Here is a 70,928-nt window from a genome sequence, read left to right as displayed (position 1 = left end):
TTTCCCTACTTTCACCGTGTGAGTTTTGTGTTTATTGTTTGTCCCGCATTAGTTAGGATTGCTAGAGGTCTATATACACTCAAGTATTACTTTGTATTCGATGAAAAACAAGTTCTATGAGAATTTTGCAGTAATTTTTTTTATGAATAATAATTTATTAGAAAAAGAGGAAAGCTCACGTACACGAAAGTATATAAGAGAAGCAACCACCCTACAGGGGTCAAAAATCTAAAAAAGTTAACAAAATAAGAAGACACCCAAAAAGGAGGATTTTAGTTGAAGACTAAAATCACACCAAACTCGCGGTCCTCAAAAAGACGTCGATTTCTTTCTCTCAAAATGCTCTGATAGGAACTATATTTGGCAAGTAACGGCTACTGTCAATTAGGGTTCCAGATTATCAATTAGGGTTTTGGATTATCAATTAGGGTTTCACCAAGGCAGACGGCTGTCCAATAAGGGAAGTAGCAGCTGGCGCCAATCCTGCCCAGCCTCCAACGGCTATTTCCCCCTTAAACCTATTTTCAGTATGGCAAGACAATAATTTTATTTCCTTTCCTTGTAATGTTATTTCCTTTCCTTGTTTACCCAAATAAGTTAAGCCTATAAGTGTAACCTGAATCCACGAGATGATTATCAAGAAAATTATCAATAACAAGTCCTTTTGAGTTCCCCAATTTTTGGGTTCTTATCATTTTGGTATCAGAGCAATTCTGATCCAGTGTATGGTCCATACACGCAAGCAGAAACAGCAGAGAATGGATCCAGATCTTCTCACTCGTTTCATGGAGCGATCGGAGCAGCACATGAAGGAAATGACGGAAGCCATGGCCGCACTCCATCAGAAGTATGATAGTCTGTCCACCAGCGTGCAACGAATGGAAGCCGAATCCAGCAACGGCCGAACTAACGGGGGTGTCCACGGTGGTGCTCCACCGCCTCCTCCACACAACCATGCACCGGAAGACGATTCCGGTATCGGGCATAACCACAACCAGCGACGTGGTGACAACTCCATCCACACTCGGGCCGTACGCCTCGACTTCCCTCGATTCGATGGCGGTGATCCGTCGGGATGGCTCTACAGGGCAGAGCAGTTCTTTGAATACCACCAAACCCAGGCTACCCAACAGATTCAGATTGCTTCCTTTCATTTGGAAGGAGACGCCCTTCAATGGTACCGATGGGTGATGACGGCCAATCCCTTGGCGACGTGGCCAGAATTCTCCCGGGCCCTTTTAACCCGATTCGGACCAACGGAGTATGACGACTCCGCGGAAGCTCTGGCGAAATTGCAGCAGGTAGGCAGTATCCGGGAATACCAAAACGAGTTTGAGAAGCTAGCCACTCAGGTCTCGGGTTTGAGCGAGCAGTTCCTAATCAGCTGCTTTATCGGTGGGCTAAAGGAAGAAATCCGTCTGAACGTCAAAATGTTTAGACCCACGTCTCTCTCCTCGACCATCGGCCTCGCCCGATTACAAGAGGAAAGGCAGACCCGCAAGCCACAACCCAAAAATTCCATCAAACCCATCACCAGTTCTGTGGTTCCAGCAACACCGAAAATTCCCCCGGTCAAGCGACTGACCCCTGCTGAAGCCGCCGAAAGACGACGCAAGAACCTGTGCTACAATTGTGATGAACGTTGGGAAGCTGGCCACAGGTGCAAACAGAAAACTTTATTTCTCATCGAAGGCGAGGAGACGACGGCAGAGGATGCAGACGACGTGTTTGAGGATGCCGAACCAGCCGAGGTATTGGAGATATCAGTTGCAGCCCTGGCGGGTGAAACAACCCCACAAACCATGCGGGTCACGCTGTACATCAAGCGACAACCACTCACGGCACTAGTCGACTCCGGAAGCACACACAATTTCCTGCACCCACGGGTGATGCGACGCCTCCTCTGCCAAATTGATGTTGATGCGGTGCTGGAGGTCCGGATTGCAGATGGAGGCAGATTGAGAAGCACTGGGTGTTGTCCAAGGGTACTGGTGCGATTACAACAGTTGTCTTTTTCGGCTGATTTCTACATCTTGCCACTCGGGGGTTGCGACATGGTGTTGGGCGCTCAATGGCTTCGCACCTTGGGGCCCATCCTCTGGGACTTTTCGGAACTAAGCATGGTGTTCACAGTGGCAAACCAGCGGTACAAAATCATGGGCAACAGGAGCCAGCCCGTCCATGAGGTAGGAATTCGTTGTATGGAGCAAGTATGGAAAAAGGAGAGCCCGGTAAGCAGCCTGCTGATCCAACCACGATGGGTCCAGGACACCGAACTTGTGTCGATCACCGCCTCAAACCAGCCAGTCTTACCCCAGTTGCACCAGCTCCTAGATCGATTCAGCCACCTGTTTGCTGAGCCCACGGCGCTGCCTCCACAGCGTTCACATGATCATCAAATCCCATTGTTACCGGACAGTGCTCCTACCAATGTACGTCCCTACCGGTATGCCCAAATTCAGAAAGATGAGATTGAACGGACAGTCAAGGCACTACTCGAAACCGGGCTAATCCGACCAAGCCACAGCCCCTACTCTTCTCCGGTCTTACTTGTGCGCAAGAAGGACGGAACTTGGCGAATGTGTGTCGATTACCGGGCACTCAACCAGATCACCGTCAAAGATAAGTTCCCCATTCCGGTGATCGACGAGCTCCTAGATGAATTGCATGGTGCATGTTATTTTTCTAAACTCGACCTACGGTCCGGTTACCATCAAATTCAAGTGCACGAAACGGATATTCCAAAAACAGCCTTTCGAACACATGATGGTCATTACGAGTTCTTGGTCATGCCCTTCGGTCTCACCAATGCACCCTCCACCTTCCAACATCTGATGAACGAGGTATTTCGCCCCTTCTTGCGTAAATTCATTTTGGTTTTTCTGGATGATATACTGGCCCATCTTCATCATCTCGAGACCACGCTATTACAACTTCAGAAACATCAACTCTTCGTCAAACGATCCAAATGCTCGTTTGGGGTAGAACAGGTGGAGTACCTCGGCCATATTATCTCCAAAGAGGGAGTTGCTGCCGATCCCGCAAAAATCAGTAGTATGCTTGACTGGCCCATCCCAAAAACTATCACGGGATTGCGAGGATTTCTCGGCCTCACGGGCTACTACCGAAAGTTCGTCCGAGATTATGGAAAAATCTGCAGGCCTCTCAACGCCTTACTAAAAAAGGGCAATTTTGTGTGGAACTCGGGAGCCGAAGAAGCGTTCAACGCCCTCAAGGAGGCGATGACCACCACTCCCGTCCTTGCCCTACCGGATTTCTCCAAGCCGTTCGTGATCGAAAGTGACGCCTGTGGTAACGGCATTGGGGCGGTGCTGATGCAGTCCAACCGGCCCATTGCTTTCACAAGCAAGGCATTGGCACCTCGCCATCTTGGGCTCTCCACCTACGAGAAGGAAATGACGGCCATCATCCATGCGGTCACTAAATGGCGTACTTATCTTGTTGGCCGCCATTTCATTATCAAGACCGATCACCAAAGTCTCAAACACTTTTTGGATGCCCGTGCCTCTACTCCAGCGCAACAAAAATGGCTCACAAAGCTCCTTGGGTATGACTACACCATCTTGTACAAAAGGGGGATCGAAAATCGGGTAGCGGATGCCTTATCCCGACAGCAGGAGGAAACGGCCTCTCTATCGGCCATCTCATACGCACACTTGGACTGGCTGGACCGTATGAAGACAGAATTGAAGCAAGATCCTTGGATACAAGCCAAGATCGGTAAGTTGCAGCACGACCACTTTCTGGCCAAACACTATTCAGTGCAGGATGGACTGTTGCAGTATGATCACCGTCTCGTCATCAGCCCGGAGTCTCCTTGGCGGACTGTTATCCTCGATGAGCTCCATGCTAGCCCTGCCGCGGGCCATTCCGGCTACTTAAAAACAGTGCAGCGGGTAAACAAACTTTTCTACTGGCCCCATATGCGACCAGACATCCGCACATACATTGCGGAGTGTGAAGTATGCCAACGACACAAGTACGAGACCTTGTCCCCAGCCGGGCTGCTGCAGCCGCTACCAGTGCCGGATCACATATGGTCGGAACTATCCATGGATTTCATTGATGCTCTTCCCAACTCCCGCGGTTATACTGTGATCATGGTGGTCGTTGATCGACTCTCTAAGGCAGCCCACTTTGTGGCCCTTAAGCACCCTTATACGGCGACATCCGTGGCACGAGCGTTCATGGATAACATCATCAAACTCCATGGGCTTCCAAAATCAATCGTATCCGACCGCGACCGAATATTCACTAGCAAATTCTGGCAGGAACTCTTCCACTTGCAGGGTACTAAGCTGAAACTCAGTTCCGGTTACCACCCCCAAACCGATGGGCAAACGGAGGTAGTAAATCGTTGCCTTGAAACCTACTTACGATGCTTTGTTAGTACACAGCCCAAGCAGTGGGTCCAGTGGCTGTCATGGGCAGAATATTGGTACAATACCTCCTATCACACGACGACGAAGATGACACCATTCGAGGCTGTTTTCGGGCGACCTCCTCCGAACATGGTGAGCTATGATGCCGGCACCACCACGGTGGCCCAAGTGGACGATGCCTTAACATCCCGGGACAGCATCCTTCGAGCTCTCAAGCAGCACCTCACCGAAGCTCAAAACCGCATGAAAGAGCAAGCGGATCAACACCGAACAGAACGAGAATTTGCCGAAGGTGACATGGTGTTCCTTCGCCTCCAGCCATATCGCCAAAACTCAATCGCCACCCGCTGATCCATGAAGCTGGCCCCTCGGTTTTATGGCCCTTTCCGCATCCTCAACCGCGTCGGCAAGGTGGCTTATCGCCTGGAACTTCCCGCAGACTCGGCTGTCCACCCTGTGTTCCATGTTTCATGTCTCAAGAAAGTCATAGGTCGCACTAACGTTCCAGCTCAAGCCTTGCCCACCTTCGATGACCAGGGGACATTGCAGGTATCACCCTATCGCATCCTCGACCGACGCCAAGTCCGCAAGCGTGGTCGTACTATCACTCAGATTCTAGTCCAATGGACCAATTTACCCCCGGAAGATGCCACGTGGGAGGAGGCTCATTCCATCCAAGAGCGGTTTCCTAATTTTCAACCTTGAGGACAAGGTTGATTTTAAGAGGGCGGGAATGATAGGAACTATATTTGGCAAGTAACGGCTACTGTCAATTAGGGTTCCAGATTATCAATTAGGGTTTTGGATTATCAATTAGGGTTTCACCAAGGCAGACGGCTGTCCAATAAGGGAAGTAGCAGCTGGCGCCAATCCTGCCCAGCCTCCAACGGCTATTTCCCCCTTAAACCTATTTTCAGTATGGCAAGACAATAAGTTTATTTCCTTTCCTTGTAATGTTATTTCCTTTCCTTGTTTACCCAAATAAGTTAAGCCTATAAGTGTAACCTGAATCCACGAGATGATTATCAAGAAAATTATCAATAACAAGTCCTTTTGAGTTCCCCAATTTTTGGGTTCTTATCATGCTCCACAGAAGTAAAGTAAGGAAAACTTTTCATATGGCATCTTTTAATTGTCCACGTCCTATCGTCTCCAACATTGAAGCAGCTCTACAATATTGCTAAGCATGACTCACAAGACTTCAAATAAAATTAGAACCAAATGCCATATCTCGCTAGTAAATTCGCAATGGATGAGGACGTGGTTTACGATCTCCTCGCTCTTCTGGCAAAGACAACACCAATTGACAAGGGTAAGCCCTCGCCTCCTAAGGTTATCAATCGTAAGAATTTTACCCAAAGTCGTCATCCAAGTGCAGAGAGCAATACAAGGTAGAGCCTTCACCTTCCAAATGCGCTTCTAAGGAAAAGGGGAAAACTCGGTAGACTGCAAAGAATAGTAAAAGGCTTTCACTTCAAACCTATGATTATGAGCTAGGGAACACAACATTTTATCTATCTCACTTGGACAGGTTTTCGAAGACTATAAAAGATTGTGGAATGCAACTAGGGACTCAAGCTTCCAATCCTGTACCGCCCTAAGAAAGCTCGGGTTCCAATGGGTAATGGAGTAGTCCATGTAATCCGACCCTAAAACCTCTTTATCCCGGGCTATAGAATAGAGTTATAGGAATAAGGACTTAAGGGACGCTTCTCGGCACCACACATCCTACTAGAACCGAAGGCAACATCCATCCCCTACTCTGTAAGAGACCAAGTTCGAGATAGACCCCCAACCATTCTGATATCCCTCCAAAGACCCACCCTATATGGCGCTCGAGTTTCCTCAAAACACCAGCCCCCTCTCTGTATCTCATACTTCTCCACAACCACCTATCTCCATAAGGAATTCTCTTCTTGTGCAAATCTACAAAGCCATTTACCCAACAAAGCTTTATTAAATAACATGAGGTTTTTCACACTCAACCCTCCTCTAGGAAGTGGGGAGCAAATCGTCTTCCATTTCACAATATGGAGCTTACGCTCTCCATCAAAACCATCCCAAAGAAAGTCCCTATGGATACACTTCTTCTAGCTATACCAGCTGGCAAGTGGAAAAGAAACAAGTACTACATAGGTAAGCTGAAAAGTGTGCTCTTGATAAGGGTTAGTTGTCCTCCCGAACAAATAGATTTTCTTCCAACTAGTTATTCTTTTTTCCAATTTCTCAAATTACCCCATCCCAAATAGCTTTACACTTGAAAGGAGCACCCAAGGGGAGACCCAGATATTTCAGTGGCAGGGAAGAAATACTACAGCTCAGAATGTCAGCCAATTCTTCCTAATTCGGTACACAGCCCAACCGCAACTAATTCTAACTTCCAAAGGTTTATCTTCAACCCCGAAATAGCCTCAAAACACAGGAGATGTGATCCAGATTAAGAATCTAGCCCCGATCTGCATCACACATAATAAAAGTGTCATATGCAAAAAGAAGGTGAGAGATCTCCAAAGAGGGTATGTTATGGAGATCGACATGGAATCCAGATATCCCCCACATGTAGCTCTAGACAGCATCCTACTAAGAGCCTCCATGACAATCACAAATAGGACCAAGACATCCTAGAAGATAGGAAAGGAACTCCCATTTGACATGATCATAGGCTTTTTCCAAATCCAGTTTGCACAACACACCAGGAATTCCATATTTCAATCTGCTTTCCAGACATTTATCGGCTATAAGAACTGAATCTAGAATTTATCTCCCCCTATAAAAGCATTCTTGATTATTAGAAATGATCGAACCCAACATCTGCCTCATTCTAATAGCCAGAACCTTAGCCACAATCTTATAAACACTCCCCACCAGGCTAATTGGTCTACAATCCCTTACTTCCAACCAGCCAATCTTTTTAGGGATAAGGGCGATGAAAGTAGCATTTAGGCTCTTCTCGAACAAACCATGATCATACCTAATTTAAGTTGTTCGTAATCCAGGGATAGGATATCCCTGACCCGCTCCAATTCGACCCATCTTACCGGTTCTCTCAGTTCAAGCCAGCCAGTTTAGACAGGGTTCGATTCCTTTTTGGCCGGTTCAAGAGTCTTTCTGCCGGTTCTGGTTCGGTTTTGGCATATTTCAGCCGATTCATGTCAGATTTATGGTTGTTCCCCCAGTTCTGTTCATTTATGCAATTCTTTGGTTGTTTTGATTCTTTTTGGAGCTGTTACAAATCTAAAAACCACTAACGTAACCTAAATACCTCCCTCACTACCTTGAAGTCATCATGATTCTGGTCATATAAATATAATCACATGTCTGCCAGCTAGCAACAACATTCTTTAGAATATCCCAGATATGCGACTACTTGCCTCTCCCGCCCTTCTCTATTCCTAAAGAAATGTCACCAATAATAACATTCTTCTGGAGAAGCATTTAGTTATTGCAACAGTACCAGCTGGAGATTTAATCCTGGTATCCAGGATGGAGACATTTTTCTATGATGGTATAAATTTGCCATTTAAACTAACTAAAGAGGCGCACACGTAATTCTAGCAATACATCATCTGCCCAACTAAACTTAAATTCTGAATTTGTCGTTTAGGCATTCATTTCTGGTATTTAGCAATACAGGAGTAAGAGGCAATGAAAAAGATAAGATGCAGTAATTGATTCTAAAAGAAAAGAAAAAGGGCCAACCTGTGAAGCAGCAGTTCCAAGCAGAGACGGTTTAAGGCCACTATAAAGTCCACCCCAACCTTCGGTTCTTATGACCTGATATCACCCAAACAAGCAAAAAAGGGAGAGAAGGGTGAATTTTCTGCCCTTTTCTCTCTGGAAGAAAATAAATGAAGAGGATTGAAAAGAAAATATAAAAGAAACCTGGAGAATTTGAAGAAGAGCGCCAGTGGCAGGAGCAGCTGCATGGCTTTTGGAAGTGAGCGAACTCCCATCGGAATTACGTGACCCTTTCTTGGCCACTCTCTCAGTTTGTTGACGCGTATTCACCTGCAAACAGTATATCCACCAGACGAATTGGAAAGGAAAAGGCTGTACTGCATAATATGAGAGAGCTGTGGGAGTGGATTATGAACCGTTTGCAGGGGATAAGTAATGATCTGAGCAATGATACCACCTCCCGCTCCCGCCAGCCCATTCGCAACTGCGTTCGACATGATTTGTATTCTTTCTTCTAACCCGGGAGTTTTCTTGTACTTAACATTAACATTCCAATATTCATGTTTTATTTATCTTTTTTTTCTTTTTTGAAGGGAATATTGGTGTTTTATAGGGCTACGAATATATATATATATATATATATATATATATATATATATATATATATATAGTAATGCTACACATCATCCCCTTGTCCTCCTTTTGTCACCCCAAAATTGATGTGGCTCTTAAAATCACCATTGGATCAAAATCCAAGAGTGATATATCAAAAATTCAATGGTGATTTTAAGAGCCACATCAATTTTGGGGTGATAAAAGGAGGACAAGGGGATGATGTGTAGCATTACTCATATATATATATATATATTACAAATAATAAATGTTTTGTGTGCGATTTTTTTTTTTTATTGTTTTTGAAATTGTGAATGTCTAGGCAAAAAAAAAATTTAATTTAAATTATATTTGAATGGTGTAGATAATGGAAAGCAAAATTATAAATATATGTTTGGAAATGTGAATTAAATTGAATATGATTAGAAAAACTAAAACTGAATAAAAAAACCAAAACCTAAAAATTATAAAAAATAAATAAAAAATAAAAAAGAATGTGTGATCCGAATAGGTGTATAAGGGTGGCTCCCTAGCCACCCCAAATGGGACCATGGGTGGCACGGCCACCCCTTTCTTTTTTTTATTTATTTTTTTTTTTTTTAAAAAAAAGTTTATAATTTTTAGGTTTTATATTTTGAATATATTTTTATTAAGAGTGAAACGTCTAATCATTTTATTAGTGTTAACATGGCACACTCATGGAATCCGTAAAGTGTTTTGACTGAATTTGATTACATAAACTAAATTGTTATTTTGACTTACTCCAATGACTTATTAATTATTTTTATATCGTATAAAACGATTTATAATTCAAATTAACTATATAGATTGATTTTACATTTATCTATATTTTTTATACAATAATAAGCGATTTGAAATTTAGACCAACCACATAGACTAATTTTGTTTTTATCTCTAGTTTCTTTTTGTCTTTCATTTTTTAAAAATAAAAAATAGTCTTTTTCTACTAATTGATAAATATAAAGGGTAATTTTGGTTTTTCAATTGTCAAAGCAAAGGTATTTCAAAACATTTTGGTCAAGTTTGATTTTCTATCAAACTTAACAGTCGACACTCACGGATTTGGCTAAATAATAACAGATTGACAGTTTGAATGGCTAAATCATAATACTTGTTAGTTCGTGATGTTTCATAAAAAAATTGATATTAATTAAGGGGGCTAAATAACATTTAACCACATTCTTTTTTAATAACTTTTAAGGGTATTTTGGAAAGAAAAATGCAATAGTGTATAATTTGACATGCGATGATAGTATGGAGGGTTCCAATTTCACTTTTAAATGTTTATATGTGTAAATAAAAATGCAGTAGCAATTCAATGGACTAAAGTATATTTTCCTATGTTTTGTTTGTTTAAATGCCAATCAAACTCGAGTGGTTACCTACCAGGCTATTGAGTCTCGAGCCGATTTTGAACATGTATATAGCTTGTCGAGCCAAGTTCGAACAACTCTAAAAAACTGGGCTCGAGTTCGAGCAAGATAGTGATTCGATCGAGTCAAGTTCAAACAACAGAAAATCGGTTTGGCTAGGCTTGAATACAACCTTAGAGTAAGTATGTTGACTAGATAGTTTGGACACGTGTCACCTTTTAGTTGAACACGACATGACATGGTTTAAGGGAAGGGAAATTAATGGAGTTATTTAATAATGGCCGAAACTTTAAGAAGTGATTTGATAACTTTTAAACTTTAGAAAATCAATTTGATAAAGGCTAAAATCTCAATACTATTATAGGATTTTTTTTCAAAAAATACATAAAAAATACAAAATTAGTCAATGTGATTACACCAATATGCAATAACCTCCGTAGGGTATAAAAATTTGTTGAGAACTCATTGTAATAATAATCAATGAAAGCAAATAGGTCTTTACACCAAACTTTCATCCAAATTTTTAATGAAAACCACAAAATGTCATGCTACCAATCATATCATGACACGTGTTACATACAATAAAAATATATATAAAAAACAAAATTGGAGGAGCCGAGAAGGTAGTCTAGCCACCCCATGCCCATTGGATTATTATTATTATATATTTTTTTTATTGTAAATGAGACATGTCCTAATATGATTGATGCTGAGCTATAAGATGAATAATTATAATAGTACATTGTGTGTCACTTTTATGTCCATTAAAAAATAAGATAGCTTTTAAAATCACAATTTTCTCAAAATTCAATCAATCACAAGCGAGTAATGTTAGAAGTTTATTTTATTTTGTGTCCCAAAAAAGTGATATGAATTTTAAAATCACATTTGGACTTATAATTGATTATTATTAAATTTTGATCAAATTGTGATTTTAAAAGTCACCTTATTTTGGAGGGATACACGAGAGACTTATAGAATTAATCATCACAAGCAAATGATAATTTTAAAAATCACCTTATTTTTTGAGTGATACAAGATGGACTTCTAACCTTACTCTTATAAAACACTTGATCTATCAACAAATTTGACGGTTTCTAAAAAAAAAAATTAGAATTGGACAAAAGTTTGACTTATTTGCTTTTTGATTTTTGATTTTTGTTTCTCCTAACCACAGTCAACTATGAACAAATTTTTTGATCCCAAAAAATTTATTGCAAATTGTTATATCTCTGGAGAGTGGAGACTAATTTTACGTTTTTCCAAAAAATAATAAAATATATATAAACTCTCGGGAATGAAACATAAGAGACTTGGAGAAAATAAATCATTACCACTCAACCGATAAAAAGACAAAACGTGGCAATTGTAGTCGATGCCAAAGAGTCCGAGGTCAAGATAGAATTACGCGCAACGCAGTCCACGATGGCCTGCGCGTACCCGTCTTTTTTCGGAGCAGAAGAAGCTTTCACGGTCCTTTTTTTTTTTTTTTTTAGTTTATTTACGAGGAAATATTGTATTATTAATAATTGTGGTTAGCATAAAGTATAAATTAATTTTTTTAGTATTAAAAGTAATTCAGAGATTTCAATGATTGACTTAATTTATACATCATTTATTAGAATTAAATTCTGATGAAAATTTTAACAGACTTTGCTAAGTGCCACGTCAGCGCCAATAAAATAATGACACGTTTCGATTTTAATAAAATAATATTTAAAAATATAAATAAAAATATCTAAAATTTATATATATAATTGAAAATTAAATTATATATGTTTTCAATGGGAGTGGCACATGCCTTTAGGCCACCCTTGGAACCTGGGGTGGTTGGCAACCATGTCCTTTTTATTTTAATTTTTTAAGTTTTATTTATTTATATTTTTAATAGATTTATATTTTTTATTATGTCGACACGTGTCGTCATCTTATTGATGCTGACATATAGTCTAACGAAATTTGTTAAAATTTTTAACGAAATTTGACTTAAGTGAGCGATTTGTAAATTAAGCCAACCACATGGATATTTGAATTAAATTTGATATTAGAGGGTGCGATTTGTAATTTAAGTTAATGACATGCACCAATGATACAATTTTTCCTATTTATAATTATAACCATATTCAAAGAAAACATTATTTAGATGTTTTTGTTTGATGATAAGGTTATCAAATATCATTTCACTTTATAAAAAAAATAGATGAGTTTAGTGTTATTTTTTTCACATTTCTTGTCAATTTCTTTTGCGATGGGACTTACCTGCAAGTCCCACAAATTCATGTAAGTTTCATAAATTTAATACTAAATTTTTATATTTTTTATACGAATATGAAAAATATAAAAAAATAATTAAAACCAAACACTTTTCTAAAAAAAATTATATTTCCACGAATACAAATAATTATATATTGATTTTACGTAGCTTAGGAGCTTTTATTTTATTTTATTTATTAATTTTTTTTAATGAATATAGTGGTGTAGAAACATTACGGGCGTGAAAAAGACAAGAAGAAGAAGAAGAAGAAGAAGAAGAAGTGGACTAAGATTTAATTTATCCGCCCTGTTCTATTTCTATCGCTCTCCATATAATTTCAATTTCCATCTCTGGCTACGCTTTCTTCTGTTCTGCGAATCTCATTGCCTTCCGCACCGTAAGTCGACCTGGGAATTTGACTTGATTTCTTAACTACATACAACTGATCGGATCGGAAGAGGAAAATCTGAGATGGCAAAGGAGACGGAATACTATGACGTGCTTGGAGTCAGCCCTACGGCTACCGAGGCCGAAATCAAGAAAGCTTATTACATAAAGGTGAATTAAATCTTCTTTAACGTTTGGCATTTCGTTTTATTATGTACACTTGATTTCCAGGTTGATTACATGTCTTTGAGGGATTCTAATCTCAAATTTTGTGTTGATCTTTTCCGTTTAATACTATAAGGTCGATGCTTAAAGAGGGATCCCTCGGATTATAATGCCTTATTCGTTTGGTGTTCGAGGGGAAAACGCCCCCCAATTGTAACATTTAACTACCGATGGATCTATTACACTTCCTTCGCACCCAAGAGTTGACTTCCCCGCTACCGCCTTCCCTTTTTTTTTTTTTTTTTTTTTGGTTGTTGCTATTCCTTTCTTATTTTTCTTTTCCGGCTTTTCGTTTGCTTACTCCCACAAAAGAAGCAGGTAACCTATCCGATAAGCTGCTAACGCTTATAAATTAAGTCCAATGACTCTTTACCTTGAGGAACATTAAAATTTAATCTAATAGCCTATGAATTTTGTAGTTCGCCCTCGCTGCCTTTCAATTTTATCTATCTTATTTATTGGCCTGAAGGCTGAAGTTGTGCCCTGCTACTTCAAAACGTTCGTCCTTATGATTCCTTTGTTTTGTTTTATCATATTTACATCTATTTTATTCAATGGTAAAGGAACTTCCATCTATTTTATCAAAACTGTGAATGTATAGAGTTACCAAAAAAATGTTGTTGTTTATAGCTTATTTTGTCCGGAAGATCCTGTCATCATAAGCTTTCATATTCACTTTTTCACGTCTAGACTAATCGACTACTCGCACTTTGAAGACCGCTAGCTAGAAATGGATGCATTCTGTACTTCTTTGTGGATCATTTCTTTCTTTCTTGCTTGCAGGCACGGCAGGTTCATCCAGATAAAAACCCTAATGATCCTCTTGCAGCACATAATTTTCAGGCAAGAATTTCTTTCTTGGTTATTGAATATTTTATTCTACCGGAAATGCTTAAAGCAAGTTGTGTTACTCACAGCCCTGGAAAGCTTTGGTCCCAACAGACTAATGTCGCATATATTCTAAAATTCTACAATCTGTTCCCAGCTAAACATGCATATTTTGATTCATTTGGCTCTCATGTTAAATTTCTTCATTTACTTACAGGAAATTTAACATATATATATATATATATTTTTTTTTTTTGATAAGTAATTGCAATAATATAAAAAAGCGCAAAGGGGCGCAACCCTTATACACGGGAAGTATACAAGAGAACCCCTAACAGGAACGAACAGAGAATAAATTTAAAAATTCAACATAAGTAAAAGAGCTCAAACAATGATGGGGTGCCATCCAAAAATATAAAGTATTGAGCAACCGCTTCCGTAGCTCCACCATGGATGTCTCTACATCTTCAAACAGCCTAGCATTCCGCTCCCTCCAAATACACCACAGCAAGCATAAAGGAGCTAACCGCCAAGCCTCTATAGCATGACCACCCCCAAGCGCCGCCCCCCAACTATTCAGCAACTCCAACACCGTACGTGGCATAACCCACTCAACCCCAAATAAAGTAAGGACATAGCTCCAAAGAGCCTGGGCGACCTCGCAGTGAAGCAACAAGTGATCAATAAACTCCCCACTCTTCTTACATAAACAACACCACTCAATTACTATCACTTTCCTCTTACGTAAGTTATCATGCGTCAATATTTTGCCCAAAGCAGCTGACCAAACGAAGAAGGCCACCCTAGTTGGAGCCTTAACACGCCAAATATTCTTCTAAGGGAAACACGGGACAAAAGGGCCATCTTTCCTAATAAGCTCTTTATAGAAGGATCTCACCTCAAATAAACCTTTTTTAGAGGGATTCCACACTAACCTGTCACCCTCCCCATGTCGAGCCGAACTGGAGTATAGACGATCGAAGAAAGAAAGGACCATATCCAACTCCCAATCCTGGATTTGTCGCGTGAATAGAACATTCCACTGAATAGCACCATTATGAACCACCAAATTATCTTCTACCGTCGCGTCTTTATACCTTGCTATACTAAAAAGAGCTGGAAAGCATTGCTTCAAGGATCTATCCCCACACCACCAATCTTGCCAAAAACTAATATTTGATCCATTCCCCAGTTCAAAACGAACAAAATTACGAAATTCCTCCCACCCCCTCCTAATATGCTTCCATACACCTACTCCAAATGAACCCGAAGCCTCTTTCGAACACCACCCCCCCTTTAAACTCTCAAACTTGGCATCAATCACCAAACGCCATAAAGCCTCTCTCTCCCTACCATATCTCCACAACCACTTACCCAAGAGAGCTCGATTGAACTGGATAAAATTGTGAACTCCCAACCCACCTGTATGCAAAGGTGTGCAAATCTTGTTCCAATTAACTAGATGGAATTTGGTCTCGTCACCAATGCCACCCCAAAGAAAATCCTTTCGAATTTTATCAAGACGATTAGCCACCCTCACAGGAATAGGAAACAATGATAGATAATATATGGGGATGTTGGAGAGCGTACTATTAATAAGAGTCAACCGAGCACCCTTCGACAAGTACATCCGCTTCCAATCCGCCAACCTCCTTTCCATTTTTTCAATAACACCATTCCAAATATAGGTGGACTTGTAAGAAGCACCCAACGGCAAACCCAAATAAGTCATAGGCAGAGAAGCAACCCGACATCCAAGAAGATTAGCCATCCTTTCGACATCCTCTACTCCACCAATAGGAACAATTTCTGATTTTCCTAAATTAATTCTCAAGCCAGCCTCAAAGCATAAGAAAATACATCTCAGATGTCGAATCTGTTCTTCTTGAGCGCCACAAAAGATCAAAGTGTCATCCGCAAACAGCAGGTGATTCACAACTACGGCCTCGGAGTCCGTGGAGCCCACTGAGAACCCCAGTCAAATTACCCTGATCCAAAGCGGCAGTCAACATCCGACTCAAAGCCTCCATAACCACCACAAACAACAGAGGAGAAAGAGGATCTCCTTGTCGTAACCCACGAGAGCTACTAAAAAAACCGGCTGGGGTTCCATTTACAAGAATAGAAAATCTCACCGTAGAAATACAAAAACGCATCCAATTCCTCCATTTTTCCCCCAAACCACATCTCTGCAACAAAAAAAGCAAGAAGTCCCAGTTCACATGATCATAAGCCTTCTCCAAATCCAGCTTACACAGAAGTCCAGGTTCCCCCGATCGAATATGATTATCCACACATTCATTTGCAATAAGCACAGAGTCTAATATTTGTCGACCACCAATAAACGCATTCTGAGTGTTGGAGATAATCTTGCCCACAACGGACTTAAATCTGTTTGCAAGAACCTTTGAAACAATCTTGTAAATCCCCCCAACCAAGCTAATAGGGCGAAAATCTCTCACATCCATGGCACCAGTCTTCTTGGGAATCAAAGTGACAAAAGTAGCATTCAGACTCTTTTCAAGCTTGCCTCGAGCATGAAATTCTGCAAAAACATCCATAATGTCAGTTTTTAAAAAACTCCAACACTTTTGGAAGAAAGCCGCAGTGAATCCGTCAGGGCCCGACGCCTTATCTCCATTCAATTCCTTGATAACATCCCACACCTCGTTCTCCTCAAAAGCTCTTTCTAGCCAGGTGCTCTCCTCCTCATCAATGGATAAAAAAGATAGGCCCTCCACCCTAGGCCGCCAGGAACAGTTCTCTGAATACAACTTGTTGTAAAAGTTAACTAAATGCTCCTTAATCTCCGCAGGATTTCTTGAAATTATACCGTTAATATTCAAAGAATCCACTTGATTGAATTTGCGATGTGAGTTGGCCACCCTGTGAAAAAATTTTGTATTCTTATCCCCCTCCTTTAACCACAAAGTTCTAGACTTTTGCCTCCAGCTTATTTCCTCAAAAAGAAGGGTCTTCTCCATCTCTCTCGCCATATCCACCCTACGAATTTTTTCATCCTCCTCAAGACATCGGCATTCTTCGATTAAATCCAGCTCTCGAATACCCTCTAATAATTCTTTCTTCTTCTTCCCTAAATCACCAAACACTTCTTCATTCCATTTCCTCAAATCAGCTTTCAAAGCCTTCAATTTATTGGCCAAAACGAAGCTTGGCAAACCAGAAAAATCATAAGACATCCACCACTTTTGAACCTGCTCAACAAAACCCTCGTATTTCAGCCACATGTTTTCAAACTTAAAATACCTGTTTCCTCCTCTATTAGTCCCACAATCCAATAACAAGGGAAAATTATCGAAGAAAAGCCTTGTCAATCTCCTCTGAGACACATCAGGAAAGCGTTCCTCTCACTCCGAAGAAATTAAGAATCTATCTATTCGAGACCAAATAAGATCTTCCTGACCATTAGACCAAGTAAACTGGCCATCATCAAGGGGTAAGTCCACCAGATTATGCAAGAAAATGAAGTCTGAGAACTCTTCCATAGCTGCAGAGAAGCCAGCACCACTAGATATAATAACATATTATATTATTATTTTAACAATAAATAAATAAGCCTATTTCTTCTTATTTTTATTGGCCAACTATGGGCTTAGATAGAAAGAAATGGGTTGGGGATTGATCTTGAAATTCCCATTTATCCACTAATATGAAATAATAAACTGAAGGGTCCATATCATTTGACAACACGAATGTTCTAAGAGAGAAAATTTGTAACTATTCATTTAGAAGTCATTTTGTTATTGATATTAAAGACTTAACATTGGTAGAAAGACTACCAGGTTGTGCAAATGTATGGCTTTGCCCATGGTCATAGTTCCAACAACCAAAGTAAGTTTATTGGCACCATGTTTATATCTTTTCATATAACAAATACAGTGAAGTTTGAACATATTTTAGTATGTAAATAACTTGGTGGCACTGACCTAACTTTATCTATGCCAAGCTCTAGCTCTGATCTCCTCCTTTAAATGGAGATTATAATACTTGTTATCTAGTTTTACCCTACTAATTTAGCATGTTTTAGCCATCAAACAATCATAAGCCCAACCTTCATTAAACTATAAGTTAGATAACTATTGAAATCAAGAGCATAAACTAATATGAAGCAATTTTGGCATAAAGTATCTCACTGAAATAAAACATGAATGGTCATCATTTCTTCCCCTACTTATGCAGATGGTAGTTAAGGACCTAATTTTATGAGTCTTTTATTATCATCATCGTTATTTTATTGTCGTTGTTGTTTCAAGAAAAAAAAAAAGTCTACTAAACTCATTATGCTGGTCCCATTGCTTGGGTACCCCCTTACTCCTGTGTTTCTAAAGTTAGAAGTGGCAAGTTAGGCATATCTTCTGTATGATCCTTTTAGCTTTTTATGATCATTCTAAACCATGTAAACTTAAAATATAAAAAAAATGATCAACAATGCTTAAGTTATAGTATAAAACATTTGGACATTTTGTGTATCATGTTAACTTCTTATATTTCTGAAACTATTTCTAAGATTATGCTTGGCATCAATAAGATGATTATCAATATTTTATACCCGAGTGATTTATAAGAAAATTGTAATAAAATTATCCTCTGCGCTGTATAATTTAAAGAATTAAAAAAAAAAAAAAAAAAAATTGATCCAATTAGGCTAACGCCTCACAAGCAAAGCACATATTTGACTGCATTGGCTTGTGAATTGTATGGATAACAAATTGCCTTGGCTCATATGATGTATGCCAAACAAGACTGCATCATATTGCTTAGACATTAATGCTTCCAGGGATTTCAAATTACATTAGTACAAATTTTTTTGATGCTTATGTAAAGTTTAGGATGCTGCTACAGGTCTTTAGCATTCTCCTTGTGTGCTACAAGTAAAGGTCTCCTTGACCACTAAAATTAATTTTAAATTTGTTTGCTGCTTGGAAACTGTTGTTCAACTTCTTGGCATATGATGCGTACTTTCTGTGAGATGGATGAACAATGGAGGAATGTGAAAATGGAATCGATTTGATAGCTCCTTTCGGGTAGGAGAGATCATGATTTCTTCACTTAGGGTAGAAGAACACCACAATATTCCACTTAGGGTAGGAATAGACCACAATTTCTCTAATTCTCTTTTCTTTTCTTTTCATTTACGACCAAATGGTCTTTAAATAGAAATACAAATACTATTGATAATTAACTACGATGAACATAAGCAATAATACTTCTACTAACTTAACAACTCTAAAGATAAACCAACTAGAAAGATAGAGATAATAAGATAACCTAACTAGAAAGATAAAGCTAATATAAAGATAATATAAAGATAAAGATAATATCTCATCACTAATGAGATAGAGATCAGCTTGAATTAATCCAAGTATTAGGATTGGAGAAAGACTTCTATCAGCATATGGGGCGTTCAACACATGATTTCCTTTTGGTTCCATGATCACATGTATTAAGAAAAAGTTTAGTGGATGCTTTGTTGGGTCCTGGGACTTTTGTTTAGTCCAATTGGAATTTTCTCATTCTACATATGACTACTATACTTACACCAATATTATTATTTTCTACAATTTCTACAAATATTGCTCTCAAAAGAATAACAACTTTAAGTGCTCAATTGCATGAACAGAATTGTGGAAGTAAGCAAGGGTACCAGTTTGGCTGTCTTAAGAACATTAGGAAGTGGTATATTTACAATTTGGGTGTGTGTTTGTTTATGATTTTGAACCATTAGTAACTTTTACTAATCGTTCATTTCGCTTCAGGTTTTGGGTGAAGCTTACCAAGTATTGGGTGATCCAGCCCAACGGCAAGCATATGACAATTATGGGAAATCAGGAATCTCAACGTTAGTTTCTTGTTCTTAATTTATGAATACATGAATTTCAAGGTTGATATGGTGTCTGACTCATACTATAGTATGTATATTGTAATAAAAATTTATTTTCTTTTTCTGATATATTGCATGCTTCCTTCTTGTTGCAGTGAGGGAATTATTGATCCTGCAGCTATCTTTGCGATGCTTTTTGGCATTGAGCTTTTTGAGGAATACATAGGCCAGCTTGCGATGGCATCAATGGCTTCACTAGACATTTTCACGGAAGGGGAAGAGTTTGATGCTAAAAAGTTGCAAGAAAAAATGAGGGTATGAGTTCTACATGCCTCAGCAATTGGATCTTTTTGTTATTATTTTATATTATCTTGTACTGGCTTTATGTACTTATTTTTTTGTGCCTGTTGCTCGTTTAGGTGCATGAAGTTGGGTTTCTAGTAGATATGGAAGTAAAAATGCTTTAACAAAAGAAGGGAAAGAGAGTTTGGACACTAGTAAAAGTGATATGATATTTTCTTGTTCTCCTCTTATCTTCATCGCTTTCAAAACTGATGGTTCTTGGACAGAAATCTAGGTATAATATATGGTTAAATATTTACTGTGCTCATGGCACTGAGATGGCTGCTTTGGCACACCTACCTCAATTTAGAGACCAATATCATCATACCGTGTAAGCATCTTATTATGAAAAACTGCTGCAATAAGCATCTTAACTATAAAGAATCACCAAAATCACCAGGCCAAAAGTTAGATGTATTGTGACCTTCACCTTTTTTTTTTTTATAATTTTTTTATAAGTAATAAAGTGGTCTTATTAAAAGCGTAAGGTGCCTCTAAGTACACCGAAAGTATACAAGAGAAAGCACCTAACTAGAAAGCAAAAAACAAAACATTTTATTATGACATTCACCTGATGATACCATTATGATTTATGACATTCTGACATTTTAGCGTTATAAAAAACTGGGACCCACCTTTTGATTGGTAAGAGAGGATGTCACCAGGGCTTTATAAAGGAACTCAAGCAAAACTGTAAATAATGACAAACTGAATGGTCAGGGTTCTCGGAAAGAAACTAAGGATGGGTACTGAACAAATGATGGACTCAAAATCTTTTAAAGAGAAACTAAGGAAGAGTGCTGAATAAAGTTGAAATCAAACATTTAAATAGAGATCCATCATATGTGAATATGTTTATAATGACATGATAAGTTTTCTTGCATATCTAAATGGAGATTGTGATTTACTTGTTGAGAAGTCTCGGTTTTCAGGGTATTCTTGTTAGGCACCAATGATCACTTTTTTGTGCCCTAGACTCTTGTGATTTAATCATGGACATACATACGATAAATTTTACTGGCCACTAGGAAGAGCAAAGCATGTTTGCAACATGCCAATTGATGCTTTTAGATAAAAGATATATCAAAGTAATCGCAAGTTGAAGAACAACCTATTAAATATCACAGAATGTTTAAAACATATGCTATTGAAGTCCCCATATAGGTAGTGGAATAGAGAGGTCCAAAAATATTGTGTGGTGAGGCTGCCACGGATTGATGTTCCCAATTATTGTTGTCCTCTTTTACCATCTTTTTTTTTGGGGGGGGGGGGGGGGGTTATGCTTGTTGCTGGTTAGCTTTCAAAACGAGAGATGACATGGGATTGGTCGGGGTACTCAAGATGGTGAGGTCTTTGTGTCGATGGTCTGTAGAGTCTAAGGTCTTCGACTTGTCGGTGGTGGGAGGTTTTACAGGGATTAGGATTCGAGAGAAGTGTAAAGGAGTGACGAGGTCTATCCTTTTACATAGAGATGAGGCAGTCTGGCTGATCAAGTCGTTTGATGAGTTAGTTTCGGTACAAGATTCTAGAGTTTTTTGGAATCAATCTGTTGCTGGCTTCCCCTGAATTCTTGGACAGCAATGTTCCAATAGGCATGGCTATTTCCTGCTAGTAGAAGAATATGAGGGCAGGAAGAAAAGTGGCTCCATCTTAGTGCCGAAAGGGAGATACGGTGAGGGTTGGGAGCGGTTTGAGGTGGAGCTCCACTTAGCCATCAGCCATCTTCAAGCCGATCAGTCCAGGGTCACGAAGCAGATTAGTGCTCCGGAAGTTCCGCTAGCTGGGACTAAGTTGGAGACAAGGAGGAGCTTTGCAGAGGTATTAACTTCATCTCTGCCGGTGAGTGAAGAGCCTTTTGGTCCTTCCATTCAGCCCTTAGCAAGAATCCCAAGGTGGTTGGAAGCTTCAAAAGAATCAGGGAAGAAGAAGGCCCATTTCCAAGTGCAGGTTCCGCTTAAGGATTTCCGTGCTCATGCAAAGGCTCATGCGATTCTGGCTCGTGTGTTTCCGGCGCTTCCTACGAAGGCAACGCAAGATAGCCTGACCAGAGAAATATTTCCGGCGAAGGCCTTGAAGAAGAACTCAGCTCCGGTGTCTCACGCGTTGGGAAGGACGCATGTCTCATTCCCAAGGAGAGAAGCAGCTGGGTCTGCCAACACGTCTGCCTCTGCATCACACAAAGTCTTTTCTAGTGATAGTCTCGGTATCGGCAGTTTAAGGGAGTCGTTGGCAGCTCTGCATGAGGAAATAGGTCACTGTCTAACGGATTTACTCTTGCTGGAGGAAGGACCCCTGGATAATAGACAGAAGCATTATGCTTCTCACGCTTTCCCTAAGACCTAGCAGGCCTCTATGGGTTCCAAAGCGACCCGGCCCATCTCCAAAAAATCTGTGAGTACCTTTTCGGTCTTAACTCCTTCTGAGACAGCCCAATTTTCTAAAGGAAAAGCCCCACTGGGTTTTCCCATCAAAAAGCCCAAGCTTGTTGTCAAAGCTAAAGCTGGATCACACCTAAGGCCCATTCCGACCCCCTTGTTTTCTCTGCATGCTGGAGCTTCTACGTCTGCAGCACAACAGGTGCTTAAAGACTTGGATTCCGGCGTCTCTGCTCTTGGTTCTGGTACAACCGTACAGGTCATTCCAGCCGTGTCTATCAACGTCAGAAGTCTGGAATTTCTAAGGCTGTTTGGACAAGAAAACAGGGGCAGTTCCCTGTTGTGGGTCCGAGCTTGAGGTGTGAGAAACCAGAAAATACTCTTTGGCTGAATCTCCCTGAGGTGGTGTCGTGTGGCGGAGAAGGAGAAGGTGCGGCAGTAGCTTTACAGGTGGATGGCGGCTCTTTTAATATTAATAAAACTACCAAAGTGGGGGAGCAGGATTCGGGAGTCTTGCTGGATCATCTGGTTACCAGCTGCACATGTAATGTGATGGATTTTCCTGCAGTGGGTTCAAGTTCAGTGACTAAGATGCAGGAAAAAGATAATATGCAGTTGGTGATATGTGAACCTGTTTTAGTGGGAAATCAAGTGGAGAGCTGCCTTCGGGAAGATACAGGTGTAACTGATGAGGGAGAAGCTCTCTTTGACCGTGGTGCACAGGGTTTTAGAAGCAGCCTCCTGTTAGAACTTGAAGTAAATAATTCTAAGGAGGAGGGGGAGAGTGGTGCACCGCTGGAAATCACTCCTTTAGCAGCAAAAGGGGGAGAAAAGCACAGGGTATCACCTAGATGGGTGGTGGAAAAAGTTATGAGTTGTTATCAATCTATCGGGTTATCTTGCGAAGGGTTTGAGGACAGAATGCTAGCTATATTTGAGGAGATAGAAGCTGCTGGAGACAGATCCTTGGCCAGTCCTAAGACTTTGTATCCGTCTAATCAAGGGGCAAAAGGGCAGAGAGAATTAAACAGGTTGGCTTGGTCCATTAATTATGAGAAGAAAGGGGTTCAATCGGCTAGAGGTCGCACTAAGGGTAGGGGTTCATCTTGCATTTATGAAGCCTAAATTACTTTCGTGGAATGTTAGAGGGCTTAATGAGATGGATAAAAGACTGGAAATTAGAGGGCTTCTAAGAGATTGGAGTGCGGATATTGTTTGTTTGGTGGAGACTAAGATGGCAGTAATCTCAAGGGAGGTGGTGCGGAGCTTATGGGGTTGTAATCAGGTTGATTGGTGTTATTTGGGAGCCAATGGAGCGTCGGGTGGGATTTTACTAATGTGGGATAGAAGGCTGGTGGAGAAATTGGAGGTATGTATAGGTAGATATACGGTTGCTTATTCTTTCCGTAACATTGGCGATAATGATTCTTGGGCATTTGGGGGGGGGGATTTATGGCCCGAATGATGACAGGGATAGGAGGGATTTGTGGGTTGAGTTAGATGGATTGATGAGTTGTTGGGATTTGCCGTGGTGTATTGGGGGAGATTTTAATGTGGTTCGCTTTCCTAGTGAGAGGTCGGGTAATGCCAGTTTCTCAGCTGCCATGGAAGAATTTTCAGACTTCATTTTCATGCATAATTTGGTGGACCTACCTCTTCAAGATGGCCAATTTACATGGTCTAATAATCATACATGGTCTAGAATTGATAGATTCTAAGTTTCTGTGGAGTGGGAGGAACGCTTTCCTGAAGTAACACAAAGGAGACTACCAAGACTTATTTCTGATCACTTCCCTTTGTTTTTGGATTGTGGGGCACCAAGAGGAGGAAAAAGGTATTTTAAATTTGAGAATATGTGGCTGAAATATGAGGGTTTTGTTGAGCAGATCAAAAAGTGGTGGTCGTCTTATGAGTGTTCGGGATTACCAAGTCACATTTTGGCGTTTAAATTGAAGGCCTTGAAGACAGATTTGAAGAATTGGAATGCTGAAGTGTTCGGTGATGTAGGGAAGAAGAAGAAAGAATTACTGGAGGGTATTCGTGAGCTGGATTCAGTTGCTGAAGGCCGAGGCCTAGAGGAGGAAGAGAAGGTTCGCAAGATAGATATGTCAAGAGAGCTGGAGAAAACTCTTCTTTTTGAGGAAATAATATGGAGACAAAAATCTAGAGCTTTGTGGTTGAAGGAGGGGGACAAGAACACAAATTTTTTTCACAGGATGGCCAACTCGCGTCGTAAATTTAATCAAGTGGATTCTCTAAGCATAAATGGTGAAATCTCCAGGAATCCAGGGGAGATTCAGGAGCATATAGTTCAATTTTATAAAAACTTGTATTTTGAGAATTGTTCTTGGCGGCCAAGGGTCGAGGGCCTTTCTTTTCTTTCAATTGATGCAGATGAGAGTAGTTGGCTAGAAAGAGAGTTTGAGGAGAAGGAGGTATGGGATGTCATCAGAGACTTCAACGGAGATAAGGCACCGGGCCTCGACGGCTTCACTATGGCTTTCTTTCAGAAGTGTTGGGATATTCTAAAACATGACATTATGGCTGTTTTTGTAGATTTTCACTCTCGAGGCAAGTTTGAAAAGAGCTTCAATGCTACTTTTGTCTCTCTGATTCCAAAGAAGACTGATGTCTTGGATGTGAGAGACTTTCGGCCTATCAATCTAATTGGGGGAATTTACAAGATTATTTCCAAAGTCCTTGCGAACAGGTTTAAATCAGTTTTGGGCAAGATTATTTCAAACACTCAAAATGCGTTCATAGGTGGTCGACAAATCTTGGATTCAGTGCTTATTGCTAATGAATGTGTGGATAGTCAATTTCGTTCGGGGTAATCTGGGTTGCTGTGTAAGTTGGATTTGGAAAAGGCTTATGATCATGTGAATTGGGATTTCTTGCTTTACTTACTGCAACGATGTGGCTTTGGGGAGAAATGGAGGGCTTGGATTCGTTTTTGTATCTCTACGGTGAGATTCTCCATCCTCGTCAATGGAACTCCGTCGGGTTTCTTTACCAGCTCTCGCGGGTTGCGACAAGGTGATCCTCTGTCACCTTTATTATTTGTGGTGGTTATGGAGGCTTTGAGCCGGATGCTGGTTGCTGCGTTGGAGCAGGGTTCGATGTCAAGTTTTGCAGTGGGACCTAGAGAGTCAGAGGCAATAGTAGTGAATCATTTACTTTTTGCTGATGATACGTTGATTTTTTGTAGGGCGCAAGAAGAACAAATTCGACATCTGAGGTGTATCTTTCTGTGCTTTGAGGCAGCATCGGGCTTAAGGATCAATCTAGGAAAATCAGAAATTGTTCCTATTGGTGAGGTGGAGGATGTTGAAGGGTTGGCTCAACTTTTGGGTTGTCGAGTTGGTTCTTTGCCTATGACTTACTTGGGTCTGCCTTTGGGTGCCTCTTACAAGTCCGTATCTACTTGGAAAGGGGTTGTGAGAAAATGGAAAGGAGGTTGGCTAGATGGAAGCATATGTATTTGTCGAAGGGCGGGCGATTGACCCTTATTAAGAGCACGCTGTCCAATCTCCCCACGTATCTTCTATCGATGTTCCCTATTCCATTAAAGGTGGCTAATCGTCTTGAAAAAATCCAAAGGGATTTCTTATGGGGTGGCATAGGGAATGAGGCCAAATTTCATTTAGTGAAATGGAACAGGATTTGTACTCCATTGCATTCAGGTGGGTTGGGAGTTCACAATCTCATCCAGTTTAATCAAGCACTTCTGGGTAAATGGTTGTGGAGATATGGTAGGGAGAGAGAGGCTTTATGGCGTTTGGTGATTGACGCCAAATTTGGGAGCCTAAAGGGTGGGTGGTGTTCTATTGAGGTCTCAGGTTCCTATGGAGTGGGGGTTTGGAAATATATCAGGAAAGGATGGGAGAAGTTTTGCAATTCTGTTCGGTTTGCGGTAGGGGATGGGTCACATATCAGTTTCTGGCATGATTAGTGGTGTGGAGAGAGATCTTTGAAGCACTGTTATCCAGTTCTGTATAGTATTGTGAGGAACAAAGCTGCAATGGTGGTGGATAACTTGGCAGTTCATAATGGAAATATTTATTGGAATGTTCTCTTTATGCAGCAACTCCAGGACTGGGAGATGGAGATGGTGCTTTCCTTCTTCGAGCGGTTGTACTCCACTTCGATTCGACAAGGAGAGGGTGACAGGTTAGTTTGGAATCCCTCTACAAGGGGCTTATTTGAAGTAAGGTCCTATTATGAAGTGCTTAGTAGGAAAGAAGGCCCTTCATTTCTGTGGAAGAATATATGTTGTGCTAAGGCTCTGACAAGGGTGGCGTTCTTTGTATGGTCTGCAGCTTTAGGAAAAATACTGACCCATGACAATCTGCGAAAGAGGAATATTGTGGTTATTGAGTGGTGTTGTATGTGTAAAAAGAAGGGGAAGGCTATTGATCATCTGTTACTTCATTGCGACACCGCCCGTGAGCTTTGGAGCTTTATGTTTTCTTTATTTGGAGTTGAGTGGGTCATGCCACAAACAGTGTTGGATTTGTTGACTACTTGGGGTGCGTCTTTTGGGCATGGCCTAGCTAAAAAAGCTTGGCGGTTAGTTCCTCACTGTGTTTTGTGGAGCATTTGGCGGGAGCAGAATGCGAGGCTTTTTGAAGATGTAGAGACTGTAATGGTAGTGTTAAGGAAGCGTGTGCTTAACACATTATTTCTTTGGTTAGCGTCCCGTCTTTGCCACCTAGGTGTTTTTACTTTTGTAGACTTTCTAAATTTATTACCTGTTCCTCCCTTTTAGGGGTGCTCTTGTATACTTCCCGTGTATTAGGGTTGCGTCCTTCTGCGCTTTATTGATGAATTTGAAATTACTTATAAAAAAAAAATGTCTGGAGGAGTTTGGATAGTAATGGAACTCTATTGAATTGGTGGCACGGACACCTTTCCTTTACTATTTTACCCTTTCTTCAATTTACATTTTCTTTCTCATAATTAGTGTCCATTAAAGGGTGGTTAATTTGGGGGCATGCATTTACATGATCCTTTTCCCTGTATGTTCTCTTCTAATAATTATGTGTGTGTGTGGGCATATAATCACACATCTAGGGAACTTCCTTTGGTGTTTGCACTAATAAAGGTGCTCATGGTAAACAATGCAATAAGTTCTCCTATAAAGTTAGGAACCCTTGTTCACTTTATTTGTTAGTACACAATATATATTCATTGGATGTTTGTATATATTTTCTTGAATTTTGTACATTTAAAAGGCCAATGTTACTTTTAAGTGGTGAGGAACTAGTGGCATCACCTTCATTATGGTGGGATTGTGGGTGAGGTCATGGGTTCAAGTCCAGTTGGGTGTTTGAGTGTTACAACATAAGAAGTGTGGCCCATGCCGAAGACCACAAGCTTACGTGGCCCACGCAGAAGAGTACAAACTTACGTTGCTCAAGATGAAGTTGCTGAAGGATAAACATTGCTGAGGATGAGGACACATGTAGCTAGGTGTTATCATAACACACACATGCCATGAAGTCGGGCAGATGGGAATTATCATATAGCTAGGTGTTATTGCGTGACCTCTTGAGCTCTATCCCATTTGTTTAAGATGTAGTTATCATTTTATTACGTTATTGTTTATCTCTTCTACTGTAATTTTATTTAAGCCATGTGAGCGGCGAGTGGCGGTGTGGCTGCTGCGATCCCCTTCGGGGGTTGTCCTGTGCGGTTGGGTAGGAAGAGCTGGTTCTTTGTGGAGGCTAAATCTTTCATCTTCTTGGTGGTGAAAGGGTCTGTTGAGTTGAGAGTGGTGGAAAAGAGGAATGGTTTCTCAGGGTGGGTTTTGCTAGGCATACGTTGCGTTGCTTGGTTGCTGTTGACAGTGGAAGAGGTGTTGCGAAATCCTGGTTCTGAGGATTTCGTTAACTCATTCAGGGAGGGTTCGAAGGTGACCATCGTTTGGAGAGGTGGGAATAGCTCCGGTCGGTTCTTGGAGGTGGCTGTGTATGTTATGGGTGGCTGGAGAGGGATGATTGTGTTCTTAAAAGGCCATGATGGGCGGGGTTGGGGTCGTTTTGTTTGAAACCACTGTGGTGTTGTCTTCTTCTAGTGGCGCTCCGGCGGGGAATAGTTTGGGTAAGGTCGCGGGCTTTTTGGTGTTCGCAAAGGTGGTGTGCTCGCCGACTTTTGTCTTAGATGGTGGGCCTCTGGTTCAGACGGCGGCGGCGGTCTAGTGTGAGATGGAGAAGCTCATTTCGCTGGGTCTGGAGCAGGAGACGATCCAGTAGGCGGTGGATTGCTTCGCAATGAAGAGGTCCTCTGGGTAAAGACCTTCATGCTGATGGCTCCAGGATTCGAGATTCCAGAGGTTGCAGTCTGTCGTGCTCCAAGAAAAGGGTTGTAGTGGGTGACATTGAGATTGAAGGTGACGCATCAGAGGAGTTTGGGGTGTTCAGGAAGCTTCCCTCCAGGGTTTGAAGTTGCAGAGGATGCAGGCGTGCTCGAAGTGTGATTGTGACGCTTCGGGGCAAGAGAATGGGATATTCAGGAAGATTCTCAAGACTTATGGTGACTTGCTGGATTGGGTATGTGAGCACCCAACGAACTTGGACAAGACCTCTTCTTTTGGGCTGAAATGGAAGCTGGGTTGTTTGGGTTTGGGTAGGGTGTATAAGCAAGGAGGTTTTGAAGAGTTTGGTGGTCCTCCCGGGGCAGCGATTTGATCTTAGTTTCTGCTTTCAAACTTTAGGGGTCTCCCACGAGGGGAATGTGATGGGATTTTTAAACTTTATGGCTCAAATTGATGCGGAGCAGCGTTAAGAGGCTCCAGTCTCCACTTATAAGTTTAGAGGGAGTTGTGAAGTGAAGAACGTAGAGTGCTCGATTAATTATGATGCTATGGGTTTTGATTCTAGCCGGGGCAAGGCAAGAGGGCCACTAATGTGATGTAATAGTCTCTGGGTTTTGTGGGCTGGTTTTGTTGGGGTGTTTGGGTTTCCTCCTATTTTTGGGTTTTTCAGGTGTTCTTCCTCTCTTCCCTCTTTTTTCCTGTTTTGGTGTCCTTTTTGTATACTTCATGTATGCTTAGGGGCGCCTTTACGCTTACTTATAAAAAAAAATAAAAATTAGGGGGAACTTCGCTTTCCCCCTTGAACCATCATGTGCTTTGCAATGTTGACCCCAAATTATCAAAAGTTGCAATGTAGGCGTTCGATGTTTCAGCCCCTTTCAATTCTCCCCTTAAAAACAAAGGATGACCCACATCAGTCCAGACCCACTCTGTCCTTGAAAGCTTGGGTCTTCTCAATTCTAATGACGAAGAAGGAGCCACTTCTTCTGAAGAAGAACTCATTTCCAGAAGTGTCTATGATTTGAAGCGCAAGAGTACTGCAAAGAACTTTGCTTCTCTCCGCCTGCATTGGGGAATGCCAGCTAAACGTCTATTCGAGAACTCTGCTAATGATGGCACCTCTCAAGGGAAGGAGAAAAAGATAAATGATTAGGTTCATGGTGAAGATGGTGACAATGATGAGAATACAAGAGCTAATTCTGCTAACAATTTCCTTTTTCATCACAGATGACCCATGGCATGGCCATGGCTTAGTGACGACCCAGGGCTTGGCTGTGGGTCAGTGCATTTTTTTCTTTGTTTTTTATTTTATAAATGGGGGTATTTTGGTCATTTTTGTTTATTTCGTTAAGATTTAATAGAAAATCATAACGGAGGGGAGAGATTGAAAGGGGTTGAAACTTGAAACATCGAACACCTACATTGTAACTTTTGATAATTTGGGGCCAACATTGCAAAACTCATTACAGTTCGAGAGGGTAAGTGAAGTTTTTGCTAAAAATATCATTGATGAATAAAGGCATGCTAAGTATTTGAATTCCAAACACTTGTTCGAAGGAGGCCTAGGTTCCCTCTAAGAACCTACTCTAAATTTATCCTATTATGCACTTTAAAAATTGAGAACGTAACATTTAGTATTAGAGTCAGGCATGTCAGACTTCCGAGTTGATCATTTGGAGCTAAAGGTGATATGTTTCGGAGCAACAACTGTCCATTCAAAATCATGAAGCAAATGGACAATTTTTATTTTTTTATTTTTGAAAAAAAAAAGTTCAAAGAAATGGTTTGTGCACCCAACAAAATGTTGGTTGAAGAAAACCATGGGATCCAACGATATGAGCAGCTAAAGACGCCCGCCGACTCTAGCCTTAGCTCAGTCGAACCACAGGTCCACTCCACCATATATTATTTTCTAATTGCGAAATGCCAACAACAGATGGTCACCACCACAGTAATATACTCGCCAGCGAAGGTGAAAAAGTGGAGAACAAAGAGGCGACAAATGAGAACCAGATGTGGCGGACCAACCAGAGTGTGTCACCACTACCGACAGAGCCAAAATGGACAACGCCGCCACTGTATGAGGCCAACCCACCACCTTGCTTGGCCGTAAATACACGAACCAATCGCACCATCATGCTGATGGCACATCACCAACGTGTGTGGCCATGTACACGCAAAACAATCTGCATCATCATCACATTGCACTGCCAATCGTGAAGCAGCTCAGTGTTCGAATGGGAGAAAAAAAATTCAAGAAGAAATGCAAGGCTGTTCATCATTGCGCGTAACCAAAACAGGGGGATGACGAGGCTTATTATCAGAGAAGACCCACAAGATGCAATTTGTTCCGCATTAGTCCCTTGCACTTGTAGAAGAGGGAGAGAAGCCGCCTGAGATTCGGCCGCAATAGAAGCATTTTAAGTGCCTGAAGAGGAATCAGCGAGGTTCAGCGGAAGAAGTAGAAAAAACAGTCTCAGGCTCATGATCCGCAGCAAAGTGTATCTTCTAGTGAAGTGCCTTGTGCTTCCATGGTCGGTCCTAAAGTCACAAGTCGTTGTCAGAAAAGAGAAGCCTAAGGAAGAAGGCCAAGATGGCGATGGTAAAACAGCGTTGCTCAAAGGTGCAACAGTGGGTACAGTGGGGGCATGGAGAGCGGAGGGGTGGCCGGGTTAATGGTTATTGAGGGGATTACATAAGGGCTAACGGTGGTTTTAGGGATTAGAAAGTTGGAAATAATGGTCATGAAAGAGAGTAATGGGAATGGTGGAGGTGATTTGGAGGTGACTGAAGAATCTGAGGGATGGCAGACTGTACGTAGTAGGAAAAGAAGCAATGGCCAAAGATGTGCATTCAATGAGAATAACAACAAGACTAGCTTGTCCGAAGAGACTCAAGTTGTAGTGCTTGTGGCCAATCAAGTATCTGCAAAGGAAGTTCAGAGTAATGGTAATGGCGGTGACTCTGAAAATAAGCCCACTGATGAGGAGCCAAGAGAGGAGGAGAAGAATTCAAATGAAGAAAACAGGGCAGACAATGGTGTTAGAGAAACTGTTCATATGCAGCTACCTATTGCGTTCGACGTCACAGAACAAGTTCATCCCCAAGCAGTTTTAGATCATTGTCGCAGGAACAAAGGCATCGAAGTGCTCATACATTAGCAAGGAGACAACCCTGCAAACACCACGTGGGAGAAGTTGGATGAGTTGCAGCTTCAATTTCTCCACTTTGCCTTCGAGGACAAGGGAAACTTCAACAGGGGAGGAATGTTACAACATAAGAAGTGAGGCCCATGCAGAAGACCACAAATTTATCTTGCTCAAGATGAAGTTGCCGAAGATAAGGACACATGTAGCTAGGTGTTATCATAACACCTGCATGCCATGAAGCGTGGCAGATGGGAATTATCATGTAGCTAGGTGTTATCGCGCTGCCTGTTGAGCTCTATACCATTTGTTTAAGATGTAGTTATCATTTTATTACGTTATGGTTTATTCGTCTACTATAAAGTTTATTTAAGAACTGTCATTGATGAATAAAGGCATGCTAAGTATTTGAATTCCAAACACTTGTTTAAAGGAGGCCCACGTTCTCTCTAAGAACCTATTCTAAAATTATCTTGTTACGTGCTTGAAAAATTGATCATGTAACATTAAGTTATTTACTAATCCACACAAGAAAAATGTGCATTTGAGTGTTGTTTTCATACTCATTCTGCCTTAGACATGCAAATCCTTGTTTTCATATGGATTCTTTTTGCAAATTCCTGGTTCCTACAGGTTGTTCAGAAGGAAAGAGAAGAAAAGCTTGCAGAAATATTGAAAGATCGACTTAACCAATATGTGCAAGGAAACAAAGAGGAGTTTGTCAGACACGCTGAAGCTGAAGTAGCAAGGCTATCCAATGCAGGTAATCTTTTCCTTTATTCTTTTGGTTGGTGTTTTGTTTTTGCAACTGCTGGCTTTTTATGATGTCCTTACTATTTGACAACTTGTTATTCAACTAGGTATATTGGGAAATTTTAGTCAGTAGGTGAAGTCAAATGCTCCTGTCATGATGATTATTAATCTATAAATATAAATATTAGATTGTTGGCTGGTTGGTTATGTTTGAAAGGAAGATTTTTACAAGTTTTTAATATCAGTAAGCTGTTCACGCCAGGGCATAAAGTGTATGGAAAAGACCAATTTTAGGATATTTGATTGTGCAATTTGAGTCTTTTGCTTCCTTGTTTAATGTATTGCATTTTTATATGTTTACTGATGCATTGCAAAGGTATCTTTCTGGTTCATTTTATTTTCTTTTTTCTACAGCTTATGGTGGTGATATGTTGAATACAATTGGCTATATATATGCAAGGCAGGCCGCTAAAGAGCTAGGGAAAAAGGCAATATATTTGGGTGTGCCATTTATTGCTGAATGGTTTAGAAACAAAGGGCATTTTATTAAATCCCAAGTAACAGCAGCAACAGGTTAGTATATATTTCGAGCTTTGGCCAACAGCCATGTCTAGTTGTGGTGTGATGGTGTCTTCAAGTCTAACCTTTTAGAAAATTGATCCATCAAATCAATTAAACTTTGATTATAGTACTTTTTCTTATTCCTTATTCTTGCCCCAAAAGAAGAATAGATCCTTCAGATCATATCACGGTAAAGGCTGAACCATTGGAGTTGCTTTGTATTTACTATGATTGCTATTTTGTGTATGATTTATCATTACCCTTGAAACCCTAGATCTGGGCCTTATTGCAAAGCATTGGCGCCTGGACCATTAATCAGGACTGGGTAGTTGGTGCAATGGTTGTATTTTATTCGGGCTGTGCGCCTGTGCTCTCCCAAGGTTGTGTGTAGGGTGACTACCAACCTTGGGAAATATTTGTATATGGTGATGAAATGGTTTTTCTTGCTGGTGACTCCAGGTGCAATTGCTTTGATCCAGCTGCAGGAGGACATGAAAAAGCAACTCAGTGCAGAAGGAAACTATACTGAGGTAGAGCTCGAAGGATACCTGCAATCACACAAGAAATTGATGGTCGATTCCCTGTGGAAGCTTAACGTAGCTGATATTGAGGCCACTCTATCCCGTGTTTGTCAGATGGTTGTTTTTCTACTCTTGTTATTTTTGATAGTTGGCTGACACTTAAGTAGATACTGGGTTAATGTTTCGTGTAATCTATACATTGTTTACTTAGGTTCTTCAAGACAACAGTGCCAAGAAAGAGGATCTCCGCGCTCGAGCAAAGGGGTTGAAAACTCTTGGTAAAATCTTCCAGGTAAATTTTTTTTTGGTGGCTTTTTCCACAATGGCCTGTGGTTTAATATCAACATTCTCACATTAGATGGCTAACAGAAACTTGGTATAAATATAGAGAGTTAAATCATCCAATGGAAATGAGAGTGAAATCGGGGTAGATAACGCGATGCATAAATTGAATGGAAGTGAATCAAGCTATGATGCTTGCCCTCCTAGTACGTCACCAAAATCTTCAAACCCTGAGGAGCCATCATATTCCACATTTGCATTACAGGTACCTTTCTATCCCACTAATTTCATAATTTTTTGGATTAATGCAACATACCACAAGTTTAATCCCAAGTGGGCCTGATTTGTACTGATAAGAAAAAATTGTCTAGGGTTTTTCTCTTAGAATTTCACGAAATAACTTTCAACTTTCTAGTATCAGTGGATGTTTTGACACACAAGAAAAGCAATGAATAAAAATTTGTCATAGAAGTAAACTGAGTTTTATGCAAAATAAATTAGAGGATAGAAGTTCAGGAAAATTTGAAAGGAAAATGCTAAAAAAACACCAGTTACACACTGGTTACACCCTCCCCCCCTTCTCACATAGGGTGGGGCCCACCACATGTGAGCCCCACACCATGTAAGAGGGGGGGTGTGTAACCAATGTGTAACTGGTTTGTTTCTAACACATTTAAAATGATTGCAAGATCTGGCCTAGCTCCGGTCAAGTAGGCAGGATCCTTCGTGCATAAACTTCTGTTATTTTATAATGTAGTTGTCTATTTATTTTTATTTTTTTCATAATGAGACTAGTAAGAGAAAAAGAAGAAGAAGAAGAAGAAGAAGGAATATAGACAGTTCATAATCATTTAATCATAGAAAACTTACGGTTTGTTTGGTAATGTTTTTTAGAGGATTTACTTATCAAAAAAAAAATTGTTTTTTAGAGGATTCTTTTGCATAAAGATGAAAGTAGTTTTTAGTATATTATGTGTTGAGTTATTTGTTACTACTTTTTTTTTTTAAAAAAAAAAAAAAAAAAAGAACCAAAAGGTGGTCCGAAAAAGCATTAGCAAACGAGCAGTAGAGTCTATGATCTCATGGAATCTGACAAGCTATAGAGAGCTATTTGTCATGGAATCCTAATGATTGTCAAAGCCAAACAAATTGAAAATCAGGGAGAACTTTGGAAGATCATGATTGAATACACTTGGATATAACAACATTGACTCAGATATTGCCAATTGACATATGCCTAAGATGAAAACTCCTTATTCATCTTCTTTTCTCTTATCTGTATCACTTAATTCTCTTTCTCTTGTGATTTCCCATTACCCCCCCCCCCCCGCACTGAAACAATTGGACGTGCCAGAGCCCCTATGTGGAGGCACCCAACTTTGGCAGCCCGCAGTTTGACTGTAACTTCCCAAGGCCAGCACCGCCACCTGGTGCACCAAGACATCCTTCAACAGCCAGGGACTGAGGATGGAAAAGTTTGATATCTTGTGTGAAATGCTTGTCGTGTATAATATCCTATCATATGTATCAATGTTGTGGTTGTATGAATAGATGATTGTGCTGGAAAGCTCATGCCAACTCTGTCTGATCGGGCATGCTGTAATCTATCTATGGAAGACAAATAATTGTATACTTAGAGGACATGGTTGTAGAAGGTAGTTTTTTTCACTGTCACCGGCTAGCTGCGATTGGCTGCCACTTGATGTGAATGATTTTTTTCAATGGAGTGTCGTTCTTGTATCTTGGTTCTCAGGTTCAAATTAGTTTCGAGGATTTTGCTTAATACTTGGGTCATTTGGAGACACTGTATCACCGATAATTTAGACAGAAATAAAAACTGATTATGTCCTCTGATAAATCAATATGCGGTGCTCGAAGTTGTCTTTTGTCTGAAATCAAAGCCTAATAGAATGAGTCGTTTTGTCTGAACATGTTACTCTTTACGCTTTATAGTATCTGAGTTTTTAACTTCAAAGAACTATAACCAAGGAACTAATCTGATGTGGTTTCCCTTTTCCATTTGGTTGAACTGGTTAAGGAAGAACTCTCTTCCGGCTCTTCTACTATCGGCTTTTCCTTTTGTTGTATTCATCCTTTGCCCGCCCAGGAAAAAGAAAAGAAAAAATAAAATCACTAGCTGGCTCCTGTCGTTTATCTCAACGCCATATTGCTTCCACACCTCAGGAATACGTGACGGCTTCAGCAAGCGACAGGTGAATGAGATGGCGTTAGTTTGTCGTATTTATATTCTGACAAAAAAAAGTAAATATAGATTGATACATGTCCAATTAAATCCAACATAAATATTGACAAATAAAATTGCAAAATAGAATAATGGACGGCAGTAGTGGAATAAAAATGAGATGCTGACATTAACTACTTGTTTTGATTAAATGGAAACTCTATCTCAACAACATATTGAGGTTTATATTCACCGAAAATGACCATTTATATGACATCCTACAAAAGATTTTTTTTTTTTTTTTTTTTTTAAAAAATGAGATATCAGTTACCATGATAACTGTAATGGCCAAATATGCCAGAGAAATGAGATTTGTTCTCTCTCTCTCTCTCTCTCTCTCTCTCTCTCTTTTCTTTTTTTCTTTTTTTTTTTTTTTAAAAAAAAAAAAATTATTTCTTCATTCATTAACTCTAGTTTTTTCAACTTGAGAAATTATTCATTTTCTCCCTTCATCATTTTTCCATCCTCCCGCTTTTCAAAATTGCTATGGGGTCCATGTGTGGATTCATGTAGACCTCACAGATCCAATGGTCTTTCTCTCATCCTCTCACTTTTCAAAATTACCAAGGAATGGTGTATAGCACGTCTCATTTGATGCAACATCTCATTACCCCCATCTCCCAAAGCTTATGTGGCATGATCTCTCAACTTAAAAACTTATTTCCGTTCATTAAATGCTATGGGAAACCATACCGTATAAACTTTGAGTGATGAAGGGATAATGAGATTATGTATAACATTAAAACTGACAACATTTAAAATGATTTACTAATATAGGAGTAATTCTTTACACCATTCTTTTATTTCTCAAAGCTATATGATGTGGTTCTTCCAACAAACATTTTTTTTTTTTTAAAAAAAAAAAAATAAATAAAAATAAAAATCCATTTCCATGCGCCATATGTATGCTATGGAGGACTATGCCATATCGGCTTTGGAGGATAAACGACGATAAAAGGATTTTGTATAGCATTACTCTATATAAAATAAGAGATATAAAAATGAGAAAGCCTAAATGTTCTTTTTCTATCCAACTTTAAAAAAAAACAACTATTAAATTTATAGGACTCATATGAGTGAAGGACATGAGAAAGACAAATTGCAATTCACAAAAAAAAGTTCTGTGCTCCATATTATCATACCTATAATAAATATATAAGTAGCTAGAATAATAATTGTTTATAAAGAAACGATCAAAAGTTAAATTGTTAAGTACGTATGTATGGAGAAACCCTTGTAACCTGTCTTACTATTTTTCTTGCAACTTTTCTCAAACTTTCTCAGTACACGTTAGAAGGTGAATTTTTAGCAATGGTTACAGCTATTCAACACCCCTTCCATTATTCAAGAATGAAGAATTGCAGATCTCATCTCATCTCAGACTCAATTTTCATTATTTCCTCTTCCTTTTCTTTGAAAAGTTAAGAAGATTTACAGAACTGTAAACTTTTTTGTCCTTCATGTGACATATTTGGCATGGCTAAATTTCGATGTATTTATTTTTCTCCCCCATTATGTTTCTATTTGTAGTGGCAAAGATCTACACCACTCATATTTAATTATTTTTCTCCCCCATTATGTCCCTATTTGTAGTGGCAAGAATCCACACCCCCTCCGTTCGTAGTTTTATTGTTTGAATGTACTTTTAAAAAAAGAAAAAAGAAAAAAATCAATACACTCACCTTAGGACAGACGCCCTGACTTTTATTTATATCAATTAATTATTCTTTCAGTTTATCGATAATCAAGATTCAAAGCCTGACTTGGTGGAACGCCATTGTATTCAAAATTAATTTACATATGCCGCTCCTTTTTCAAGAATAATAAACAATAAAAATAGAAAATTTGTGCAAAGATTAAGGAAGGTTACACGTTTATTCTTTTATAGACACAAGATATTGACGGATGGCGAGTGATACGACGCGAGGGGCATTCGAATTGGCATTGGAGAGAGAGATAGGGAAGGGAGCGCTGCCTTGCCTATTCCTGGGTTGGCTCATGGGTGTCAAGGCGTGAAAGTGAAAGTGAAACGGTGAAACAGCCCACGATTTCCACCACGGACCCCCCTACCTCTCTCCCTCCCTCCCTCCCTCCTTTCTTCCTTCCTTCTTTCCTTTCGTGGTACAGTATCTTCTTTTTTGGTTTAATTTATATTTATACAGAAGAAGATACTTTTTTTTTTTATATAGAATTTAAATTTTAAAAGTTATTAGTTTAAAGATAGAGGCAGAGGAAGAGGAAGAGGCAAATTTGGTATCATATCCTATCATATAATTCTCCTCCTCCTCCCTCATTTTGGTGGTCTGTCTTGAGATCTGCTACCTATATAGCGGATCTTCCATTGCTTGCTTTTCTCTCTCTCTCTCTCTGAATATATATAAAGTAGTAATTTGGGAGAAAGAGAAAGAGAAGAAAGAAGGGAAAGAAGGGATAGATGGAGAGCGAGAAGAAAGTAGCTGCAGTGTCGGATGTGGGAGCATGGGCCATGAACGTCATAAGTTCCGTCGGAATTATCATGGCCAACAAGCAGCTTATGTCCGAAAACGGCTATGCTTTCAGCTTCGGTTAGTCTTTCTCTCTACCCGTATTCTCGTACTTTGCTCTTTTTCTTTTACTTCTAGATGTTTTAGATCTCAGATCTCCAACCCCTTACCTTACCCCCCCCCCCCCCCCAGCGTTCTTCTTGGATTGCCCTTCGGCGTACATTTCTCTCCGTAGTTTCCGAAGAGAGAACAGAGGCTGCGCTAGATCTCCTGTTTCTTTGTTCATTTATTTGTTTTTGATGGACTTTTAATTGGATTTTGCATTTAGTTCTTAAAATCACGATGGCTTCTTAGAACGCCAGGTTCTTTTGTTTAACCCAGAAAAACAGGGCATGACCACCCTTCCCACAAATGCTTCAGCATGAGTACCTTCAGAATTTTCACATCTCGCAATTCAAATTACTTTCGGTTTGATATTGATCACGCGTTGTGCTTTTTCAGCAACAACTTTAACTGGGTTCCACTTCGCCGTTACCGCACTGGTTGGTCTGGTCTCAAATGCTACCGGTTATTCTGCATCAAAGCATGTTCCTATGTGGGAGCTTCTCTGGTTCTCAATTGTTGCCAATATGTCTATTACAGGGATGAACTTAAGCCTCATGCTCAACTCTGTCGGATTCTACCAAGTATGAAATACTAACTCATTTCTTCAAGAGTTTCTTTTTCTAACAGAGTAACAGGTCCCGTGGCTTTTTGTGTGCATCAGCTCTTTGCTCTTGTTTGAGTAATTTTAATTAATTTTGGACTAACCCAAAAGAAAATTTGTCATTTTTTATTTTCTTTTGAAGTCATGTTTCTTTATGTTTATTTGAAGTGCGTTTAATGTTTGAATGCCTTTGGGGGTACTAACTCTACCACATATTTGTATGCTCTTCTTGCACATACCCCTGTCCTGCCCATTTTTCGTCTTTTGCACTCCAATGATCTTATTTTCCCTGTAACACAGATTTCAAAACTTAGCATGATTCCGGTGGTGTGCGTGATGGAGTGGATACTTCACAGCAAGCAGTACTCAAAGGAAGTCAAGATGTCCGTTGTGGTTGTCGTCATTGGTGTTGGTGTTTGCACGGTCACTGATGTGAAAGTTAATGCCAAAGGTTTTATATGTGCCTGTGTAGCGGTTGTGTCTACGTCTTTGCAGCAAATTGTGAGTATATATGTAATTTATCTCTCATTTTGCATTAGCTCTTTAGAATTTTATCCAATGCTGATTGTCACGTGAACTTACTCACATTTTGATTGCTTGTGTACTATTGTTGCTTATGTTTTCTTGAACTGTCCCATTGTCCTTTAAGTATTTCATGTTCATTCAATATCTTGTTAAGATAATTCATGTTGATCTACTTAATTGTTGGAAATTTCAGATTTTTATAGTTCAATTCCAAACTTCACCAATCAGATTGTCTCCATGTATCCAGTGACATAACAAATTGTTTGTGAGAGTGCTCATCCTGTTGTGTGAGAAGTACCTATCTCTGGGTTCACACCTCTGTTGTTGTGAGATATCTTCAGTGTGCTTTAGAACAGATATGTCTTAGCAAACCATCTACATGCTTGAGGGCCTATTGATGCCTTCGTGGTACCTCAGCATTGCTTAGCCATTTTGACTACTGTTGCATGTCAGGGCTAGGATAGGTGGTAGGTAGTTTTGTATGGCTTGGTAACTCCTGTTTTATAATTAATGATACTTGCAGAGTAAAATATATGGAATCTAATTCAGAAGTTGTGTGTGAATGCCTATGTGTTTGAAAGATTCTTGAGATGTGCATAATTGAAATTAAGATTGCAAGTGGTAAGGTCCTTGGAAAAAATGAGTTGTGGCATAAAGGTGGCTCAAGGGCTTCCCAAGGGACTTAATATTTTAGGTTAGTGTTCATGCCCATAGAGGTAGAATATCAAATATATGTAATCTTAGGTGGCGTGATGGCATCTTAACAGAATGTGCAGGAAAATGTTTGTAATCCTAAACAGAAGCTACATGTGTGTAGATATCATATTTTTACATTCTTTTGAATCTACATAACCCAATGATAGTGTTTTGGTCATTGGGGAATACTGAGGCGTGACCTGATGGTCTCTAGAGGGCTTCTTGTGAGAATTTAGGTTAGAGGTTGGGTGTTCAAGCCAATTGAGGTAGAATGAGGACTAGATCATAGAAATAGATCAAATGACAACCAGGAGTGTGAGTTTCTGGGTTCAAAACCCATTTGCTTTGGGAACTGAGTTTCTTTCCATTTTTGTTCAGGGTCTGTTTTTATTGGGTAATAGTTTTAGAGGAGGTTTCTACAATTAAAGATGGGCAAGAACATAACCACTGTTATGGGACTTTTTGCTTTAAAGATTCAACCATGACATGTATATTTATTGTGTAGTTGACAATTCATTTTTTCATCTGGGAACAGAATTTTTTTCATAATTCTAATGGAAACAGCTAGATTGTTTGACCATGCCAAACCCAATGATTCTTTAAACAAACAATCGAGAATTAATTTTGAGTCTCAAACCTTACCTTTTTATATGTTGGACATGAGTGATGATAATTTTTTTTTTTTGGGCGATGATGGTAATTGAGGGGCACATCTACTGTTTAAAACAAATCATATCATATATATATATATAATAGAGGAATCATTTAGAGGAATGCATAATATTAAGACAAGTGGCATTCCATTAAAATGACAAGTGCACCTATTTTTGTGTAAAAGCATAATATTCAGACAAGTGGCATTCCATTAAACTAACAAATGTACGTATTTCTGTGTAAAAACAGTTTTTTTTTTTTCAACCGCTTCCAAAAACTGCAAACAATAAATAACCGTTAGTTAATCATTTTCTCCTTCTTGCAATCCCACAAACCTGCTTGCATTAGAAAACCCATCTCCCTCTCTCTTTCGAACTCTACCTCTTCATGAAATTCTTATAAAACCTTTCCCCTGCAACAAACCCAGATGCGCCTTCTCAACAAGTACGTATTTCCACTCTGTTTCTTCAATTCTAATTCCCCTTGGAATTCGTTTTTCTACCATCTAGAAACCATGTGCAGAAGGGTCCGTACGTGCAAACAACAAAATAATAGCCGTTTCTAAACACTACTTGAAAATTTTGTTTGACTCGAATAGAACGCATGTTTTCACAAATATTCTGCACCATCGGTATAAGAAATATAATATAATATATATATATATTCTTTTTCTATTATTTGAGTCGGTCATTCGTTTTCATTTTTTTTCCCTTATTTTATGTTCTAATTTATATACAAAAAATACAATTCTTTTTCTATTATAGAAGTATTTTTCCAGTTTCTGTATGTTGTACGTTTTCATATTTTGTCCTTATTTTCTGTTCTAATTTATATATTATTTTTATTTTTGTTCTAAAAGTAGTTTTTTTTTTTTTTTAAACGTTATATATGCAAAGGATGGTCGGAAAAAAAAAATCTCTATTAGATATAACTTCTTACTATACCTATGAGGCTATGAATTCATTGGAATCGGAGAAAACATACAAAAAAAAAAAATGAAAAGACAATTATTTTTATAATATGAGTATATTGTTTTCATTTGTAATGCAAATTGTTTAGGTGCTTAACAAAATTAGCATTCAAGGTTTCATTAGAACCATAAAAGTATACAAAAAATACAATTCTTTTTTATTGTATTAGCATTTTTCCATTTTTTGGTGGTTTGTCTTTATTTCCTGTGGTTATGTTTTTCTATTTACGTTTTTTATCCTTATTTTCTCTTTTAATTTATGTATTATTTTTAATTCAACTTGCTTATTTTTCATTTTTCCTGTAAAATTTACACTGAATTTAGGGAAATGAAAGCGATAGATAAAAATAAACTACATAAATTATATTTTATTATTGTTTAAAAAGTAAAAATACATAGAATTTGATCTTTATTTAGGAAAAAATTAGAGTCTTTACACTGTCATAGTCTGATTCCTCTCAAAGTTATTTAGTTCCCAAAATCTTAAGGTTTGGCGATGTTCATAAACCCAACCTAATAGACCTAGAAGACTTATTTCTATTGAAGTCTTATTCGCCTGAAATTCTTATCCAGCACCATTCTAAACTCTTGGCAGTTCTTCATGAAGTTAATTATACCATCCCTTTAAAATAATTTGGTATGTTAGAATTGAAATAGACATATTTTAATGATTTCTTAGTCTCATACCAAATTAAGATTTGGGAAACAATATATGTTATACGCAAATAATTTGTCATGGTCTAATTTGTTTAACAATTTAGAAAAAGGTTGGTTATTGTTAAGTATATTATTTTTGTTATTTTTTTGTAAATTTAAATCTGAAAATAAAAAAAAAAAAAATTAAAAACAATCCGTGCATTGCACGGGTTACATGCTCGTATTCATAATCCAGAAAAGTAATTCTAATTTGTGTTCTCTGATTTTGTTTCTTTGTGGAACAGACAATAGGTTCCCTGCAGAAGAAGTACTCAATTGGATCTTTTGAATTGCTGAGTAAGACAGCCCCAATTCAAGCGCTCTCTCTGCTTGTTCTTGGCCCATTTATTGATTATTACCTTAATGGAAAATTTATAACAAACTACAAGATGTCTTCTGGTGCCATTGTAAGAACTCATCCTTTTTCCAGTTACAGCTGTCCGATTTTTCCTGTATGCCTTCATGGATATCTTTACACAGCAAAGATTTTTCAGTGTATCTAATGACATGCTGTGAATATGTGCAGTTATTTATTCTTCTTTCGTGCTCCCTAGCAGTATTCTGTAACGTGAGTCAGTACCTGTGCATTGGGCGCTTCTCAGCTGTTTCCTTCCAGGTTTTAGGTCACATGAAAACAGTGTGTGTCCTCACTCTGGGGTGGCTACTGTTTGATTCAGAGCTGACATTCAAGAACATCATGGGGATGATTCTTGCAGTCGTTGGCATGGTAATCTATAGTTGGGCTGTGGAGCTTGAAAAGCAGTCAAATATTACCAAGACACTTCCCCATATGAAAAACAGCCTGACAGAAGAGGAAATCAGACTTTTGAAGGATGGGGTGGAAAATATTCCTTTGAAAGATGTTGAACTTGGTGAGTCTAAAGGATAGGTTGGCCCATTTTTGGCCAGCAGAGAGGGGTTGAGGGTGGCCGGCGATGAAAGGCTTGTTTGTGGCTAGGGATTACAGGTATTTTTATGCGTTTCAATTCATTTTAGCCTGTATTATTTTTTCTTGTCATCTGGCAGCAAGACTTGGGAGTTCATCTGCCGACAATCATACACATCCATCTTAGGAATTGCGTTGTGCCTTTATTTAATTTTCATGGTCTTCTAAATTATTTCTTTTATTACTTGTATGTGCTAAGGTCAGGGGATTAAATCATCATGGGACAACTGAAATGTAAACTACATGTTAATTGAAAGCGCTTAATCTATCTATTTATTCATTATTATGTTTCTCTTAACTTTGATGAGTTTTATACCATGTGTCGTGGTGTGGCGAAGATGGGTTTTAGGCCATGCTAACTGCCTAGAAGTCGTCATTGATGGTGGGGAGGTTAGGGCCGTTATCCGAATGGCGGTGGGGTGGAGTGGTTTCTTAGGAATGTACCAGCTGGTTTCTACAGAAGGAACTGAACTGAGAGGCCGCAACCTACAGGAAAGGCTCTCCTCGACGACTCTAGCATGGGTTGATGTCCCTCTCTCTCTTGCTCTCTTGGTTTTGTCCATGACAGCCCAGACAGTAAAATATTTTATTCCTACAAATACCATGAAAACCTCAACTCGACCTCCAAGGTCAGAGTCATCGTGAGGGTGTACCCTTTCTCCATTTCCACTGGCAGTAACCCACAGGAAAACGTTGTTGCATTGCAGCCATGGAAAACTTCCGGAATCAAAGGACTCACTTTGTCAAAGTTTCAATCCAAATTGTTGTCCTCTTGGCCTAAGAAAGAATGCAACTCATAGCACTCATTTCGGTTACATCCATAAAGAAAACAATTCATAGTCAAAATCAAAGACAGAAACCCATAGGAATTTTCTTGGTAAAAGTCGAGACTGAAATTCAAAAAGAAAAACTCATACTTTTTTGGACAAAAAAGTTAAAAGCATTAATTAACAGTTCATAATATAAAACACTTGCAAACAACTTTCACCTTTATATCATATCATAAAAAAATAAAAAATTAAAAAAAAATTAAAAAAAAAAAAAAAAAAAACCTCTAATTTTTCACTAAATGAATACTATTTTTTTTTTTTTTTTTTTTTTTGAAGGGAAATGAATACTAATTTGAGTTTGCATAGATGAACCAAGATAGAGCAAAAGAGAGAATTTGCAGAGGAGGGAAGTAGTTAACGTATAGTGATGGTGATGTGGCTTTTTTCAAATTTTAATATTTTTACTTTTTGTAAATGTGTCATCCTCCCATTTAAAACGGGATCTTTGAAATTACAATGGGAACTCAGAAAGTAAAATATTAAAACATTTAATATAAAATTATGTGCCACGTTTTTTTCTATATTGTGTGTTTGTTAAAGAATTTTGTTTTGAGTTTTTTGTTTCAATAGAAATAAGAAGTGATATATTTTTTTTTTTTTCTAATTGAATAAGTAAATGATTACATGAGAAAATCTTTTACACTCCTGATCCGAAAGGAAGAGAGAGTGGACGATTCTATAAACAAAAAAGGGGTGGACTCTCAACAATAGACCCAAAACAAATTAAAACAGTGTTGAAATAATTACAAAGAGTAGGAAATAGGTCAAACAAGTGACCCGATCTTCTCAAAGAGTCGCACAAGGTAGTTATAGAAGCTAAATTGTCACAAATAAAGGCAAATGCCGCAAACCTATTTGAATCGCCACTAGGAAACAACGACAACCATCGGAAAGAGGCTGAAGCGGTAGAAGCATTGTTAGAGTCCGAATTTGGGACTGCAGAAGAGACGCATCAACACAAAACAGGTTACAAAAGTCTCCACAAAAAGATAAACCACATTAGAACTGGGAGACAATAATCTACACAACACAAATGTGGCAAAACACAAACATAGCTGCGAAAATACATAAGAAAACCGCTAAAAAACCAAACAGCATAAGAAGCAACAAGAAAACAACAAAAAACCCAAACTATAGCAGCACAAATAGGAGGCACAGCGAGGAGGTGAAACATTGCCAAGCGTGTGGGATACACTTGCCGCGCACGTAATGGGGCGTTGACATCAAGCAACAACACGACAGTTGGCGGTAGGGAGCAAAGAGGCTGAGGAAGGAGGCAGAATGGAGCTTGTGAGGACGGGAGCGGTGGAGAAGAGCAAATCTAGCCTCGAAGGAAGAGGCGAAGCGCTGGTGCTTGGAGGCGCGTGTGGGAACCATAAGCGTCGCGTGGATGAACAGAGGCCATTGGTGGAGAGCTGAGAGGCTGGGGAGGGCGAAGGAGTAGCGTGATTGATGTGATATAAAAGTCAAAAAAATTGTTTAGTAATAATTTTGAAAGGGTGTCAATTTTTTTTTTGGAGAAGTGAAAACATAGTCTAAATTGAGTTAGAACGTTTCACCTTTTAAAAAGTTCTATTGACTTATTGGGAATCGCTTTGCTTGGGGCATGACGGTAAAGGCCACGGTAGATAAAAGAAAAATAGGTAAAAATGATTAAATTGGTCTCTAGTGTTTAAATTTGTATCAAATCAATTATTCCCTCCAACTCCTTCCAAATCTCGTCTAATTATTATTATTATTTTTTTATTTTTTTTTTATGAAGCTCAGCCAAAATTATAATTCTACCCTCAACTAAAAAAAATTATTAAAAAAGAAAAACATCAAATAGAAAATTACAAAAAAATAATAAATAAATAACAAAATCAAAACAAAAAAGAGGACATGAGGGGTGGCCTCCCCCCTCATCGCTCCATCCCTCCAAGGAGAGGGCCGAAGGCCTCCCCTCATAGCTTTTATTATTATTATTATTATAACTTTTTGTAAATTTTCTATTTGAGACTCTTTTTTTTTTCCCCCTTTTTTTTTTTTCATAATTTTATTTAAGGGTAGAAATATAATTTTGGATGAGCTCTATAGAAAATAGACCAAATTTATACGGAGTTAAACAGAATGATGGATTTGATACTACGAGATACCATATCGAGTTTTCATACAAACTTAAACTTCAATTACCAATTTAGTAATTTTTTCAAAATTTAACTGTTTCAAGCACCAACAAAGCCACAAGTGTCCCTTGTTTCAAAAGAGGAGGACGGGTTATTTACATTTCATTTGATGGTCAGAGGCAAATTGAAAGCTAAAAAGTAGTAATTCTAAGAATTTTCCTAGGAGACAATAGAGATGTCTCCTACGTTACCCATAATATGTGGAAGTATTGACGTAATTTCATAACTGTTTGGGGTGGGGTAGGGTTTCAACTAAGAGAAATGATTAATTTAAAAAAGAGATGAACAAAATATGTATGTGTATCATGTCTCTTCAACTAAACATGTCGAGTAACTTTTAAATTGAATAAGTAACCTACTAATAAGTAACATATATGTATACGTATATGTGCAAAGGTTAAAAGAAAGAAAGAGTAATATGGAAAAGTACAGATATAACAACTAATTATATTTAAAAATTCTAAACAAAAATAGAAAACTCACAAAAGAACATATTCATTTTCTTCAATTTATAGAAATTTACATATAATAAAATCGAAAATAGAAATTAGTGGCCACAAAATAAGGAAATGAGATGGAAGTGAAAGGAACTTTTTTTTTTTTTTTTTTAGACCATCTTCAAGATTCTCTAAAAGCCTCACATTAGTTAAATATAACTAATATGATGCATTTTTCACCTCTAGCAGATTTTCTTCAGATAATGTAAGAAAATGTTCCAATTTTTTAATCTTCTCTTTTTCATCTCTATCTCTGTCTAGACTCATCCTCTCCAAAGAGGGTCTGCATCTGTGATCCATGAATGGGAGAATAATCCCCGTATCAAACTCCTTACTTTGGTGGGTCTTTTTGCTTAGGCGGAAGAGTTTTCACATATAACACAAAGATAACAATTAAAACTCAGAATTCATAATATGAACAACCAGAGTAAGACTAAAACATCATAACATAGATAAGTCTACAAATGTCACAATCGAAGACCAGTTTCCAACATAGCTTAAATATTACAAACCGAGTCTAAGAGTCATAAATAAGCATAAAGATTTAAGGCCAAGTTTTAAGAAGATACAATAAATGAACAATTTTAATCATATCATGATGGGTATTCTCATCTCCATCCCACATAGACTTCAACCAAACAGGGTCCAACTCCTCAAAGATAAACCGTATCAGATCCTCTAAACGCACCATCATCATCTTTGAAAATGTAATTATCGAAACTAATTGTAGAACAACACATGTTTTATAGGTGGAAATATACAAACGTAAGTCCACGACTTAGTGAGCATAAATACGCATGATGCACATATTATCATATGGTGAACTCAGATGTTTAAGATATAAATCACATACAGCAATATACAGTTATAATTCCTTATTTACAAAATTGTAATGGATGCAATGCAATATAGATATAGTATATGATAGTTCGGTACCCTTTCGTCAAAACGCGTGATAGTTCGGTACTCTTCTATGAAGTTAACCCTATAATTAGGATGTTAAGCTATCAAAAACCCTCACACAAGGGTATTCCGTAAAGATTCGGTGTTAAATCCTGACAGAAGTCGAGTCACGTGACTTCCACGTAATTTTTTTAACCTAAACTACCTAAACTGTCCCCAGTCCCTCTCTGTCTCTCTTAGTCCCTCGTCCCTCTTTCTGTGTGCTCCGACCGATCAAGCAAAAGATCACAGAAAAGCGGCCATTTTTTCTTTTTATTTTGATGTCTTTTTTCTTCAAGCATCAAAACTAACACATACCCAAAATATGATTTACTTTCAAGTTTTGAGTAGCAAATACACAAACAACAAAGAAGCCAAAGTAGGGTGAAAAGAAACAGAACAAAGAGAGAGAGAGAGAGAGAGAGAGAGAGAGAGAAGGGGTTTGGGTGAAGATAACAGAAAAGCGGCCATTTTTTCTTTTTATTTTGATGTCTTTTGTCCTCAAGGATCAAAACTAACACATACTCATAAATCTTAGAACGTTGATTTTTGGATTCTCTTAACTTTCTCGGGAAATTTCTTCTTTTGATTTTCTCTCAGAAATTATAAGTCGTTGTAAATGAAGTCTTGTCCTTGTAATGTGTGTATATGTGTGTGTGTGTGTGAAGCAAAATTGAGTTATTTGAATCTGAAAAGTGGCGATTTTGGTTGGATTCTAATTTTTTTTTTCCCACACTTCCTCAGCAACGAAACAACCTCCTTTACTCTGTTATTTGCTTTATATGAATGCTTATGGTTACAAAGTTGAATTGGCTATGAACGAAGCCTCTATTCAAACCCTAAAGGTTTTGCTACTTAGGATTTTGTGTCAATTTGTGATTGAATTCCTGCTTAATTTGTTCAAGTCTAGTCGAATTGTTATAGTTGAAACAAAGTCTCTTTCTCAGTGTGCATGCACTTGGGACCGTTATCCTTTGGCGTGAACGGCCGGTACTCCCCCTCCAACGAGATCTAGTTGCACAACCGAAGCCAGCACAATCTGAGTCCTCCTCTTCAGAAATGTATATCGTTACTTTCATACTTTTCTCTTTCACATATTGAGAAAAGAAAGAAAGAGAGCCAGCAAAGGCATGGCGTTTGGTCCTTTGTCATTTCCTCGCAAACCAAGCAGTCAACAGAAAGAGAAAAAAACAAAAAAAAAAAACGAAAAGGAAAAGGAAAGGAAAGGAAAAATAATGAAGCAAAAATCGGAGAAAAGGGAAGGAAACGAACATAAATGGGGAAAACATGGCACGTGTATGAGTTAAGGTATATTAAGTGAAAAACATAAACATTTAAAAGAGTGGCAAAATTGGGAGAAGAGGTTAAAAAAGTCACGTGGAAGTCACGTGATTCCACTTCTGTCAGGATTTAACACTGAATCCTGACGAAATATGTACCCTTACGTGTGGGTTTTTGATAGTTTAATACCTTGGTTCGAGAGAAATGATAATTTGATACCCTTCCATCAAAATGCGCGATAGTTTGATACCCTTATATGAAGTTAACCCATAATTATATCATAATTCAACTCCATATGGTGTACTCATGATATTAGCCCATTCTCAACAATGTTGACACTATTCCGAGGGACATGTAATACAACATCGGTGCCCCATATATTATACGCATACCATTATATACTAGTAGTCCAACTGAGCCCGACCTCGGATGGCCTACACTACTAGCAAAGCCGTAATTGTGACTCCATTCATACATGGTGCGTCGGTCACAAAACAACCATTGGATCTAAGGTCAAACATAAAAGTAAATATCTTTGACCATAGGGTTAACCTATATAATAGTAAGCCAATTACCATTATCCCACATGTGCCGATGTACTATATCATACAATACAATTTAATATTCACTACTTTTTACATGCATGCTTTTATAAACTTATCATTTTCATTATCTTATTATTGATCACTTATTTTCACTAAATACAGTTCACATTAATCAAAAGTGTATTTCATGTGAGTTGTAAACATGCATGTTTGGTGCACAAAATAATCGTGCTGTATGGGAAAACATAATAGCAAGTATCCATGTGAGTTTCATTCACCAGCGTTGTAGGGTTCTTCCACAAAAACCTCTCGGGACTCGTCAACTTCGAAATCTGAGAAAAGACCTACCATTAGTTCTAAGCCCGAGCTAAACAAGTCCTAAGTTTTAAATAGGCTCAAAACAGGTTCATTGCCCGACTATCAAGCATTCAGACAGAAGAGTCGAACGTTCGACCTTGATATCGAATGTTCGTCCAGTGAAGGGTCGAATGTTCTGTGCTGGGCAAAATCTCATTTCCAAATCTAAAAGCCATGGAACCATATCTAGGCAAGTCCTAAGGCCTTAATATGATTCTTAACATAGTCATGAGCCATAATAACACCTTTATGCAAAACTTGGTTCGTTAAATCTCATTAAGTCACTAATTCATTGTTAATCTAGCATTAAAGCTAAAACCAAGGAAAGATGTAAAACTAGTTAGAGCTATTATCAAAACAATAAGTAATCAACACAACAACTCTACTAAAACGAACTAAGCTAAGAAAGTTACCTCATTGGTATGAAAATAGTTCATTCCTCCTTCAAAGCACTCTTACACACTCATAAGAGATTTTCGGATCAAGAGATGGTGGAAATAGGCTAAGGGGCATAGGGGGTGGGGTATTTATAGTCCTGGAAATCTGAAATAATAATGAGTTGTCCTTACACAATTCTGTTAAACGTCGAACTCTCTATCTACTTTTGTTGAACATTCGATGTACTGTATTATCCAACGATTTTAGGTTAAGTTGAACGTTCAACTCCCTATGGTTGAACGTTCGGTGAACCTTCTGACACAAAATATGTTGCCTGAACAATGACATACGTCATAAGATCGAATGTTCAGCTAGGACAAAAAATAAAAAATCAATTCCTTAACCAAACTTTATATCTTAATAACATTAATTAAGCAGATATGATCATCATTATTTGGTCTTGACTCGTGTCAGAGTTTAATAAGAGGAGTTAAATCTTCCAGTTTAAGATTGAGTCAGATTCTTAATAGAGTCCTAGTCTAGATTTAATAGAATCCGTCTTAAACCTAGTCGGTCAGTTAGATAGTTTAAAAGTCTTATTTTGATTAATAGTTATCTTTGTAACCGATCAGTATTGCTCCTCTGTTTAAATGAGATTATTAATGAATAAAAGTATGTTCATTATTGTTGAGTAAAATACAATTTACAGTGTTTTTTAGAGTTTCTGGCTCACTCGAAACAGTCATTGGAGGTTATGGTTCTCTCGAACGAGCCAATCTATCATTTTCCTGTGTTTTGTATTGATTGGTTCACATCAATTGGTATCAGAGTTAGGTTGATTGTTTTCTACAGCAATCACCGATCCATACTCATTATCATGTCTTTCCAAAAGATGTGGTCAGAATTCCTCACGTGAAAGGAAAAATTCAACAAAAAGATAGAGGAGCACGCATATGAGAAAACTTGAAAGTTTTTCACCACCATGCCCCTCTCCAACAAGCCAATCCTTGCCCATAACGTCTACCCCACTGACTGCCACACTCAAGAGGAAGAAAAGAGTTGTTGAAGTAACAAAGATCTATCAAAGTCGATGTCCAACCAAACCACTGTTGATCGGCCACAAATCCACCCACCCTAGTTGCAAATCCAGAAAGCAACGGACCCAAACTTCCAAACGCGTCGCCCGTGTCATCCGTCTTCGCTATCAGTCCACCGCTGGGAGAGCACCTTGCCGAAAGCCCAAAAACTCGTCCTAGGCCGCACCTACTACTAATTTGTTCTTATGTTCTTGTTGTTTCTATTTTTCAAGCAAATTTATTTGGTTCAGAAAGAGAAGAAGAAATGTCCTGTCTTCTTGCTTGGCTTCAGAAGGAAACGGAAAAAGAAAAAATAGTTTGTTGAAGACATTGGGTCACGTGACTTCAAACAAAGCAACCAAGATAAACATGAAGTGAAGTGGCACCAAAAGAGAAGTAATAGTATGCGGGAAAAAAAAAAAAAAAAAAAGGCTAGAATTTTTTCTTTGGGGACAAGGAAATTGTTAGGGGAAGTGTATGATCATATGATCATCATCATTTGGTCTTAACTCGTGTTAGAGTTTAATAAGGGGAGTTAAATCTTCCAGTTTAAGATTGAGTCAAATTCTTAGTGTATGGAGTCCTGGTCTAAATTTAATAGAGTCCGTCTTAATCCTAGTCGGTCAGTTAGATAGTTTAAGAGTCCTATTTTGATTAATAGTTATCTTCGTAACCGATCAGTATTGCTCCTCTATTTAAAGTGGATTATTAATGAATGAAAGTATGTTGAGTTAGTTAGATAGTTTAAGAGTCCTATTTTGATTAATAGTTATTTCTGTAACCGATCAGTATTATATATTGCTCCTCTATTTAAAGAGGATTATTAATGAATAAAAGTATGTCGATTATTGTTAAGTAAAATACAGTTTATTGTGTTTTTGGGAGTTTCTGACTCACTCGAAACAGTCATTAGAAGTTACGGTTCCTTTGAACGAGCTAATTTAATTATCATTTTCCTGTGTTTTGTATTAATTGGTTCACATCATAAACCTTACTTAACCATAATTAATAGTTTGGGTATTACAGCTTCAGATTTGGTTCCTGGGTTCACTGTCGTGAGTGTGTTTCAGATCTTGCTTTTTGTGAGTTTGTTTCAAATCTTGCTCTTGGTGGCTACTCAACAATGCTTCATGTTGTTGATCGTCACGCTGAATTTTGTGGTTTTTTCTCCTAATTAGCAATGGTTTTGAAGCTATTTGCAATGGTGCATGGTTGAACGGTGGTTTAAGAAAACCGTTGGTCTAAGAAAAAAAAAACACACACACACAGAAAAATAATATTTTGAAAAATAGAGAATGTAATAAAAAATTTGTTAGGATTTGTATCGAAAAAGTAACCGGTAAAATAGAAAATAGTGCTTTTTAATTAGCTAAACTATATACGTAATGTTGCTGGAGATACTAGACGGCCGGCAAAGCAACAAATTAAGATCGATCTTATCGATCGGCAAGGTAATCCGGGGACCTTAACCCACTTCTCTTTTTCTTTTTCTGTTTTAAAAAAATTGTTAATCCATGCACTTCTCTGAAACTAAAGACAAAAGAGACGGCCGAATCCAAATGAAAACAAAATGGGAGAAGTACACACGTATATAAGCATCCCTTTAAATTATTTTTTCATTGTCAATATCTACTATAAACTACCAATTGTGTCGTTGTTCTCTAATCAAAACTATAAGAAAAAATGTCAATGTCCATGCGAAAGAGTACAGATCGAGTTGCTGTTTGTTTGCTCATTATCTTCCAAGTATTACATTACATGTCAAAGAACATGGCAAGAATGGATGTTGAAGAAAGAATAACTTCGAACCTACCTACCTACAGGGTATAAAAAAAAAAAATGGAAAAGAAATAACAAAAATGACAATGGTAATTAAAAGAAGAAGAGAAATCGAATATTTAGTTATATAATATATGTGTGTTATTATTGAGGAGGCAAATGTCTGGCGGTGGCACTATAGAACTTGGAAACGAGATCGGGAAGTTCCATGTAATGGGCGGAGGGATTACTGGTCTTGAGGAGATGTAAAAGGTATTGGAAGAGATCGATCTCGCAGGCTATCCTCAGGGCTCCATCATAGGAATACCCGAACTCTTCCTCGGAGAGCCGAAGCAGGTTCTCAAACAGAGGGTGGTTGAGGTAATTGGCTTCCATCTCAAACTTGCAGACGATGTCTTTACCAACATTCACGCGTACGTGACCTTCTGGGACAGCGTCTGAGTCTGATGGGAAGCTTTTTGCTCCGCAGAACAACAGCTTCTTCACAATGCCACTCCTCATGTTTCTTCCCCTTCTTATGCTTCTTGATCTTCTTCAACTATATATAATTGTCTATTCGAATAAGAATTTCTAGCTTGTCCTCTTGCTTTCTCCCTTGTGATACGTACGTACCTGGTGCGCGCTTCGCTTCGATATGCCTCTAATCTTTAAGTGCCAGATATCTCTATATGCTAGACGCACGGCATATATATAGAGAGAGAGGAACAGGCAATTAATGAACTGCGTGCTGCATGGTGAGTTCTTAAGTAAATAGGGAAGGGAGAAATAAATGTAAGAAAAAGGAATGGAGGCGCAGCCGCGGCCGGTTAGCTAACTAGCTTGGCCTTTCGGGGAAATGGGGAATAACAAGCCGGCCCGCGGAAGCGCGCGGTTTATTTTAAGATAACTTGCTCAATAATTAGGAAATTATCAAATATTCAATGTAATATACTATATTTTTATTCAACAATGGTAATGTAACAAATCCAATTAACCCTTTATTTTTTTTTTTTTTTTCACAATAACTAATTCAAAGGTTATTTGAAACCGTCATGTCAATATTGTGAAATGACTATGAGATAAAAATGTAGTTTCATTACTCATTCAATAAATCCATCACACCAGTAATGTGACACGGTGACACCCCCAAAAAGTTAGTTCCACGTTAAGAGATGAATTTAGTCTCACATTGAGAGATGATTTGCCCACACCCGGCCTGGCGGCCACATGGAATGGGTAGATTATAAAGAAACTCATGAGTGCTAAGCTTTTCATTAGTTTCTTTAGCAAGTGAGTTTGAAATTTATAAATGATTTTAGGAAGTTCTAATTACAACTTGATTAATCATTTTAGAGTGATGGAGCATATATAACTAACACTTTTTCCCATAACTACACAAACATCGCATAAATATATTACAAACCTGACGTGACAATATCTAGTAGCCTTTGGATCAGCCTTATATATATATATATATATATATATATATATTAGTTATATAATTAAGACACATCAGCTTTGTAAGATATTTGTAAAATATTTATAACATTATGTGATATATAACATTACTCTAACCAAATTAATAACATCACGTGACACAGAAAAATACATGAAAGAGGCCTTGACATCACCTCAAAATATTAGTCCCACATTGAGGGTCGCTACAAGTACTCCTCCGTATACAAAAGTGTGTATTGCATTTAACTTTGATACACAATTTTTCCAGCGCATGCCTAGGAGAAACAAGGAAACATGTACGTAGCACGGGAAGATGACGAGTAGTACACATAAAGTAGGTTGTTTATAAAGATAATTATGAATACTAAGTCATATATTGTCTAGTTACTAGGTGAAATTAGGCTTTATAATAAATTTTTAAAAAGTTTCAAATTAACTAGTCATTTTTTAGTGATATGATAGTGTAAATATGACTGGCGATTTTTTTAAAATTGTTACAAATTGTATCAAAACCACTTAATAACACTAAGTTATATAGTACTAGAACACCACATAATGTGACCCTGACAAGAATGTCATGGGCGATCCCATATTGGGAAGATGAGGAGTAGCACATATATTGTGATTAGCATTTTTTTCTCTGAAGTCATTACAAAACAGCAATGAAAATGCAAGGGGAGGGAGCCGAGCTGATGGAGCGGAACAGGATGCGGCGTCAAGCGATGGAGCTGAGTGGATGTGCTGTCATTGTTCGCATAAGGAAGCAGATCCATGCACGATAGAGGTACTAAAAAAATCAATAAAGAAGTATTTTCGGGGAAGAAATGGGAAGGCACATGGTGTGAACTCTAAAGTTCAGAGTTAGTTAAGGAGCAGAAGGTAGCTTGATGCGCGCAGAAGTCAATTAAGCCAGCTATATAGAAGCCCAATTATTATCACCGCAACCATCTCAGCTTCGGTACTCCACAAGGCGGTGAGAGCACGCATAACAGCATTACTATAATAACTAACAATACTAGAGCGTATTAACAGATACATGTATGCATTCTTATGTATACTTAATTCGGTAGTCAAAATTAAAATGCATCATCAGAGTCATGACATCATATGATAGATCAAAAGTCCCCATCCATTACCCATGTGATGCAAAGTCCTGGAACCATTAGAGTCAAAGAAGATCTTATTTTTTTATTTCTCAAATCATTTGTTTGATCCGTTAAAACCGTCTAATTAATTTGTTCATATTTTGTGGGAATTGAATACCATGACCATTAATAATGAAACAGTTCGTTGATCTGCATCTATCATGCATGTGTATAACATGCACAGGATTGATTAAATAGCAAATGTAAATGACTACTTCACTTGGTCATACAAAATTGAACACCCTGCAAAGTAAGGTTTAAGATGAAAGTCAAATTTCCTCACAAGCAAGAGTTATCAAAAATATCCCAGGGAAAAAAAAAAGAAAAAGAAAAAAAAGCACTTCTTCATTCCTTGGTTTTGATGGACAAAAATTCTCACAATTTCATTTCATGAGTCATTTATGGAGCGAAGAATCATTTCATGGTTAAAATTTTATTTTATTATATTTAATGGGATGCTACGTAATTTTAAAAAAGTTAAATGACATGATAACGTATTCAACGACCACGTAATAGCATATGCCCATATGCCCTCCGCTGCATATGTGAAAGGTAATCTTGATTATAAAATAGCTTTTTTTCATGGATTTAGCTTATGTGTGGTATAAAAAACTACAATATATGTGGTATAATTTTTTCAACGATCCAAATTTAATTCGACTCTTTTTCTTTTTCATAAAAATCTTAAAATTAAATCTAAACTATTGAAAAAATTACATACTTGAGCCAAATGCAAGAAAAATGAAAAAGATCCTGTTTCCGTTTTTATATTGCCCAGTCCAAAACAAGGTCAAGAGCCCATTACAGGATTTCTAGTTGGGCCTCGAAAGGTGGGGAGCAGAGAGCTTTGGGTAATGATTGTTTTAATCTAGAAATTCAAAGGTGGCCGAGGGAAACAGCCTTCCACAATTCGGCCCTACTGTTGTTCATGGTAGTTTCCGTAGAAGACGGGAGTGATTTGCTTAGAGTTAGAAGTTAAAAAACAAAAAAGAAGCGATCTCTGACCCCGAAATTCCAGAAAAATGGAGGAAAAGGGAAGAGATGTAGAGATGGATTCGCTGTTCGAGGGAATGGTCCTCTTTGACCCTTCCCAATTGGCTGCAGACCAACAACACAAAGAAGAAGAAGAAGAAGAAGAAGAAGACCATCACGACAATCAAGGTCCTCCGATACCAATTGATGCTCCAAGTACAGCATCGACGTCATCTTCATCATATTCATATTCGTCATCTCAGCCCCTTGACGAGAACCTCTTCTCTGACCTCACTATCGTTACTCCACTCGAAACCCAATCCCAATCCCAATCCCGATCCCATCCATCCCCGACTTCCTCTTCTTCTACTGCTATCGATGCTTCAATTCCAACAACAGATTCGACGACACAAGTAATCCCCCTTCTCTCCCGACAGATTTCCAGAAAGAAAAAGCGAGCTGGCTTGAGAATCGGATATGCTAGGGATGCCCCTCCGCTTCCACTTTACGACGCTGTTGATGATCATATTCATACTGCTAATGGATCCCATGCCCATGATGCTTTGGTTGCTGAGGATGAAAAAACATCAAAACACGATGATCATATTCAGCAACGACGACAACAACAACAAGAGCAAGAAGAAGAAGAGGAAGAAGTTGCTGCCGTTGATGACCAAAAGCCTAGCCCTTCCTCAGAGTTAAGTTTCGAGTATGTTAATGCCCAAATCTCGGAGAAGCTCAACCGTGCTCGAGAGTTGGTGGCCTCTGTATCTACAGCCAGAAAGGATTCCATTAGGAGTAGAAGAAAAGCCTCTGAGAAAGTAAATCTTGCATCCGTCAAGCACCGGGAACTGGAGAAGGAGTTAGAAGAAGCCTGTGAGGCCGAAGATTTTGAGAGGGCAGAGCGGGTTAGCGAGAGCCTTGCCGCTGCCGAGAGAGAGAAACAAGCTTTTCTCATTGCCTTGAGAGATGCAGAAGCCGACTCTGATGCTATTGATTCCGAGATGCACGAGGCTCTGCAAGCCCAGATTGCTGCTGAGGAACAATGCGTCTCACTGCTCGACCATTTCGCAAAGGTGAGTACCCATTGCTTCTTTCTCTTTTAAAGAATTTAAGAAGAGTTCGTGCATCATCTTCTCCTCCATTGTGAGGTTGCTTGTGCTTATGGAATGCTATTTTCAAGCCGTGTTGGCTGTCTTGGGTTATGCTAGATGAGTAGTAGACTTGCTTACTTGTTGAAAGGGGTTATTTGGTAGTGTGACTTTGTGTCAGTTCTCACCATTATTTTGTATTTGCTTATCTATACCAATATCCATCTGTAACAATTGGCCATTATTTATATGAGATAGCTTCATAAATTATCAAATCCCCTAATTCGTTAAAACCTTAGTTTTAGTCTCTTCTTTGCAGGATGCTGCAAATAATGCTGATTTAGTCTTGAAGACAGCACAAGTATCATCTTCCAAAGGGATGGACAAATGGCTTTCATCAACTGAAGCCTTAGAGGTCAGGAAGATGGAGTTAGAAATTGAATCACATATAATAAATGAAGCTAGACAAGTATTGAATGGTTCAATTGAGGATTCAATTGAAGATGACAGAAGGAAGAAAGAACTTCTTTGTAGGAAAAAGGATGTATTAACTGATGAACTGGAAAAACTACTTGAACTGGTGAAACAAAAGGAAAAAGAGATTGCTGAAAATGATTCTAACATCCAAGCAGTTGAGAAAAGGATTGCTGATGTGGTCTCTGGTTTTCAGGAGATGCAATCAAACGTTGATGCAAAGTATGATAACTTGCAATCATGTCTTTCTCAGACGGACTTGGAAAGTGAAGCTCTATTAGTGAAAAAGAAGGAAATTGACGAGTTCTTTACTCAGGAAGAAGAAAAGGGTGCACGGCTGAGAGAACTTGCCAGGGTTTCTGCAGAGGAAGCAAAAGCATACCAGGAAGCTGTTGGGCTGAGAAAAAGCCTGATGACCTCCATTTTGAGGTCCAGCGAAAACAAACTGACGCTTGTAAAGACTGAGGAGAAGCTTTCTGAGGATGTCCAAATGCTCCAACAGGAAGTTTCTGCTGCAAGAGCTTCCCTACAGGTTAATTTTGCTGGCTAACTCTCCAATGGGTTTACTTTTAGGTTACTATAAAACTGTTGAAGATGTGGTTTCCTATTGAAATATCAATGGAAGACTTCTTACCATAAGAAACCTACTGGTTAATTATGGTCTTCATAGATCTGTGTTTTTTCAGAACAGCTAACACGTAAAACTCTGATCCCATACTCATTATTTTGGAATATGCTTTTTCTTGAATAAGCAGAGTATTGAGAAACACCGTCAAATGGTCTTATGTTGTTGATCAGATCCCTAATAATCATTGCTCTTATACTGAAGAACTATAGTTTAATCCCTTCAACTTTGTGAGAAGTTCCTGATTTATACTCTTGGTCCAAAGACTTAGCCTGGAGAATTACTGCATTTTTGTCATTGGTGTTTGTTTTTATTTGTGTTCGTCCTTTCTTGCCTTCTTTGTTCTTTTTCTCCACCTTGTTTTGGCTGCAGATGTTGTTGTGCTTGTGCATTTGCCAGAGCATCAGAAGCCATAGATATTCAGTTTCATACTCAGTTATTAGCTTGCTGATATATGAGCATATGCCAATCCCCTTAATCCTTATTCTTTCTTTCTCTTTCACTCCCCCTTTTCCCCTTCTCAGCACGTCATTTGTTGAACAGATCTCTTTTGCTCTGTCTTTAGGAACTATCTTCAAGAAAGTCAAACATCCAGCAAGATATAACATCCTTCAAGCAGCGGATTCTTTTCATAGACAAAAGAGTCCCAGAACTGGAAGCAGAAAAGAAAGTTGCTGCTGCTGCAAGAAATTTTAAGGAAGCTGCACGAATAGCTGCCGAGGCAAAGTCATCTAGTGTTGAAAAGGAAGGGATACAGACTGAGATGGAAAGAGACATCTCGGAGCTTGAGAAGCTGGAGGAAGAGATTCAAGACACTGTTAACAGGTTGCAGGAGACTGAGAGCCTGATTTTATCCAAGGAAAAGGAGGTAGCAATGGCTAGATTCCAGAGGTTGCTTCTGATAGCTGGTGCTGCTGCAGCAGAAAGAGTTGCTGCTCTAGAGTTGGGTGACCTTGAAGAAGCTGACCTTCTACTTGCTGAGGCTGAAGCAGCAGATTCTGAAGCTAAAAAACTTCAACCAGTATACAATTTCAAGGTGGAAGAGTTTGGAAATCTACCAAAGCACTTCATCTCCATGGAACTTGTATCTAATCTTGGAAGGAAGCAGTTAGCAGAACTGGCAACAGATGTTTCTCCTTCACTACCATGACGATTGGAATTTCTCCTTCACTACCATCCAACACAGTTGGATGTTTTGTTGATAATCAATTGAAGAGTTACGATAGGGATTGTCATCTTTTTTTGTGTCATATATGATTTATCCAACCCTCGGATGCCTTGAAACGTGACATCTTGTGGATCACTACAATTTTGATGATTACAGGTTTGGGATCTAGATCCTCTATCTATTGTCATCTTTTGCTTCTTCTTTTTTTCTTGATCTTTTTCTGGGCTATTGTCCTCTTTATTTTTGAATGATCTTCTTGCTCTCTTTATTTGTTGTTGAGTTCTTTCTGCAATGTTATTTGTTCTTCATACAAAGTCATTTCTAACATGAAACATCTAAATTTATTTGGTGAATGCTATTGGCTAACCAGACAAGTTTGTGAGTCTTAATTTTATTCAAGTCAACTTGTATTTCCTTCTTTCTTTGATCTTTTGTAACAGCTCTTTGCACATAAGGCCACGTCTCACCTAATCCCTGGTTGAATTACTAGCTTCAAGGTGCATAAACGTGTTGTTATAAAAATTTATATTAATACCGGAATTTTAGTGTTCTTTTGATTCAACCAGAATTTTAATTTTGCAATTGATGGTTCGTCATGTCGGCTTCATCAGATCTGCATGAAAAGGAATCTCCACCTGGTAGTCTTGGTTAAGATCTAACTTATAATTAACCACTCCTACAGGCTACATGGTTTATTCCAATGTATTCTAAGCTTTAGAACACAAGCCCTGGCTTCTCTTTTTGAGATTCTTTCAAGCTGGCTAGATGGTTGTTTGTTTTTGTGTGCGTGCACGAGCACGCATGTCACTCACATTTGTATGTAGCCAGCTTGTTATTTTTTTAAAAAAAAATTGGTGTCATTGGCGCTTTGTTTCTTTTAAGAGTAATGCTATTCACCATACTTTTATTCTATTTTTATCCTACTTTGCTGATGCGGTACTATCAATAACCCTTGAATCTTTTTTTTTTTTTTGAAATAAGGATTGATCCAACAGCCTATTGCCATTGACACATTAACAAGATAAGATAAAAGTGTAGTGTATAACATTTTTTTCTCTTCTTGTAATATTTTTTTTTTCCCTTGTATTATAATTTTATTTGGTGGGAGGGGAGCTGGACGATGTAGACGGTATTGTGTTGTGAGTGATGGGGTAGTACAGAATTCAGTTTTCTTTAATATCAAGAACAAAAGTCGTTGCATAAGCAAGCGAAAGCAATCTTAGGCCAAACGGTGTATGGCTACGATGGAAATGCATACTGAAGAAAAGCCACTTCGAATAAGCTGAATTTCGTCCACATGAAGTACTTGCTATTATGAAGACCCAACTGGTGGGAGTTGGTGCTGAGGAGGAGATAAACGGACAGTCACTTTATCGCCAGCCTTGTGGTCAAATAGACTATTGCCCCCCCCCCCACCAAATGAGTGGTTATCCGCCCTAACCGCCACTCCTTTTTTTGTTGGCTCGATTCATTTCAAATAAACGGTCTAAATAAGAGTTAGAGAAATGATACACATGCATTTTTTCTATACATCTCTATACAACCAAATTTTAAATTTATCATTGAATTTGTGAGACCAATATGTAAAAATGAGATGTGTATGAAATGTATTTATATCATTTCTCTAAAGAGTTAATGCACCAAATCTCAATCTATGGTCAAACAAGTAAAATGCCACTCAAACTTCCTTACAACAGCAAAAGATGATATCACCCGTCCCCTATTATAGTTGGTTGGGGTAGTCCAAAAAAAACCTTCAAAATCCAAAGAACCAAAGTGAAAAATGACAGAAACCCATTACTAAGACAGACTAACTACACGTGCCAATTTGAAGTGAAAACACGGGCTCACGAGTGAAAACACGTGCTCACGACACGCCGAACCTAAGAACACCCGCCTTCCAAACGAGTGCATCTACACTTTGTTGCCCTTTAATTGGGCTTGGTAAGTTGGTCATTCCAGAGCATTCACGGCCTTCTCAATAAATTTGCTCTCAATTTTAGCCCAAAAAAATTATCTTTTACTATTTTAACTATTTATTTTTTCAAAACACTTAAATTATGCTCTCTATTTAAACTATTCACTTTTAAACTATTCACTTCCACGACTTCGTTTAAATATTTTATTTTTCAAAAATTTCTTTATTTTTTATTGCGAGGAGAGAATGTTAAAAATTTAAAAATACTTTGTTCTTACATTTGGCGAACACTATAGGCAACTTCGTTTGCTCCCATTTTAACGTCTCGACTTACCAGACTTTGGCTAGCATGAGAAGCTACCAAATCTAAAAGCTGAGGTGCAAAGTAATCAAAGAAAAGAACTAGATCTAATTGATTGAGCTTGGTCAGACATTGGGATCTGACCCAATTAAATTCGATTACCATTTCAATATATATTTACTATAGCTGGACGGAATTCAGAGCAAGATAGATTTATAGGAAAAATCGGTAAATAAGCGTATTACTTCCTGGAGAATGATGGTAATGGACATGACCGTCAACCTATTTGTGGCGAAATCTATGCTAAAAAACAAAACAAAACAAAACGGTACTTCAATTGAACCCAAATGAAACTTTTTTCAGTTTTTCTTATACCCTTTCGAACAATAAGACAGCTACATTTAGTGGCAATGGCAACATAAAGGGCAAACAATTAGCCCCAGCACTTTAGTATGTCCCAGAAGTTTGCCTCTGCAGTTACAAGCAGCAGGACACAGCCACTTTTATTGCGAATCAAATAGAGAGAGAGAGAGAGAGAGAGAGACCCGTAACAATAAATATTACACAGCAGCGGCAGTGTGAATCACCTACCTCCTCTTCCCCGTATGTATCAATCATGCTGATAAAGAATGAAAGAGAGCACTGTTGCAGCTGCTCCCAACAGTCTCCCCCCACCGACAAAAGCTTACAAACAGCAGCCAGCTCATGTTTGGAATTTCCCTCCACCAAAGCGAAGGAACGAGGAGTTGAAAAGAGGCATCCACGCCCATCACACGCAATTAATCTACAGTTGGCAGACCCCATCACACCAAACATATTTCTTGGTTGTATCATCAATCAAAAGATAAATATTCTATCATCTATCACCCGACCCTACTAGCCCAAGGAGCGAATGCGCTGCTAGTTACAGTCCAACCCGCATTCTTCTAGAACCGGACCATTTGACTTGGCCAAGAATGGATCAATTCGAACCCACAAAAGGGAGAAGATGGAAGCAAGCAAAATTGACCAAACAATAATAATTGTGGGAGTCCTGTTCTGCCTGCCCAGCAGACCCTTTAGGAAAGGATAGAGGTGAACAATCACCCAGAAGGCGAAGAAGAGTTTACCAAACAGAGGCCCCCATGACTCATACCCATTATTTATTGCGTTGGACACTCCGGCGACCACACCAATGAGGTTTATTATTAGCAGTGTTGTTGGTGGGATGAGCAAAGTGGTCCACTTAAACGCGTAAAGCTCTGAGAAATCTTCGTCATCCCCTGCTTTTGATGTCACAGTGAAGTTCGTATCAACACCGGCTAAAACCTTTAACAACCCCTGGAACACAGCAAATAAATGTGCTGAAACCCCTCCAATCACCCAAAACTGCTCATTTCTCCACCATTCATCGATCCCAACTCCACTCCATCTCATTTCCAGTATACTTGTCGCAAAGATACAAATGAAAAGAGACAGAAACCACAAGCTAGCAACATTGCTCAGCTGCAATATGAAAAAAACTCTATATTAAATTTACTATACATATTTCTCAAGTAACATCATATAATAAAAAGCAATCTGTCCTGTCAACAATCAAACATATAAAATTCATACCTCAGGAGTGATGAATTTTCCCGTGAGCAAGCACACAGCAGGTAGGGTACAATAGGCAAGCAGAGGAATTGAAGTCCATGGATATATAGTAGCATTTATATAAGACAGGCGCTCTAACCACTTCAGGCCTCCTCCATATCCATACCAGAGAGGACAGTGCCTGCTCAAAAAAATTTCAACAGAACCAAGGGCCCACCTAAGGACTTGATGCAGACGATCAGACAGATTAATGGGAGCAGATCCTTTAAATGCAGGCCTGTCAGGGATACAATATATTGATCGCCATCCAAGGCAGTGCATTTTAAAACCTGTCAGTATATCTTCTGTAACCGACCCATAGATCCAGCCAACCTGGGTTGCAACAAAATTTCCGTTGAGACAAATTCAAATGCCAAAAGGATAATGTCAAGGAAGATGCGAGGACATGACTCCAAACTTCGTAGTTACCTCTTTTCCCCATTCAGTTTTATCTTCATAGCCACAGCTAATGACATGGATGGCTTCTTTAAGCAGGGATGCTGGGCTAGCACTTTTCAGTGTCCCTCCGTCCTCTAGCAGAGTAGACGCAACAAAAACAGAAGATTGTCCAAACTTCTTTTCTAACTTCAGCTCAGACATCATAGTATAATTTTCACCTTCGACTCCTGCATACAAGCTCTTCCAAGTTATATAACAAGATAATTGAGCCTGATTGACAATAACATGGTAATTAATCTTTGGAGAACTTAGCTTAATTCACCTATTACTTACATAAAATGACAGAACGTTTCAGTAAGCCTTCTGTAATCTTACCCTAACACATAACGTAGGTCCTCTCACATGTCACTTTTCCAATACATATATCCAACACCTTAGTTGTCCAAAAAAAAAATATGACAATACAAAAAGTTTTCTTTGTTTTGCACCTTGGAATCAGTGAAGCATTTTGATAGAGCTTAAGCAAACCACTTGGTAGTGTTCTTTATTGGGGTTCAAACTACACTATGGCACTGGGTGACAAAGTGAGACATCATGTTAATAAGCTATATTACCTTCAATCCCCTCTTCAATACCCTCCAAAGAGCACACAGGTGCAGATGCTCCCACGTCTCCTTTCCTAGAATTTCTCTTCTTTATCTCAGATTTAGGTTTGTTAGTCTTCTTCTTCCTCTTTCCAGAACAACAGCAGCCACAACAGCACCACTTCGGCAAACAGTTACAAGTCCTGGTTGGTGGTTTCTTTGCTTTAGGAGCAGCATAACCGTAGAATGCCTGCCTTCTGAAGACACATCCAGTCCCAACATATATAGGTCCTTGGATGCCATCCAAACCTTTCATGTTAATCTGGAATGGAAAGCTTATGTTTTAATTTTTGCATAAGTAGATGAACAAAGAATATGATGCATGTTTACACGTTAAACTGCAGAAGAAATGCATTTGTATGAATGTTTATAAAAATACATGCTTACATCAAAGAATACGGTGTTGCGGTTGGCGTATCGGTCATGCTTGTCAATACCATCAAACCTCTGCGGGAACTGGACATAGCACACCCTTTTTCCAAGCAGCGGATCCATCATGAAACACATTGACTCCCTAAGAGCCTTACTATTATTGATATAGTGATCGCAATCCAAGTTCAACAGAAAAGCAGCATTTGTCAGCACAGCAGAGACTCTAACCTGTTTCACAAAAATAAATATAGATCATGTTCAAGACACATAAGGTTTTGCCCAGAAGGTACATGGAGTTGAAAAGGGCTTCTTTCAAATTACTTACCAATGCATTCATTGCTCCAGCCTTTTTGTGGTGATTAAACCCAGGTCGCTTTTCTCTAGAAACATACACCAGGCGTGGTAATTCATTTCCGTCCGTGTCATGCCCTCCACTTTGGCCAAGAAAAACCTACCAAGAATTGCACAAACATGTGCTTATGTCACAATGGGCCAATAATGAGAATTGCGCAAAAAGACAAACTTAAAATTAATGTACCTGAATCATCCCAGGATGATCCCTGACATTATTCCCAGGCCATGGAGTCCCATCCTGCATTGTCCAACCTTCTTCTGGGACCTTTTGGGCCTTAGCAACCAAAGCGTTGATCCGAACTTTAAACTCTTCATACTCTCTCTGCAATATGAATGAGTAAAAAAAAGTTTAACATATGTTTGGCAAGGAGTAATAGGATAAACTCAACGCATTGCAACTTATTACCTTCATTGCTCTCCGCTCCTTCACAAATGATGGCAGCACCTTATCTTTGAGGTAATCCATCTTTTGAGCAAAATAAAATTCAGGGGCTCGTGGCTCAATGTTGAACTTCTTACAGAAAGGGACCCACTTCTTTGCAAACTCAGATGTTTCAGACAGTGCCTCGAATGTCAGCATAGCAGCACCATCATCAGAAACATAACATGAAACCTTGTCAACAGGGTAGTCCACTGCAAGGATGGAAAGAACCGTGTTTGCAGTCACCAGAGGAGGTTCTTTCAACGGATCAACAGTACTCACAAATATGTCAACTGGACAAAGTTGAGAAGGTTGGCCTTCCTTCTCATACCTGACAAACAAGACACAAGGTGTGTAAACATGTGCAAAATCTATACCATAATCACAGTTGCAGAAGTCGAAAGTGGTCAGATCCTTACCTCAGGGACAACCTGTCGAGATAAGTTTCCCTGTCAATAGGGAGCCACTTCGGGAATTGATCAAGAATCCATGAAATTGCAAACCAGATCTCACATATTACAGATATAAGCCACAATGCAAATGCATCCTGTACGGGATGCATGACTCGATAATGGAAGAAGAATCCGAGAACCACGAGTCGAATTATGATGATCATCCGGTAAGGGTTGATTCGGCTTGATGGAATAGGCAACTTTCTAGAAAGTGGTTGTCTTGCCTCATCCATGCTGATCAACAAGCAAAAAATAATTGATTTGCCACAATAAGCATTACTCAGGCCTTCGCTATTTAAAACTGTCAATTATTTGAAATATCGTGCAAGTCTAAGGGGATTAACGGTAATGCAGTCATTTTAACCGTCAGAATTCCGAAGTCAAATTTGAAAACATGTGTCTTAAAAGTTAGTGCAAGGGCGTAGAGCCTATTAGAGTTTTAGCAGAAAGCTTGGTCCAAGCGATGATATCAAAAAAATACGGGAGAAAAATTCCATTCAACTGGATTAGAAAAAATAAAAGTTTCTGGGGGGCACATACAGTGGTAGATCTGGGCCATCTCCATCATAGTCCCAATCTTTGCCAGAATTATCCTTCTTCATCATCTGCAGCTTGTCTTGTTTCTGCTTCCAGTTCTCCATTCTTTCCTTCCAAGCGACACTGCCGTAGCCATAAGCGGCCAAGTCTTTGGAAGGATCCATGGATCTGGGTTGCACTGCCAATTGGGAAGATGACCAATGATGAATGTTCAAGTTTTGAGTCGATGGAAACAAGCAACAACCCAAGAACTAGCAGCTGATGGGAGCATTTGAACAAAGGCGAAAGGTATGGAAGTGCAAAGCTAAACGGGAATTACCTGGAAGGGCGGGATCTGAGAGAGGAAGGGGGTGGATCCTTTTGCCTCCACCGGCACCCCCCATGAATGAAGGGACCAAAGCATGTTGCTCAGGAGGAATATCATCAACCTGCACCGACACAACTCTAGAAGCATTAAAGCAAATAACTCAAGAGCATACAAGGAAATCAATTAACTGATGGGTGACTAATTGAAGAAAGGCAAAAGGGTGAGAAGCAATTAAGAGTTAATATGGGAATAGCGGGTGGGGCTTACCATTTGACCGTTAGTAAGGAGAGGAACTTGGGGCGTAGAATGAAGGACATGAGGGAGATTGGAGTCGGAGGCACGGCCATAGTGAAGCATTGCGTCGGCAGCAAGAGCATGGTGCATATCCTGTTTAGTCCTTGCATCGAAATTGAATTCATTCTCCAGGTCATCGATGCCATCTTCCTCTTCGTCCCCCTGCACTCTAGCACACCCTGCAATGTATGGCCATCCATAAGTAGGAATTACATAATTTTTACACACAGAAAAGAAAAGAAAAGAAAAAAAAAAAAAAAAAAAAAAGTCTCCGAGAGTGGACCCTTGAGACGCTTGAATCTGGTTTTGCACTGAGGGCAGAGTTGGTTTCCTTCTCTGCGCTCGTACTCGTAGCAAGTTCTGCAGATGGGAAAGGCACACTCGTTGCAGGCCACGAACAGCTCTCCGTCCACAGTTAGTCCCACGTCGTCTCCGCATATCTGGCATATTTGTCCACTTAACTGCTGCAACGGCCTTGGCTGCACCGCCAGAAAATCTATCTAAGTATCTAACATTTTTCTCTAGCAAAAGTGTGATACTATGTGTGTCGGTGATAGCTCATTAAACAGCATAAACAACGAACGGAAATGGCAATTGTAGACACTGATAATCCAAAAGAAGAAGACGAAAAAGAAAGAAAGAAAGAGGGGCTTACGGCAGATTCACCGTCACGGCGGATGACCACGAGTTCATTCCGGTTGTGAGAGCCTGCCACTAACCCTGCACTCGCTTCCATTGTTACTCTTACAAATCTCGAGCCCCTTACTAATTTCAGGACCCAGATCTGTCGGCTCCAGGATCTACTCTTCCAACTTTATAGTTGAGACTTGAGCGGAACGAAATCCATCAGAAAGGGAGTAACAGATGGCATTATCGCAACAACAAGAACCACAAAAAAGAAAAGTGCAAAAAATAGGCAAGAGACAGTAGTAGTGAAGCTCTACTCCCTCATCTGCACCCTTCCAATTGATGGCTACAGTAGAAGCTTTCTTTTCCTTTCTGGCTTTCTCTCTGATTTCCTCGCTACAAAAGAGTCGCCCTCTTTTTCTTTTTGTGGCCCTCTCTCTCTCTCTCTCTCTTATCATTCCTTGCTTCTCATCTCAATATCAACAGCTCCTCCCTTTCTTCCGTGAAAATATCAAACGGGATATTTCTTCTCCTTCCTCAGCTCCAATAATTCAGTCTTCCTTCCTTATTTTATTCGTTCAATTTCGGTACTCCTACCTAAAACCAATCGACTTCAATTATTATCACATCAGCAATATATGTTTTCACTTAAACAATGAAAATAATCAATAAATGACACTCCCAGCTCATTAATTATTACACTGCTGATTTTCTCTCTCTGTCTGCAACTTTCTTTATACCACTCGTTTCTGTTTTAGCATCTTTTTGTTTATTATCAAAAACATCTCCGCCGACACAGCTAATCCGTCAATTAACCATTCCTAAGAGGCTAAGGCATTACATTGCAGTTAACAGTCAAAACTAACCAGTTAAAAAGACTGTTACGTTTTTTTTTTTTTTTTTTTTTGGACTGGGCTGTTACGTATTTACTGCCAAACAAAAAGTTAAAAAAGTATAATTACAGGCTGGTCATTTCAATCTTTGGGAATATCTTCTTTATCAGTCAAATTAAGATCGTCCGATTTAAACTAGGACTTAATAAGATTTCTTAGCCAAAAAACAGGACTGAATAATTTTATTTTTTTTTTAAAATAAGTAGGACTGAATAATATTAATGTTCAGAGACGAAGGCGATCCACACGATCAACTTTCACTAAAAAAAATAAAAATGAAGCAAGAGTCATAAAGTAGGACCCCGTTTAAAATACTATATATACCAAATTTATTAATTCAAAATGAACGAGGAGTCATGAACACATTAGTAATTGCAATATATAATTAATAATCATAAGAAAAAAAAAAAACATAATGGAGAAAAACAACGCTACACATGTGGATTTAGGCGGTCACGTCGCGAAACGGTCTGCTAGCTGTATTTCTCCGACCCCACCCCACCACATGCCCCTCTCTCTCTCTCTCTCTCTCTCTACATCTATTCTGTACTGTAGGTTTGGCCGTTTGGGGACTTTTTTTGACTTTACTTTTTATATTATTTACTATTTCCTCCCTTCTGTTCCGGTGAGGGGTGATCACCGATCTTAAAGCCCGGTTAACTATTTTTTTTTAAAAAAAAAACTATAAGTAAAACCCGGTCAGCTTTTAGTCAATCATTGGCTGATTGTTTTTCATCCTAAACCTTTCTCATAAAATCTTATGTCAATTTTTTTTTTTTTTTTTGGGGTAAATTACATTTTTGCTCCCAAATTTTCACTTCATTTGCATTTGTACTTTCAAACTACAACTAATTGTAATTTAGACCTATAAATTATCATTTTGTTTTGAGTTGTATATGGATTAAATTTAGCTATTAATTTTAACACAAAGAGTTGCTCGTAAGCGCCGCATGGCATTGATGCATTTTTTTGTGACAAATTTATTCTGACAAATTTTTTTTTTTTTAAGTACATAAACATAAGAAAAATAACTAAGAACAACAAATTAGGGTTAGACAACCTAACAAAAAGCACCATAAAAAAAAATATAAATAAAACAGAATACATCAAATGAATAACGCGACCCTATTGATTATTGGAACGAACACCAAAAAACAAGACCGCAAATAAATACAGTAAAACAAGACACAGATAGG

General features: G+C 38.8%; 6 protein-coding genes across 7 annotated transcripts in view; 3 read left to right on the top strand and 3 right to left on the bottom strand.

Moving 5' to 3' along the window:
• Positions 1–8,638, bottom strand: part of LOC133870493 (peroxisomal nicotinamide adenine dinucleotide carrier-like) — a 26,243-nt gene extending 17,605 nt beyond the window's left edge. For both annotated transcript variants that reach the window (XM_062307641.1, XM_062307642.1), the window contains exons 1-3: positions 8,498–8,638; positions 8,286–8,411; positions 8,103–8,177 (exon numbers count right to left, since the gene is read on the bottom strand). In XM_062307641.1, the coding sequence (XP_062163625.1) occupies positions 8,103–8,177; positions 8,286–8,411; positions 8,498–8,578 (282 nt within the window). In that variant the 5' untranslated portion in view covers positions 8,579–8,638. The remainder of the gene's footprint in view (positions 1–8,102; positions 8,178–8,285; positions 8,412–8,497) is intronic.
• A 3,950-nt stretch (positions 8,639–12,588) lies between these two features.
• Positions 12,589–35,659, top strand: LOC133871093 (chaperone protein dnaJ 10-like). Its single transcript, XM_062308455.1, has 10 exons — positions 12,589–12,899; positions 13,737–13,796; positions 19,559–19,641; positions 19,779–19,938; positions 32,436–32,565; positions 32,970–33,128; positions 33,576–33,754; positions 33,849–33,929; positions 34,026–34,184; positions 35,274–35,659. Exons 1-10 carry the CDS (start codon positions 12,813–12,815, stop codon positions 35,382–35,384), a joined length of 1,209 nt encoding a protein of 402 aa, XP_062164439.1. The 5' UTR covers positions 12,589–12,812; the 3' UTR covers positions 35,385–35,659.
• Positions 35,660–38,089: 2,430 nt separating this feature from the next.
• LOC133871094 (UDP-rhamnose/UDP-galactose transporter 2-like) lies at positions 38,090–44,135 on the top strand. Its single transcript, XM_062308456.1, has 5 exons — positions 38,090–38,725; positions 39,146–39,330; positions 39,651–39,851; positions 43,137–43,298; positions 43,418–44,135. Exons 1-5 carry the CDS (start codon positions 38,596–38,598, stop codon positions 43,778–43,780), a joined length of 1,041 nt encoding a protein of 346 aa, XP_062164440.1. The 5' UTR covers positions 38,090–38,595; the 3' UTR covers positions 43,781–44,135.
• Positions 44,136–53,598: 9,463 nt separating this feature from the next.
• On the bottom strand, positions 53,599–54,331 carry LOC133870210 (auxin-induced protein 15A). The gene has a single exon (XM_062307284.1). It carries the CDS (start codon positions 54,186–54,188, stop codon positions 53,832–53,834), a length of 357 nt encoding a protein of 118 aa, XP_062163268.1. The 5' UTR covers positions 54,189–54,331; the 3' UTR covers positions 53,599–53,831.
• A 2,843-nt stretch (positions 54,332–57,174) lies between these two features.
• LOC133870925 (uncharacterized) lies at positions 57,175–60,913 on the top strand. Its single transcript, XM_062308206.1, has 3 exons — positions 57,175–58,317; positions 58,652–59,338; positions 59,997–60,913. Exons 1-3 carry the CDS (start codon positions 57,292–57,294, stop codon positions 60,579–60,581), a joined length of 2,298 nt encoding a protein of 765 aa, XP_062164190.1. The 5' UTR covers positions 57,175–57,291; the 3' UTR covers positions 60,582–60,913.
• Positions 60,914–63,155: 2,242 nt separating this feature from the next.
• On the bottom strand, positions 63,156–69,465 carry LOC133871021 (probable cellulose synthase A catalytic subunit 3 [UDP-forming]). The gene is made up of 14 exons (XM_062308356.1): positions 68,868–69,465; positions 68,496–68,691; positions 68,186–68,391; positions 67,931–68,039; positions 67,615–67,789; positions 67,042–67,308; positions 66,608–66,953; positions 66,386–66,523; positions 66,173–66,298; positions 65,863–66,075; positions 65,446–65,737; positions 64,862–65,058; positions 64,415–64,765; positions 63,156–64,303 (listed from the first exon to the last, which is right to left on the bottom strand). Exons 1-14 carry the CDS (start codon positions 68,946–68,948, stop codon positions 63,719–63,721), a joined length of 3,282 nt encoding a protein of 1,093 aa, XP_062164340.1. The 5' UTR covers positions 68,949–69,465; the 3' UTR covers positions 63,156–63,718.
• Positions 69,466–70,928: the final 1,463 nt, after the last annotated feature.

The sequence above is a fragment of the Alnus glutinosa genome, chromosome 6 (genome assembly GCF_958979055.1).
Source record: "Alnus glutinosa chromosome 6, dhAlnGlut1.1, whole genome shotgun sequence".
NCBI lineage: Eukaryota > Viridiplantae > Streptophyta > Magnoliopsida > Fagales > Betulaceae > Alnus > Alnus glutinosa.
The sequence above is the reverse complement of the archived record's forward strand: the minus strand, read 5'-3'. Positions and strand labels throughout refer to the sequence as shown.

Bases quoted from the DNA above. Each gene is read 5' to 3' on its own strand.
- LOC133870925 (XM_062308206.1), top strand. From the start codon at position 57,292: ATGGAGGAAAAGGGAAGAGATGTAGAGATGGATTCGCTGTTCGAGGGA. The intron at 58,318-58,651 runs GTGAGTACCCAT...TCTTCTTTGCAG, and splicing joins TGCTCGACCATTTCGCAAAG to GATGCTGCAAATAATGCTGA. The intron at 59,339-59,996 runs GTTAATTTTGCT...CTCTGTCTTTAG, and splicing joins CTGCAAGAGCTTCCCTACAG to GAACTATCTTCAAGAAAGTC.
- LOC133870210 (XM_062307284.1), bottom strand. From the start codon at position 54,188: ATGAGGAGTGGCATTGTGAAGAAGCTGTTGTTCTGCGGAGCAAAAAGC.
- LOC133871093 (XM_062308455.1), top strand. From the start codon at position 12,813: ATGGCAAAGGAGACGGAATACTATGACGTGCTTGGAGTCAGCCCTACG. The intron at 12,900-13,736 runs GTGAATTAAATC...TCTTGCTTGCAG, and splicing joins AGAAAGCTTATTACATAAAG to GCACGGCAGGTTCATCCAGA. The intron at 13,797-19,558 runs GCAAGAATTTCT...ATTTCGCTTCAG, and splicing joins TTGCAGCACATAATTTTCAG to GTTTTGGGTGAAGCTTACCA.
- LOC133871021 (XM_062308356.1), bottom strand. From the start codon at position 68,948: ATGGAAGCGAGTGCAGGGTTAGTGGCAGGCTCTCACAACCGGAATGAA. The intron at 68,040-68,185 runs GTAAGCCCCACC...GTGTCGGTGCAG, and splicing joins TCCTTACTAACGGTCAAATG to GTTGATGATATTCCTCCTGA. The intron at 65,059-65,445 runs GTAATATAGCTT...GCTTGTATGCAG, and splicing joins TATTGAAGAGGGGATTGAAG to GAGTCGAAGGTGAAAATTAT.
- LOC133871094 (XM_062308456.1), top strand. From the start codon at position 38,596: ATGGAGAGCGAGAAGAAAGTAGCTGCAGTGTCGGATGTGGGAGCATGG. The intron at 39,331-39,650 runs GTATGAAATACT...CCTGTAACACAG, and splicing joins ACTCTGTCGGATTCTACCAA to ATTTCAAAACTTAGCATGAT. The intron at 39,852-43,136 runs GTGAGTATATAT...TTTGTGGAACAG, and splicing joins CTACGTCTTTGCAGCAAATT to ACAATAGGTTCCCTGCAGAA.